General features: G+C 40.0%; 1 protein-coding gene across 1 annotated transcript; it reads right to left on the reverse strand.

The window, feature by feature from the left end:
* Window positions 1-2,531: 2,531 nt before the first annotated feature.
* On the reverse strand, window positions 2,532-26,462 carry ARSF (arylsulfatase F). Its single transcript, XM_008587386.1, has 7 exons — window positions 26,374-26,462; window positions 23,978-24,099; window positions 17,669-17,791; window positions 14,469-14,898; window positions 10,963-11,099; window positions 4,297-4,431; window positions 2,532-2,698 (listed from the first exon to the last, which is right to left on the reverse strand). Exons 1-7 carry the CDS (start codon window positions 26,460-26,462, stop codon window positions 2,532-2,534), a joined length of 1,203 nt encoding a protein of 400 aa, XP_008585608.1.
* Between the last annotated feature and the right edge of the window lie 26,411 nt (window positions 26,463-52,873).

The raw sequence follows: 52,873 nt of genomic DNA on the forward strand, positions 1-52,873 counted from the left end.
ACTCAGGATCGCGCTGTTTCCCGACACTGGTGCTCCAGACGCGCCGCCATTTTCCTCTTTTTCCACTGTTAAGAATTCGCAGGCCGCCACCGCCCCACGCTCCCTCGGCTCGGGCTCCCGGCGCCGCTCGGCCGCTCGCACAGCTCCCGCAGCTGTTGTCTCGGTGTCACCTCACCCTCCTTTTTAATGCAAGGGTGGTGGAAGGAACTTAGCAGAGTCTGTCTTCCTTCCAAATGGGATGTGACATCATTGCACCTGAACATTCTGTTCTCACCAGTCAGCTATTCAACAGATGTTTTAACAGAATTATTTCTAAATGTTGGAAAGGGGAAGCTGGGGCTTTCGAATACTTTCTAGATGATTTCTTTTTCAATAATTTCACAATGGTTTTTGAAAATTTTTTTTTTTTTGTAAGTGAAATAAGCCAGGCACAGAAAGAAAAGTACAGTATGTCAGAAAGAAAAGAAATGAAAGAAAGAAAGAAAGAAAGAAAGAAAGAAAGAAAGAAAGAAAGAAAGAAAGAAAGAAAGAAAGAAAGAAAGAAAGAAAGAAAGAAGGAAGGAAGGAAGGAAGGAAAGAAACAAAGAAGGAAAGGAAGGAAGAAAGGGAAAGAAAGAAAGACCACGATAACACATTGAACTTTCAAAAAGAGAGAACAGACCTATAGTTACTAGAAGCAGAAAAGGGAAAGTGGGGGGGGGGCTAGGGAGTAATTGGGTAAGTGACACAGAGTTATTACAATTTGTAATGATGAATATGCCCACAATATTTAATTGTCACATACTGTACACAAATACTGATAGTCAATTCTGCACCCCCAAAATATGTACAATCAAAAATATACATTAATTTTTTTTCTTTCCCGTATCAGCACCATCAATGCCTAATTTCTTCTCAGGCATAAAAAATCTTCATCTAATGCAAACTCTTGAAAATTATAAAATAAACTCTAATCTTATTTTGTTAATAGGAACTAGCATCAAAAATGTATTTTTAAACATCAGAAAGGGGAAGTGGGACTGTCTAATTAGCTCTTGATATTTGCTTTTGCAACAATTGCTTAGCTATTCTTTCTTTCATGTAATAGCATCATCAGTACCTAATTTGGGGAGGACAGAAAATATTAAAATATTTTTCGAAAAAAATCTTGAAACCTGTAAAATGCAGTCTAGTCTCATTGTCTTAATGTGAATAACTAAAGTAGGATAAAAATATACAGGTTTACCTATATACAAATTCACCATAGGTCTCTTTACTGGCTAAAATCAAGCCAAAGCTTTCTTTGACAGGTAGGAGCAGCTTTTGTTTCTTATTAGCATTGACACATCTGATATAATATACATGTCTAGAGACTTTCAGCAAAATGAATTAACTTGCAGTTTTACCAAAGCATGCACACTTTTTAGAACTGCATAGAGTGATTCTCCTGTTTCCCATTGAAAAGTGAAATAAAGAATAAAGATATAATATTTTTAGAGTTAATTCTGACAAAATAAAAATCAAATAATTTCTAAGAAAGCAATTCCTAGTCAGAGCCCACAAGCCAATATCACTTGAGAGTGAGATTCTCCTCAACCCTTCATGAGTCTACAATAGAGCCAATATCCTGAACCCAATGCAACCCACTCATATTCTAAAATTACTTCTATGATTGCAATGAGGTCGGTAACTTAAAAAAAAAATAACATTGTCACTAATAATATCACCTTTTTATTTTTTGGAATGAATCATTTAGCTCAAATTGACGAATGCCTTTTTTTTTTTTCAAGTAGAAGAAAGCTCTGTTTTGTTATTATTTTATACAGATTCTCAATAAATTCCATTATTGGCTAAAAACAAGGAAAACAAAACTTTGAGGGGAGGGGGGATCTTCTTTGTTTCCATAAGCTTTGGGATCCACCCTATCTTTCTTCAGAAATAATCAACTTCATTACGTGAAGAAGGAAACATTAGAATAAGCCAGTGAGCTCAGGGGAGAAAAATGGAGGTAGGTCTGACTTACCTGGATTCCCTTGCAGGGCTGTGAGTGAACTATCAATGAACTATCAGCAAGTCAGTGTCAAACCTACCTAGGTTGGTTGCTGCCAGGGAGTGAACCAATTCCGTATGAAAGATTTTCACTTGCTGGAATTCAAAGTATTCACCCTAGAGTTCAAAGTCCACCTCAAACACCCCACCTGCATCTCAGCCTCCTGGATCTTGCACATGATAGACTAGAGACTTTTTTTTCTTTTTTAATACAGGTGAGTGTGTTTTACCTGCCATATCCTCATCTCCAAACCTTCCTATGTTCATCTTTCTCCCACTGAAAACATTGAAGTATCTATGATGGGACACATTGCATTCATATCTAAGACTGGTCTCTGGCACATAAATAATGCTCAGCAGACGCAGCCATATATCAAGGTAAAATTACCTAGGTACTGGTAAGAAAGTGCATCTGTCAGGATAGAGGTGGACACCTTTGTCCTGAATTTTCCCAGAAAAAATAGAAAGTTGAGAAGGAACTCTTGTTAACAGATCATAGCGCATCACCTGTCTTGAGGAAGTCTTGCTCCTGACACTGCTGCCAGAGTTGGAAAAACATCCATTAAACTTGTAGGTTCTCCAATGAACTGTCCAGCTGGTAACTTGGCAGGCCACCGTACAATTCCGGGGACTCGGATTCCACCTTCCCAGCCTCCCATGCCTTTTCCACCTACAACACATTGCAATAAAGTTGGGCCATTGCACCCCGTTAAAACAGTCACTGTGGCAAGAGTGTTTAAAATGTAAATTATTATCAATGGAGACAACATTCACTCAGTGCCTAACATGTGCAGAGTCCTGATGGGGTTAGCAGTACACATCCGCAGAATTATTTATTTTTTTTGTTGTGCTGCTGGTAGGTTTTTTATTGCATAATTAATTACATTCTGTGAGATATTTACATTCTATTTGAATGGGTTATCTCTATGTAAACTCCTCTTATCTTAAATGTACACCTGTTTCATTTCCAGATACTTTCATATCTCTGCTGAAAGTAACCTCAGTGAAGCTTGTCTGAGCACTTTATTTAAAAGAGCATCCCCACCCCATAATTCTCCATCCCTGTTTCTGCTCTATTATTTTCTATGGTATTTACCACCTTCTAACATATCATAGAATTTTCTTATTCATTTTTTTTAATTGGTGTTCCTCCTCCCACAAGAATGTAAACTCTATGAAGACAACGATTTCTGCCTGTTTTGTTCAAGGCTATTTCCAGTATGCTGAAAACTAATTAAATGATATGATTATATGCTAATTTATGGGGCTAACAAAGGTATTATTGAAAATAAAAGCTGAAATTAGAAAATAAAAGCAGTAATATTAATTATGCCAGGATGGCAAGCATAAACCAGGATTTCTGTGGGAAAACTAGGAGCTATGGCCACCAGACTGACTTAATATATTTTTGTTATTTTATGAAATTATTCAAAGTAGAGTCTTACTTATAGCATGTTGAAAAATGGAGATTGTTTTTTAAAGTTGTCATAGGTGAAAATTTCTGTAACAGCAATTTCCACTATGGGTTTGTTTGTCTTCTGAGCACACACTTTGGTGGTGTATGCCCTAAAAAACAAATACACCTCTCATTTGCCCAGAAATGATAATATACTACTAAATCTAAGACTGTGGAATCTCTGGTTGCATGAATAATGAATATATCTAGAAAACACTTCAAAGCCTCTTTCAAGATATATGATTAAAATGTACTTAACATTGTACAGATAATTTTCTTTTAACATCAGGATACTTGTTACAGGCCACACATATGTAGTAGCTGATACACATGCAAAACGTTGTGTTCTATGTGGATTTAATTGTAATATCTCAGACAAGCTTGCCTGTTTTCTGTGCTATGTCCTAGGAAGAAAGCACCAAAGCCTTTTTAATGACAAAGGATTCCTGGTCTCAGTCCTCGATTTCATAGTTATATTCTTTCTTAATCTTTTCTCAGTAGTCTCTAAATGCAATTGATGAGTATTTGACTCTGGTAAAGACATCAGCTAGTGCTAATATTTTATAGTCTCCTAGGTTGTCAGGGATGCAAATTTCTAGATATTTCTTCAGCATATCCCCACCTTGTTGCTCGTGTTCACAGAAATGTTGACAGATTTAAGGTCAATGTCTTTGATACTGCATTTACACTTCATCTTGTTAAGAGTCAGACTAAATAAACAAGTTCAGTTTTTCTTCATCTCATAGACTTTAATTATCACGACCACAAAGGAGCTTATTCACAACCAGCCCTTGTGCGTGATTTCCTCTCACCTTTGAATATGCCATTCCATCCACCAAGTTGGGCATGACCTATCCTAGCCTCCAGATGCCCTCCGTGGTCCGATGTAAAGTAGACAAGCGTGTTGTTTCTTAGACCAAAATCATTAATTGCATCAAGAAGCTTGCCTGAAATAATAAAAAAAGGGGGAGCAGGGTCAAGTAAAAATAATGACACTATGAGCTATGAGACCCCTAAGTTAACTGGGTGGGTAGAAGATATTTCAAGGACATCAGGATTGGTGTGACGTTCACAATTTCAAAAGCCACAGAAGAAAAGAAATGCACATTAACGGTTTCATTTGCCAAACCATACAAAGAGAAATGCATTTGAGTACAAAATTTTTAAACAAAAACAGATGACCCGCTTTAACAAAAATTATCGTGACAATGTAAATGAACGCCCACTGCTATTAACATCATTTAGAAATGCAAATTCCCCTCTGTCCTTTCCTTCTTCCAGAGTAAAAGGACAAACCCAGTTTTTCCCCTTTGGATATGAGGGAGGGGGTGTGGTTGCATTTCTGCCTGTGATGACACATGGAGTTACAGAGGAGGACATTGTCACAGAGTTTGAGGAAACAAAGGCAGGACTGAGAACGTTTTGTCATTGGGCCCACACAATTTATTAATGTGCTGCTTCAGGTGATTTAGTAATTCTTTACCTAACCAATACTCCTTCCCTTCTTATTCAGCATTTGAAATAGAGAGCTGGACATTGAAAGGAGGATGAATTAGACTCAAAGGGGCAAGTTAAAAGAGGAAGAATACACTTAAAATAAACCACATTTCTAGTCATTTTTATAAGAAAATTGTTAAATTTTGCCCAGTTTCCAAAACCCTGTCAATATCATGAATAATGAACTCATTACTCTGCAAACATTTCTCTAATATTTAATATTAATATTTAGTATTTGTCTAATTCTGTGTGTTCTACCTTAGATAACACTAAAACCCCTAAAGGATTATAGAAATTTTCTTTTAGAGACAAAGCACATAGGGAGAGTCAAGTCTCAGGAAGCAGTTTAACTTTTTGAAGCCCTAAGAAAATTTTAACAGTGCAAGGCTTTTGGCAGCTGTCACAGTAAAAATTTATGCAAGAGAAAATCATCCAGGGATGTTAAAACTAGCACGTGAATGTTTGGTGAGAACCAAGGTATCGGATTAACTGCAAAGAATCCCCCATTAAATACTTATTAATGTCTAATTAATTAATAGTGACAAAATACTTAAGTAACGTTACAGTGGAGAAATCTAGAAAACAGCTCTTAACCAAGTGGTCAACATTTTTATCACCATTTTGGGGCCAGTCGACCTCTTCTTGGGTTACTGGATAGGATACAGTGAGAATATGGTATTGCTTCCACGTTTGTCAAAGGAAATTCCAAACTAAACCAAATCAAGGGACATTCTACGTAATATCTGGTCTATGTTCTTGAAGAACATCAAGATCATTGACCACAAGATAGAATGGAGATGTCTCAGTATTGGTTTCCATTGGAGGAGTCTGAACAGACACCACTGAAAAATGTATGAACCAGAACAGAAAGAGGGTAAAGGAAGCAGGTGTTTTATTTGAGGGGTTTTGCCTTTTTTTGTTTTTTGCGGGTTTGTGTGTGTGTGTGTGTGTGTCCCTTTTTCCACGTGTGGGTGGAATTTGTGCATTAAATGGTAAGATCCATTAGTATTAATTTCCGGATTTCGAAGGCGTGTGCTAACTACCTAGGAGAATGAATTTGTTTTTGTAAATACACATTAAAGTTTTTAAAGTTAATGAGCCTCATGTCCGAACCTTAGTCCCAAATATTCAGGAGGGGGAAAAAAAAAAAGAAGAAGGGGTTTGTTGAGGTGGAGGAGACAGAGAAGGCAGGGAAGAAACAGAAAGAATACATTGTAGAATGTATTCTACAAAGAATACATTTAGAATGATTCAAGGAAGATACATTGTAACAGTTGGGAAATCTGGGTGAAGGGCACATGGGAGTTATTTTTAACCTTCTTGCTGCCTTTTAGAAAAAAATGTAATATTTCTCCCAAGAAAAAACTTAGTAAGGCTAATTTTTTTTGAGTAGAAAAATAACATCACATAATTTAGGAAATATGGAAATAAAAAGAATTATAAAAATAATAAAATGAAGAGCACCCACTTCATGCCCACATTGTCATTTGACCATTTAAAGAAATTGTCACATATGCTTGTCGATATGTCTCTGTGCCTGGGATTGTACCGCGTGCAGCTTTCAACCTGCTTTTCTCATCCAACGTTATTTCTTTAAAAATCCTCATGTTTTAAAAAATTGTTTGAAAACTGGGCTGAAAGGCTGGAAAAGTGTCCTTCCTAAAAAATGACTACAAACCGTCCAACTGCTGCACTGCTGCTGCTTATTTGTGTTAATTTTCAGGTTTTGCAATTAATAAAAATTCTATGCTGCACATCTTTTGGTGTTAATTTTAGCCCGAATTGCTGCACATTTCCTTAAGAAACTTAACTGCAAAAATGATTCCTGTATAAGATATGCTGTCTTACACTCCCCAAAACGATATGTCACAATGCCATTTTCTCAGTTCCTCGTGTTTGATAGGTGATGACGTTCAATCATGAATGATCATGGTTTCCTTCCTGTACCTACTCTGATATTTGTGTATATATATATATATAATATATATATATATATACATATAAAAAAAATATATATATATATATATATATTTTAAAAGATGACCGTAAGGGGATCTCAACCTTTGGCTTGGTGTTGTCAGCACCACGCTCACCCAGTGAGCTAACCGGCCATCCCTATATGGGATCCGAACCCGTGACCCTGGTGTCGTCAGCACCACCCTCTCCCAAGTGAGCCACGGGCCAGCCCCAGATACTTGTATTTCTAATCTTTAGATTATGTTTAGCTCCTGCTGATTTTTCTTTTGGGATTTACCTGTTTCTATTATTGATTCATAGAACTCCTTATTTATTAAAGGACTAAAATGCTGCCATATTGTTGCTAATATTTCTTCAGTTTGCAGGGGACCATTGTGTATACTTTTTATCATGCATACTTTCAATATTACTAACTCTGAAACATCATGCAGAAGTAAATTTACTATTTAACTCTAGTTTCTTCCAGTTTTTCTTTTGTTTCATTCAGTTTCCTAATGTGCATGGAAAACATTGCTAATTGAATTGTTAATGATTTTTCCTAACGCTGACTAATGAAATTAACATGAAACTTAAATACATGTGTACTTAGGAGACAAACGTGACATTAGAGGTAGTGGACCAATATTGTTTATACTGAAAATTTCAGAAAGTCTAATAAAACAACTACTAATGTATATATGTATATAATATATAGTATTATATTTATATATTATATAATGTTATATTATACAACTGCATAATATATTAAAATATGCTAATAAATGTATTATAATACTATATTAATATATATGACTACATTAATGATATATAATTATATATGAGTGATATAACTATAATAAAAATTATAAATATAATTATAATGTTATAATATTTAATATACATGTTAATATTGTTTTATGATACTCCCTAATGTTTTCAACATAGGCAATTATGTCCTTTACAAATAACATCAAATTACATTGAGTTTTGTCTCTCCTTGATATTATTCTATTATTATATCTCTATTTTAATGTTTAGAGAGGTCAAAAAATAATTAGACAGTGGCTGTTGAAATGGTTAAAACTAGCATCAATTGAAATATATATTCATGTGTGTGCATGTGTGTATATACATGTGTGTGCATGTATGTGTGTATCTCATGTATATCATACATGGGAGATCTTCGAAAAGTTCATAAATAATTCATATTCTGTTTCAATTATATTTTTCCATAAACTTTTTGAAGTACCCTCGTATATCTGTATACACGCACACACACACACACACACACACACACGCACATGTGTATATTTCATTTTATGCTAGTGTTAACTACTATTCCATGAACTTTTGAAGACCTCTCATGTAGGTGACTTAGGAAGACACTTTTGCATGTCCTGTGGTTCTTTCTGCCCTGTCCAGGGGAGCTGCCTGCCCTTCTCCTGCTCCCCTTAAACACCCAGCCCCAGGGCTCCACCAACCTTAACTTCCTGCCCAACAGGTCCAGCAAAGACTGCCATTCCTATCTCATCTGCTGAGAGCATCATTTTCTCCTGTCCTTTCTGGACATTGCAACCTGTCACCTCCATTCTTGAGAAACCTGCTTTTTATTAGATCTGAGCTGATGAATTCCTTCCCGTTTAGGAATGTGTGACTAACTAAATATTAGAGGTTTCCTCCCTGGGTGGGGTAAAAATGTTATTTGCATTGGAAGCCTCTCACTGGATGTTCAGGAACCAGGAAACCAGGTTGGGGGAAGTTTCTGGAACTTTCCCGATCCTGGTGACATGACAGCATGTAGGAGTCTGAGAGGTTTCAGGAGGCTTCAGAGAATAACCCAGTTCTCTTTTGTCATTGCTCCCCGTAAGTTCTGCCTTGGATTGAGTGCCCCCCAAAAAACTTGACCTCCACTGTGACAGTGTTGAGAGGGTGGGGAACCTTATTATGGTAATTGAAAGGTGGGGCCTTGAAGAGGTGATTAGATTGCAGGACCGTGCAGTAGTGATTGGGTTAATAATGGTGGTCAGGGGCGTGGTTCTGAGGGTGTTAAAAGGGCTTGAAAAGGGTGTGCTTCTGAGGTCTTTCTCTGCGTCCACCATCTCACAATGGGATACCCTGTGTCACTGAAGCCACCATGAAGGAAGACACCCAGCAGATATGTTCCCTAGACTTTGGACTTCCCAGCTCCTAAAACTGTAAGCAATAAATTTTGTTTTCTTATAAATTACCCAGTTCTAGGTTTTTTGTTTCAAGCAACAGAAACGGGCTAATACAAGTTCTTTGCCCAGCAAAAGAGGAAGATGGGTTTTACAGTGCGAGCTGCTGGGGTCCAATCTTGGATTACTCTACCTGTCCGGCAAGCTTGAGAAAGTCTCCAAACACCCTGTGCTTTTCTTTCTTCATCTGATAATGGAGGGTAACCATGGTGCTGACGAAGACAGTAACCATCTCTTAGGACGTCTATGGGGATCCATCTAAACCACCCTTGGAACAGGGCGTAGCCCCTGTGAAGCACCATGTTGAAAGTGTTTGTTCCATCAACAGACCCCACTATTTCACGGCACTCAGTTTGAAACCCGTGATAATTACCAAATGCATGAGTCTCATATCCCTAACCAGGAACCTCTGCAAATAAGCAGTGTTCATAAGAAAAACAACAATTCCTGGGATTCAGGGTATTATTACAAGTTCTAGGATAGATACTTTGGAGGTACATAAACTTTTGAGTATTTCTGGAATTACCTATCGAAGCAGGAGATTATTGTTCCTAAAGGCTTAATTCTGGCTTTACAGGCAACTCTTGCAAGGGCTTTGGGCTCCAGAGACATGTAAATTGCGGCTGCACGTTTCAAAACATGTTTTTCATATATTACGGCTTGTCCACCTGTTGAATACATTTAGTAATTATCACAGGTTTCAAACTGACTGCCCTGAAACATGCCCATCCATTTGTGTAATATTACATGAGCACCTCTAAGAAAATCCCATGGAAATAACAGACACACCTGAAGTATCTTGCTTGGTTCCTTAGGTCACATCATTAATTTTATTAAATTAGATTTTGTTAAAACGTTTTATTAATTAAAACTTTTAAAGTAAATTTTTTTAAGGTGTTAAATCCTGAGTTTGTGCCGGTCACTTCATTCCCTTTCAAAGACAGAATGATAAATAGGACGGATGAAATTTTTGAGATTGGGTGCTATATTAGGAAGGTGAATTTTAAGAACATTCTGTGTTGCCTAGTTCTGGTGGAGGTAGAACGTGGGAGAGTTATGCATATCTACCACCCATACATCTATCTCCATCATCTACCTATATCTTATCTATCTATGCATTTATCTCTATAATCTGTCACTTATCTATCTACCTGTTTCTACATATATGTGTACTACACAAAACAGACACACATATGTACTTTGCCTACGTCTACACATGTGCATTTATTTGATTAAAATATCATTTATATTTTTTTAATATTAAAAAAATATGATTGTGAAAATTGAAACTGTTTGATTGAATTTGCTTTAGTCAGGCTTAATTTCCAAATGGTCTTTTTGTTTAGCAAATATGCTTCATAATGACCTCCTAGATTGGGGAAACATAACTCGAGTTTGTGTCCTGCGAATATGTACATTTCCTTCATGCTTTTCTTTCATTAATGTTGGAAAACCGAATCAGTTTGGCTAATCAATATATGTCATGTAAACACTGAGAATTGACATCTGCATGGTCAGTCTCTCTGCAGTTTTAGGTTTTTAGCGTTTTGCGCTCAGACCTCGGTGCACAGCAAATCATAAACAAAGGTTTGCTGTTTAACCAAAGAGCATAGAGATCTGTTTTGTGGTCTGGCGAGGACGACAGACACAACCAAGTAGAGAGAGACCCCAGTCAGGATGTGACTGGTGTGAAATAATTCTCTTCCGTCTGCAGATGACCGTCCCTAACTTTTCCTTCTCAGGTAGGCCAAGGCCAGTTTCTGGGTGCCATGCATCATTAAGACATACTAGTTTCCATCCACCACTTACCCACCATGTAGTCCATCTCCTGCACGTTGTCCCCATATAAGCCATGCTTGCTGGTGCCGATGAAGTCATCTGTGGTGGGAAGAGGCGTGTGCACATGAAGAAAAGAAAAGAACAGCAGAAAGGGTCCTCTGTTGTGCCTGAGAAGAAATCAAGGACATTGCTTTTGAGTTTTCAAAATCAGCAAAGGTGAATAGCATTGCTCTTAGGCCACTAGCTCCTGCAGAGACACTGTCCCCTTCCTTCTTTGTGCCCCCGTGGAAAGAAGAGACACAAGAGACCACCCTGGCTGGAGTGGATTTCATTCTCTCCCAGTATCCAAAATGCTGCCCTTCACACACACACTTTGGGGTGATGCTGCCATTAGTGCTTTGATTCTCAGAGGCCAGGACACACGTAAGATTATCTTGTAAGCCAAAGTAGCCCTCATTATCATGACAGCACTAAAAGTCAAGTCCAGCTCTGTTTGGCAGACATTCCCATGGCTCATGAAGTCTCGAAGCGAAGTCACACCCGAAGGGATATCAAGGGATGGAGTCACAGGAGTGGCTTCTTAGAAACTTCGACACATTCACAGCCCATGAGCAAACAATGCAGACAGAAACTCCTTCATGAGCCACCTCCACACCATCGGTTCTTTCATGAGGACACAGCGAATGAGGCCTTAAATTCTGACAATCCATCTGCGTGAAAGGTGAGTCCTCAGCTAACTGGGGGGCACACAGCACAAATGCCACTCTTTGGGAAACCTATGCTCTGATAAGACATTGAAGTGTAAAAAATGAAAAAAAACAAAGAAATTAAACAACAACAACAAGAGTTGTATCGTGGTGAACTGGGTTGAATAGTGTCACCCCAAAATTCATTCTCAGTTAGAGTCTCGGAATGTGAAATTATTTGGAAATAAAGTCATTGGAGATGTAATTAATTATGATGAGACTATCCTGGATTAGGGTGGTTCCTAAATCCAATGAGAAGTGTCCTTATAAGAGACAGAAGAGGAGACACAGACACAGAGGAGAAGCCACGTGAAGACAGAGGCAGAGACCGGAGTGATGTGACCACAAACCCAGGGACACCTGGAGCCACCAGGAGCTGGAAGAGGCAGGAAGGATCCTGCCCTGGAGCCTCTGGAGGGAGTGCAACCTGTAGGTTAAAGACTTAAAATCACTTAGCATTCCAAACCAAGTTGCCAAAATAGAGAGTGCTCAGTGTGGTCAGCGGAATAGTGCCTCATCTGAAAGATGCTTATATCCTAATCCCCAGAACCTCTGACTATGAGACCTTACATGGCAAAAGAGAATTTGCAGATGTGACTACTTGGAGAATCTTGAGATGGGTGGATTATCCTGGGTTATCTGAGTGGACCCAGTTTAACAAGTAGGGTCCTTATAAGAGGGAGACAGGAAAGTCTGAGTCATAAATGTTTAAAAAGCTACCAACCACAGAATGCAAGCAGCTCCTAGAAGATGAAAAAGAAACAAGGAACAGATTCCCCACTACAGCCTCCAGAAGGAACCAGCACTGCCAATATCTTAATTTTAGCATATTAGATTAATTTTGGGTTTCTGACCTCAAGAACCAAAAGATGATAAATTTGTGTTGTTTTAAGCCACTAAGTTTGTGATAATTTGTTACAGCAACAATCAGAAACTCATGCACTGGCAATCTAGAGGAAAACAGCATCTAGTGTCCATGAACTCTGTCCTTCTGTATAACTATGGATCATATGGAACTTCTGAAACCTGACAGAGGTTTTGATAAAAAACGTGAATTTCAACAACAGCATTTGTTCTTGAAGTGATAATGTCAGGTCAGAGTGACAATGCATAGAGGTGTTTGGAGACTTGAACTGGCTGGCAGAATACTACAGGATTGCTTCTCTTACACTTTCAGATGGGAATTGATGCTGTCTCGTAGCATGTTGGTCCATAAACCTTCATGGAACTCAGCACATTTGAAATGATTCCAGGAGAACAATGGGGTTTGCTCTCAATGAGACCAGGAATTCAGTTGCATCTACAGCGCATTATGGTTTTATCTCTTCCACACTCCACGTGGGCTACAGAGCATTGACAAAGCTATTGATGGGGTTGTACAAGATGACTTACATCATCAACTAAATCTATACTATAGTCTATTGCATCCACTTCTTCTCTGATTGTTTGTGCTTTGAGTCTTCCCATGGCAACAACACCAAATTGCTCACAGCTCCGTGCAAATCATATCTTCCTTACGCTTGCACCTCTGACAGTAATACCTGCAAACTCCTTTCCTTACCTTGTTCTGATTCATCTTTGAAGATTCGGGTCAGATATTATTTTCTCAGTAGTGGCTTCCGTGATATCTTGGAAGGACCCTACCCTATTGTATTAGTCCATTTTTGTTGCTTATAACAAAATACACAGAACTGGGTAATTTATAAAGAAAAACAAAATTTATCGCTTACAATTTCTGAGGCTGGGAAGTCCAAAGTCCATTTGGTGTTGGTGACAGTGATCCAGGGGTCCCATATTGAAAGATGGTGGAGGCAGAGCAGAGACAGACTCTCCTCTTCTTTTAAAGCCCCCAGAACCACACCCCTGGCCATTATTTTTAATCCATTCACTACTGCACAGTCCTACAATCCAATCACCTCTTCAAAACTCTACCTTTCAATTACCATAATAGGATTTCCCACTCTCTTAACAGTCACAGTGGGGGCTAAGTTTCTAATGCATAAAAACTTGGGGACACAATTCAAGCTTCAGTGAGTTTTTGGGGGGACATAACTCAATCCACTACATGTATGGACCTCTCACAACTCAGACTTGTGCCCATTAGTCAATTTCTTATTGAATTGTGTGCTTGTACATCTTCTGCTGCCACCAAAAGTTAACTTATCTTTGAAGTCCAGATCCCAGGGTGGCTATTGGCAGGGATCAACCATCAATCAATATTGAAAATGTGAATGAAAAGTTCGTTCACAGCCTTTTCCTAAAGAAGGTCCAACAGTTAAAGGAAAGTAAATGTGCTTCCTATGGAAAGTTTCCAGTTTTGTAACCTGGGTACATCAAGCTTTATAATGATCACCATTGGCGATGGATCTTATCCAATCAGTATCCCTTAAATATCACATGTTGAAACAGAAGTCTTCTGATTTTTAAATCACAAGTAGGTTTTTCCCTAATGGAGGGATAAAGAAATGGCCAACTTATTCTATTCTCTAGTTGCCTGACAAATATATCCACCATTGTAGATTAATACAGCAGATTTATGAGTCTGAGTATACCGTAAGTCTGCCGAATATAAATTTCAGGGCATCATTTCAATAACAGGGACTCAAACAAAATACCACCTCTTTAGGCACTATCTAAAGAGTCCAGCTGGTCTTCAGTACATTTCATATTTTCATCTAACCCTATTACAGTGTTTAATGATTTACCATTTCTTAGCTCAATATTCCTTTAAATATTATCCTTCCCTATTTTTTTTAAAGTATCATTATTACATGCATTTTAAAATATTACCTCTGCCTTTCCAGAAATGATATGGCCTCCTTCACCATGATGGTCCCGGCTCTTTCCGCCTTCATGGGTTGCTCTGTGATCTCCTGCTCTCGCATGAGGAGGCAATTCCAGTACAAAGAGGGCGTGTAGCTGGCGTACCAGAAGTAGGCCAGGAGCAAAACAAATAGAACCATGGAGAGGATGAGGGGCCAGGGGATGGAGATCCAGCCGCTCAGTTTTCCAACAGTGAGGGTGACCACAGCAATGGCCACCAGCTGCACACAGAGCCAGAGTCTGCTCTCAATGGCTAATTCCGTGTCACGCGAAGGATCTGGCCAGCAAGGATGGTAAAGCGTGAAGGGCATGCCGTAGAAGAAATCAAACCCATAGTTATACGGATGGTGGCAATGGTCATTTCGGGTTCGGCAGTTTAAGCCCTGGTGCCATTTGCCTGAAATTAAACACACAAACATGCATGCACCAGAAAAGCATCAGGCGCTTTCACAAAGAACATGGGATCATTCTTTAGGAGAAATAATCTGCTAACGTCCCAACATGAAGAAACCAGTATCTTTCCTTTGCTTAAAAAAATTAGAGTTTCACATAGCCCTCGTTTTATGTTTGTTCCTTTTCACTGAGAAAGTTCACGTTCAGATCTGGTTGTGAGAAACCGAGCAGGCTACGAAATAAAGAGAGGAAAGCACAATTGTGGGATTGTAGCAAGAAGGTGACGTTGAAAGTTTGTCATTCACAGAGAGGTCAATGTCATAGTCACCAAGATAGATACACCACAGAGACAAAGTAGATTATAGATGATGGATGAATAAACAGACAGATGATAGATAAATGACGGATAGATAATGGATGGATGGGAAGGAAGGTAGACGAACAGATAGTTACAGCAACAGAGATAGACACATGATAGAAACAGGCAGAGGATCCATAATTTATATAGATGGATACATACATACATACATACATAGTTATAATGGGTATAATACATACAAGTAAATAACCGAGGATACATAGGACATGTATGAATGTATGTGTGAGTAGAGGAATGAATCGATAAGCGAGTGGGTAGGTAGATGGGTGGATGGGTGGGTGACAGGATAGAAAGAAAAAGGAAGGAAGGAAGGAAGGAATGAAGGAAGGAAAGAAAGAAGGAAGGAAGGAAGGAAGGAAGGAAGGAAGGAAAGAAAGAAAGGAAGGAAGAAGGAAGAAGGAAGGAAGGAAAGAAAGAAAGGAACGAAGGAAGAAGGAAAGAAAGAAGGAAGGAAGGAAGAAGGAAGGAAAGAAAGGAAGAAAGGAAGAAGGAAAGAAAGATAAACGATGGATGGATGGATGGATATACATAGAAAGATGATAAATGTTCAATATAGATAAATGTTGGAGGATAAACCCAGCACAGATGAATGAATGAACAGCTAGTTGCATGGTAATCCTAGGGTCTCCCACTAAAGCTCACTGACGTAGAAACTTATTTAGTAAAACTTACCACAACTTGAAGGGTAACCAAAGTATCCAGGTGAGTCCTGCTATCATGTAGACCTTCACCATAGCCCCGGGAGAGTGTGATCATGTGTTTCTACCACAAAGATTCACAGATTCCTGCAGGCAGTTAGGGTCCCATCAGGGCTGCCTGCACTTACATCTATCTCTGAGTCCCTGCAGGGGTAGGCGGGTGAAAGGGAATGCTAGCGGTTTAGATTTCCTGCACTGCAGCTGACAGGGATTGTCTTCTCTTACTGATGTCAAATTTGTTACAAAAATGGAAGGAATTTTAAAATGGCATGTAATTCTAATGCCAAGTGAAACCCTAGCCTCTTAAATAGGGACAGTAAGTGTTTCTCCAAAGACTTCTGTCATCTTTCGCAGTGAGAAGAAAATTGATGTGGTTCACTTTTAAAGAAATAATAAGACAAGTTAAAGAACATAGGGTAAGAAACTGTGCCAGGCATGAGAAGCAAGACGAATTTGACATTCTTGTAAAATGTTCACTTTAGACATCTCACACGTGTCGCCCAGCCTTGCAAAGAATCGATTTCCTCATCTGTGAAATTAAATAGAAGGGTGATTCTCTGACACCCGTCTATCTGCAGTTATCAATGGTTCTGTCAAAGTACGCTGTCTGCTCACTGCAGTGCAATTAACCAGGGGCCACAATTATTTCCAAAAGGAGCTCTGTGGATTTCTGTGCTGAATTGACCCATGAGCATGTGGAGTGGAGAGAAGAGGACAGCCCCTGCTCCTCTGAACACTGCAGAGGGTGGAGGACTCAAGCTACAGGGAGCTTTCCCAGTTGGGTCACTCAGAATATTTGTCCCCGGAGGCCACTGGGACTCAACTCCTAAGGTTACACAGCAACGAAGACTGGAGAAATGTGCCCCCTTTTGGCAAGTATCAATCGAGTTCTTATGTACTGGGAGGTATTAGCAGCATAATCTTGGGATGTTTATATTTATATATATCATAGTACAGTGTGGTCTATTTGAAGATAAAGTACAAGGCGTGATATAAAAATACCTAGGAGGAACAACTGGGCATTTGGGGATCAGGTGAGAAGTGGTCTCAGATACCTGAACTGTCTCTGAGAAGGATGAATAGGTGTCATTCAAGAAGAAATGTGTGTGTAGGGTGGGGGGTTTTGGGGTAAGACATTACAAAGAGGGTCCCAGGTGAGCCAAACACAATGATTAAGAACAGTTCTAGAGGAAGCAGGTGCACCTGTGGGCATGTGAACGACCATGTAACATACAAGCTGATTAATCTTGGAGTGCAAAGGATAGGGACAGGAGATGACAATCGAAATGACATTTGTAGATTATACAGAGGATCTTGTCTGCCCTAGGGAAGATGATAAAATATTTTTACATAAAGGGTTTCCAGGAAAATAATCACTCAAGGGTAGAGCAAAGGTTATTATTGCCTTAGTACCAAGTGATCAGCACTAGTGGTTGTTTCTTTTTTCTTTTTTTTTTTTTTCCTTTTTGTCTTTTTTACTGACCGGTAACGGGATCGCAACCCTCGGTGTCGCGCCCGCACCGGGGACCGGCAACGGGATTGCAACCCTCGGTGTTGCACCCGTACCACGCTCAGCCAGTGAGCGGGAACCGGTCTCCACATGGGATCCGAACCCTCGGCGGGAGCGCCGCCGCACTCCCAAGCGGTGCACTCTCCAGTGCACCACCGGGCCGGCCCAACCAGTGGTTGTTTCTTACCTATGAGTCCTGTGCTGTAGCCTTGCTCCTTTAGTAAGGCTGCAAACGTTGTTTCATTAAGAGGAAGTCCAGCAGGAACTCCAAGTGTTCGGATGACACGGTGGTTGGTATCAGACACCATACCTAAACGTAGTGTCATAAACAAAAAGAAAACTAAAGAAATGCACAATGAGTACTGGCAATGACAGACTGAATGTTTGTGTCCCCTCTCCCACAAATTCCCCTGTTGCAATCCTAATCCCCAACGTGGTGGTACTAGGAGATGAAGTCTCTGGGAGGTGATGAGGTGATGAAGGTGGAGCCCTCATGGGTGGAATTAGTGTCTTTATAAAAGAGACCCAGAGAACCCCATGTCCCCTTCCAACCATGTGGGGACACGTCTATGAACCAGGAAGCAGGTCCTCACCAGACACTGCACCTGCCACACCTTGATCTTGGACTTCCAGCCTCCAGAACTGTGAGCAATAAATGTCTACTGTTTGCAAGCCACCCAGTGTATGGCATTTTATCACAGTGCCCCAATTAACAGACAAGTGCCCGTCAAGTGGACAGTCAGAGATTCATGGAGAGATTAGGGCCAGAAGTAGAGAGGCAACGTGTAAGGAAGAGAAAAAAATACTGTGGGGTGAGAAATCATGTTTTCCAAACAAATGTCCTCACATTTGTCCATAACACAAAGCCCATTCTAAGCCCTTTCCTGCATTCACACATGTACACACACACACAGACCTTATCAGACACACACAAATACACAGTCACAAGTAAGACTTTACACGTAGCCTCTTGAGTTTCTACAAACTACACAGGGTAATTCTTTCAAAAGATAATTCATTACTGAATGAACAGCTAACATAGTCCTGCCCTCTCCTGGGGAGTCTAAAATGTTGGGGGGAAAAAAGTTAAAAAATGAAATTTCACAGAAACATCAACCCTTCCTCTTTCCTCATAGGATTTTTGTTTTTTTCTGGCAATAAGGATTTAGTTCTACTCATAGTAAAGGTGTATAAGCTTATTTCCATCAAACACCTGAAGTGGGGTACGTAGTTTTACATCTCTCAATTCCTTCACAAAAATAGAGCAATAAGACAGAAAAATGCTAAAAATCCATAAAGAACATTTACAGAAAAATTAAGTGACTTGCATGTGGAGATATACCTACCACCCACATATCCAAGATTTTCAGTTTATACAAAAAGAACAGAAAAAAGCAAGTGATCCTGAAACTGAAGAACCCCAGAATAACAGCAGGTATTTTCTAGAAAGTGTAAACCACTGAGAGGAAAGCACATGAAACTGCACGGGTTTTGCTCATTGCAATAGTGAGTGATTGCAAGGACTCAGATAATTTAAAAATGCTGGATTAGTTTATCCCCAATGAACTCTTAAAACCAGCCCATCCTGTCTCCTTCCAAAATAGGGTTCTACCTACAGCAACATCTGGAAGTGGAAAGAAAATCAAGTAAGGCAGGAAAAAATGCATGAAAAAGAAAGACATGGTCCAGATAAATGTGGAAAAAGGGATCAGAGCAGGAACTCTCAGAGTTGAAGAAGCCATCGTTTTAAATACTGTATAAAAATAACACGAGAGAGAGAGTTCCTCAAAGTTAGAATATATTTTTTTAAATTTCTGAACGATGCTCTCCAAATAAAACACATCTAGTTCGATGTACTTCTAAGACTTAGGAAAACTAGGTTTGCATAAACTGAGAAGAAAGAAAAGACAATATGGATACAAATTTATTACACGAAAAAAAGAACAAAGAGCAAATTAATACCTGAACCTTCAGATAACCAAAATATGTCAAAAAGTCATGGCCACAAAACATATCAAAACTGCTCCCAATTGTTTTAAAACAACCTGAGGGGCTGGCTGTTTAGCTCAGCTGATTAGAGTATGGCTCTGAGAACAGTGAGGTCCAGGGTTCAATCCCTGTACCAGCCAGCTGCAAAAAAAAAAAAAAAAAAAAACCCTGAAAAAAATCTTAAAACAACCTAAGAGATATTGAAAAAAATTCAAGATATGAAATATATATATATATATATATGTGTGTGTGTGTGTGTGTGTGTGTGTGTATTAGGATTAGAAAAAAACAGAAATAAGGCTGGAAATTTCATTAAAAGAACTAGAAATAAAACTAAACATCATTTTAAAAGTGAATTTTAAGCTAGAAGGAACTGCATAGCAAATAAATATAGTAGACAATTCTTTATGATATACATATATATATATATAATGCAAAAAGGGGGAAACATTAAAATTTAAACAGAAATAAAGAAATAAAAAGGCTAAAAACAGGAAAAATAATTAAAGAAAAATCCAGCACAGAGATAATAAAAGTAGCAGAAGAAAAAATAAAACAAGGAAGCAGAACACTATACACTCTTAGAAGTATAACTCAAGATATAAAGGTTTGAAATTATATATTGAAATATTACATCATGTGCCTGAAAAATTCATCCAGGATTACCAACAAAACAATATATCCTAATAAAGTTATAGAACTTTAAAGAAAAAGAAATATATATTATGCATATATATACACACACACAACATAGAAATATACATTTAAGTTGATATATAATATATTAATAAAATAAATAAATATAGATTTAACATAACATATATTATATATATTTTTCTAGGTGAAGAAAACTAATGACCTAAGGAAAAGAAAATTGGGTTATCTTCAGACTTTCCAGCAAGAAGGCTTTATGCAGAAGAAAACTGAGAAACATTGATAAGATTCTCAAGGAAAAAAATGTAAGTCAGGTTTTTATGTTTAAATTTTTAAAAAAATTTTAAAAACTAACAATAATTGTAAAAATCTCCGGGAATGTTGTTCTCACAAGTTGAGGAGTCTTGTTAGTGAACCAGCATCTTACATTCAAAATGGACTGAAGTAACATGGATATAAGGGCTGGTGCTGGGTACAATATATACACTTAATTTCTAGAGTTAATATAGATATTGGATATCCATAAAAATGGAGAAGATGGGGATAGAAAATGAAAATAATCCTTAAGTGCTATCTATCTGTCTATCTGTCTATGTACCTAATATCTATCTATATCCATATAAATATCTTTCTCTCTGTATCTCTCTCTCTCTCTCTGTGATGACTATTCTGAGAATGCTGCATTCATAATTTGGGATAAACCAAGATTCCTGTTGTAGAAGAAAGGCAATAAAATTCATAAGAAAATGATTAAGAAAAAATCTTGTGCTGAATTCTTATTGCAAATAGCAGTATACATTCATAATATATATTATTTTTTAAAAAATATAGGAACACTTGCTAGCACTGCCCTATGAAAAGGTCTGGAAACTATAACCACCAAGTTGTAACAGGTATCACTTAATGCCCAGGCTGTGGTTTTGAAAAATATCATTTCATATGGAAAGAAACCAGGGCTTCTTGTAAAACTGGCTGATTCCAGATGTGGTCAGGAATGTACAAGCTCTGCCTGGAACATCTCAACATAACATACAGGAAGGGCATGATCAAAAACCCCTAGAGTTGTGGCAAAAAGACAGAGCATCCAACCAGAAGAGCCTCCTGAGGCCAATGTGACACAATTTGAGCATGCAATAAAGACAATAACTGCGATGGATTGAACACAACAGATATGTTTTAATCCACGAGCTCACACTAATACCACCACCATCGACAATGAATAAAAATAACGGGGCTCCTTTCAAAGATGATAGGGGGAAAAATGTTACTTAACACTGAAAAGTGAATAGTTGTCTTTCTTACTGGTTATCCAACTCGTACAATTATACGTTTGCTTTTTTTTTTTAATAGGAATGTGTCAAGAAAAAAAAATAGAATAAAGATGTCACCATTTTGCAACCGCCAATGAATGATTGCTTTCAGTATTGAGTGTCTGTGGTAGTTAACAACATCACACCAGCAGACACCATGTCCTTTCTGATGAAAGGACCCAACACCATTGGTGGTCTAACAAAGATACTGAGCCTGAGTCTTCTCCAAGCTGCTATATCCAATTGCTAGTTTACAGAAGACAGAGAGCAGGGTACAATGCACCAAAAAGATGCATGTAGCAAATTCAGACTGCAGCAACCTGTACGTGTCAAATGGTCAGAGCTCTTCAAGAGAAAAATGGTCAGTAACAGGAAACAAAGCAGGAAGGAGGAACATGAAAATTAAAAGAGACTTTAAAGAGATACCCAATTAAATGTTTATAAAATAATCAAGGCTGAGCTATTTTACCTAGGGATACATTTTTAGGTGGTGCAACTATGGAGAATAGCAGGAAAGTGGTGGCTATCGATGCCAGGAGAATGGTCACTCTGGGGGAGAAAAGGCATTTGTGATTGGGTGGGATTCATCACTGTTAAAGCTCCATTTCTCAACGTTGTTGGTATTGACAAGGGCATTTATTTACCTTAAGGTAATTTATCAAACTATGCCTTTGTTTTAATTTCCTGAATGTGTGCTTCCTAATTTAAAAGATTTTCAAGTCTGAGATGAGAAAAATTCAGATTCAAGAATTAAATATCAAAAAGTAGTGAGTATGAATTTCTGACAAGCACTGTATAGAAACTAATAGCTTCAGACCGGTTATGAACTAAATGTTTGTGCCATAGCCTCAGCTAAAATTCCTATGTTGAAACCCTCACCCCAAAAGTGATGGCATTAAAGAGGTGGGGAATTTGGGCAGGTGATGAGGTCATGAGGGTGGAGCTTCATGAATGGGATTAGTGTCCTTGTAAAAGACTCCCCAGAGAGCTCTGTCAGCCCTTTCACCATGTGAGGACATAGTGGGAAGTTGACATCTATGAACCAGGAGGAAATTCCTCACCAGACACTGCACCTGCCACACCTTGATCTTGAACTTCCAGCCTCCAGAACTGTTAGAAATAAATGTCTGTTGTTTATAAGCCACCCAGTCTGTGATATTTTGCTACAGCAATGATGGGCTAAGACGACATTTTCTTTCCTTTCCACCAAAGTCAAAATCAAGAGATTGGCACTGGGTTGGTACATATGACTTTGTCCTGCCTCCCAGAATCACTGGAATCTGTATAATTTGACGTTTGTTGATCCCAATTTTCCTCAGCACTAAATAAGCCAGACATTGTAAAGCTCATGAAACACGAAACGGTACATGACACACTTAAGATTCCCAAGCAATACTTGAGTACTGGCCTCTTTGAATCTCACTGTTTGATCTGAAACTGCAGCATCTGTACCCACAAACCAAGACTGCTCTGCTCACCTCCAAAAATAAAGCCATGTGACCCAGCAATTCCACTCCTAGGAATATACCCAAAAGAATAGAAAAGAGGTATTCAAAGAAACACCTGTACACACGTGTTCATAGCAGCACTATTCACAATAGCAAAAAGGTAGAAACAGCCCAAATGTCCATCAACAGATGAGTAGGTAAACACAATGTGGTCCATCACGTGGAATATTACTCAGCCATAAAAAGGAATGAAGCTCTGTCTGACACCTGCTGCAACGTGGAAGAACCTGTCAAACATCGTGCTTCCTGAAAGACGCCTGACACAAAAGGCCACATACTGTATGATCCCACTTACATCAAATGTCCAGAACAGACAAATCCATGGAGATAGAAAGCAGATTAGTGGTTACCAGGGGCTGGAGGTGGGGCAATGGGGGAGTGACTTTTTTAGTGGATACAGGGTGTCCATTTGGGGTGATGAAATGGAACAAGATAGAGGTGATGTTTGCACAACATTGCCAATGTGCAAAATGTCACTGAGTTGTACACCTCAAATTGGCTAATTTTAAGTTGTGTAAATTTCTCCTTAAATTTTAAAATAGTGTAACTGCAACACAACAGCTAGAGCCTGGGGTAACTCTCTTCTGTGTTCCGTTTCTGCCCTCACTTTCTCTGAGATTAAAATCAATGGAGCAGAGGGACCGTGCTCCTGTCTCCAAAGCTAACACAGCATAATAAACGTTTTCGAAATCCTGATATATCTTTCCTGGTCACAGCCTGGATGAGTACAGACACGATTTATGAATCATTTCCTCCCAAGAGATCTTTTCCTCTTCCTGAGAAGGAACACCAAACCTACGCCCAGTCACAAACAGCTCAGAATAATAAGCCATGACCATGTCAGAAGACACAACTTAGCTGCACAGGGTGAAGTCGTAACCACCAGGAACATAGTGATGTATATGTCGGCACCAGTATGTGCGTGTGTGCATGCACCTTTTTTACCCCCACTTTTTAGAATACTCAAACCACATTTTTATTTCCTCGTATCCTCACATGACAGCAGCGTGTAGCTCAGATGCCCCATTTACAGACCTGATCGGATGGGATATCTTCCCGTCAGGAAGGCAGATCGGCTTGGGGTGCATAAAGAGGCTGCAGAAATGTGCTGGGTCAGCTGGACCCCTTCCTTGGCTAAGCGATCGATGTTAGGAGTCCTGAAAAGAGAAACAGAGGTGAAATTGAAAAGGAGGGTAAAGAAGAGAGGTACAAAAGCTGGGAAGGGAGGGAGAGAGAGAGAGACAGAGCGAGAGGAGGAGAGAAAAAGGGAGAGGTCTGGAGGTAAACATCTCTGTTTATTATGAGATGCCCAGCAAGCAACTGCATGCAGAGACCATTCTTTTTTGCCCACAGCAGGGTGATATATAACTGAGATTTCAGGCAGCTGTTGTTTATTTCGGGATTGGTATAATTGGCATCTGCTGTATGGTATCCAGTAAGTATATGTCTGCCTCTAAAAAAAAGTAATAAATTAGAATGTTTAAGCATCTCTGGCGTGGTTAATTCAGGCTGATTACTTTCAGACCCAAGGATGCGTTCAACCCAACCGTTTGATAGATACATTTCCTGACAGTATACGTAGGTCTCAAAACTGCCGTACAATTATATGTTAGAAAACACGGAAATCCTATCATTTGTGACAACATGGATGAACCTGGAGGACATTATGTTAAGTGAAATAAACCAGGCACAGAAAGACAAATACTGCATGATCTCACTCACAGGTGGGATCTAAAAAATGTTGATCTCATAGAAGCAGAGAGTAGAACGGTGGTTACTAGGGGATTAGAGGTGCGAGTTATTGATCAAAGGATGTAAAGTTTTACTTAGACCGGAGGAGTAAGTTCAAGGAATCTATTGCAGAGCACAATGGCTATAGTTTAATGATAATGTATTGTGTTCTCGAAAATTGCTAGGAGTAGATTGTACGTGTTCTCACAACACACAGATGACAAGTGTGTCAGGTAATGCATGTGTTAATTAGCTCTATTCAGCCGTTCCACAATGTTTACGTCTATGAAAACACTTGGGGACTGGCTGATTAGAGCATGGTTCTGATAACAGTGAGGTCCAGAGTTCAATCCCTGTACCAGCCAGCTGCCAAAGGAAACAACAATACACTTCAAAACATGGTCTTGTACACCATAAATATATATAATTTTTTTGTCAACTAAAAAAGAATAATTAAAAATCCCTGAAGATTGAAGAGAATCAAATACAGATTTACAGGGAAGAGAATCAGTAGCCTCTTGGATGAAAATAAAATATAACGCATGCTGGATTTACACATAAGAGAAATGGTGAAGGATAACTTGGAGCAGAAAGAATTATCAGCTTTACCAAGGCATTTATCTACTGTTTCATTTACACATGGAATTCGCCTGCTGTCTTTTAAAATATGATTCATTTTGCAAAGTAAAGTATTATTTCTAAACTGCATCTCTGGTGCATATGTTTCTGCTTTTGCATTTTACAATATCTTCTCACTTCTCAAATATCTAGCATTTTCAGTAAAACATTTACCTCCCAACACAACATACTCTCTTGTAAATATCTGCTATTCATGGACATGTGTTTTTATATGCTCTCATATGAGTATTAATTTTGTCATACTCGATAATTAATTTTTAGCATTTACTTTCTTATGACTCATAGTTTCTTTTATCAAAAACAGTGGTTACTAGCTTTGGCATCTATTAGTAACACAACAAAATGATTTTGAAAGTATATAATTTGTATGCCTTACAATGATGTATTTCTAAGTTTTATATGGGCATGGCTTATATAAACCACTTTTATAATCTACCAGAAAGCCCTGAGTTTCTGTTTCATATTGGTTTTTCTTCTTTCAGAATGTTTGTTGTTAAAATAGATGGACATCACATTAAAGAATATGTTGGCTACCCAAATGTGAAAGCATACGACGATTAATTCTGCTGAATAAAATGTATATACATTATCATCCACATAATAGAAGATCATAGAGGGTTTGTTATGTGCTGGATACCATTTCAAGTACTTTGCATATATTAACTCAGAGATACATATAAAGGTACTTCAAAAAACTTGCAGAGAAATAGAATTAAGGGAAAATACAAATATTTCCATGAATGTTTTGAAGTAACCTCACAGTGTTCTCCTACATTCTACAAATAAGACAAGCAAGGCATAGAGAGGTTAAGTCACTTCTCCAGGACATCACAGCTGGTAAGTGTAGAATCAACATTCGAATCCAAGACAGTCCTGCTTTTAGTATTTCTTGCCTCTTTAACTAAAAAACAAACAAACAAAAACAAGAACAAAAGCCAACAACAACAAAACAACAACAACAAAAAACAATGAATCAGTTTGGTTTTGCATGTAGATGCAGTCTATTTGTCACCCATCCACGCCTGAATGACAGCTGGAAGTATGATTCAATGAAGCTATACCTTATTGTATCATTGCCGTAGCAACCCAAATCTCCAATCCCAAGATCATCAGCCATTATAAGGAGGATATTAGGCTTGTCTTCGTTCATCCCATGTGATTGACATGTATTCCAGAGTAAGCACACATAGGACAGGAAGATCAGGTGGCTCCTGAAAAGCAAGCATGGATTTTACGAGTGATATGCTTTTCTGGAACTACCTTCCTAAAGCATCTTTTAAACACAGCACAGGTCACTGGAGACCAGATGAGTCTCCCAAGGGAAAGCTTCAGCTCATGAATTTCTCTTTCCAAGTGTTGGCCATTGTTGTTGAATGGTTGTTGAAAGTTGAGTGCTCGAGAGATGCTCTCCTGGGTTTTCAACTCACATGAAATAAATGCTTTTCCAGGAGGTGAAGTCTGAAAATGTGTATTCAGAGGGAAAGCATTTCATGGGCAAGAAGTGATAAGATTCCTGAGGTCAAGCCCCTGGAAGAGGGAGAATACTGACTTTAATTCACATTTAAATGGGTGTGAATGTGTGTTTATTCCTGCACTATTCACAACAGCCAAGACATGGAGTCAATCTAAGTGTCCACCAATAGATGAAAGAATTAAGAAAATGTGGTATATACTCACAATGGAATAATATTTGGTCATGAAAAAGAAGGAAATCCTGTCATTTACAACAACATGTGTGAATCTGGAGGACATTGCATTAAGTGAAATAAGCCAGGCACAGAAAATTAAATACTGCATGATCTCACTCATATGTGGAATCTGAAAAAATTAAACTCATAGAAGCAGAGAGTAGAATGGTGGTTACCAGAGGCTACAGAGGGTGTGAAGATGATGTACAACGGATACAAAGTTTCAGTTAGACAGGAGGAGTAAGTTCAAGAGATCTATTATACAACAGGGTGACTACAAGTAATAACAAAGTATTGTATACTTGAAAATTGCTGAGAGTAAATGTTACACTTTCTCACCACAAAAATATTGTAGGTATATGAGGTAATGCATATGTTAATTAGTTAGATTTAGCCACTCCACGAGGCCCACATATTTTAAAACATCATCTTGTACATTATAAATATATATAATTTTTATATGTAGGTTTTGAAAAGAAATTTAAAAATTTTAAAAAAAAACTTAAAAAGCAGAAATAGATGTAATTTATCATTACTCAGGAAAAACAGTGTGTGGAGAGCAGCTTTGGTGAAGAAATATTTTTGGGGGGAAAAGAGAAACAAGAAGCAAACAAAAGGGAATCGTTGAGTTAAAGAAAAAGGAAATGTTGCAAAATAACTGAATTCAGGAGAAGGAGCCTGGAATCTGAAGACCAAGGTAGTTCACACTATAATTTTATTCAGCCACAACTAAGTTCCCATTTTCTCCAGAAAATACATAACCCTCTTCCCATTCAATTTCTATTCAATTGTCAGGTCATGTATATTGAACATTTAAATTGTGGATTCAGTCTCTGTCTCATCTCTATTCATACCTCAAAGTCCACCTCAAATATTTCCTCCAGGAAAGAGGATAGAAATGGTCATTGATCCCATCTGATGCCAGAGCCCTTTATAAATACTCTGAAACAATGCTAAACATATGCAATTGCAACTCGCTGCTTTCAGCAAATGTTCCCTCAAGACTCTGTATGTCTTGACGGTGGGGTCTATATGCCCAGAACTTTTCCTCCTGCCAAATCACCGTAGCTACAGAAACACTTCATCTCACTAGAGTTCATTGCTGTTACAATACTTTAAAATCATACATGTATGTTAGAAATTTAGTTTATACTTGCATCAGTAGCCTAAATCTCTCCTACTTTTCTTTTTATTTATCATAGACTTATTAAGTCCACAATATCAACTTAGACATATGATGGTTAATCACATAAAGGAATTTATATCTATCAGGCTGAATTCACAGTGACCCCAAATCATCCAATAGATTCAATGTAATTTATGACTTCCTTTACCTGGGCTTCATTATGTAGCTTTTTATTTTCTTTGGCAGAAGATACACAAGGTCCTGAAAAGAAAATAAAAGAGTGTTATTTTTGCGTTTATTAACTTAGCTCCTATTGTAAAATTCTCATTGAATTTGGGAGCCATATCCCTACTTCCGACATTTTAAAACTGATTTTCCAGAGCTGTTACTGCACAAATCCTGATCTCTTAAGGAATTCATTCTGCTGGCCATTTTTAAAAGAACTCCTGCTAAGCCAAGTCCTGGGGCTCTTGGATTAATTTTTAAGGAATTTCTTCTATGCCAAGTCCCAGTTCCAAACCTACCTTTAAACACGCCTGGACAAGAGAATAGTCCCAAGGTTCTGCCAAGCCTAGAAGATTAATCTCGGAAAGTCTATGCACAATGAATTTGAATCACCAGAAAAGAGGACATTACTTGAATTAGTCTACCTATTTTCATTGGTCCACGTTCAGAAAACACACTCTATGATTATTCTAGGATGACTAATGGTTGTATACAATGGGGCGTGGGGGTGGGGCATGTGGAGACTATGATGACCAAGGGATTTGACAGCGAAATTCATTGGAATGAAATTTAAATAATTCCCATATTCAGTTTGCAAGTTACTACCCACATGTGTACTTTAAAATAATACTAAGAACAAAAATATAAACCCGCTCTTCCTTAAATCCATCTCGCACAAAAGTATGCATCAAAGTATAGACCATATACACGTACACACCAAAGAGAGTTCTTGGCTAAGAGAGAGAAAGGAAGAGAGAGGGAGGGAAAGTAGAAAGAAGGGAGAGAGATAGAAAGAAAGGAGAGAAAACTTACCCAAACCAAATCGGTTTGGAGTCAATTTCTCAATACCTAAGCTGATTTATTGAGTTCTAGAAAATTGTCAGCCAAAGGATTTTCAACGTGCCATCACCCTGCCCATCAGTCCAGCCCATCAAAACTGGCAAAAAAAAAAAAAAAAAAAAAGAAAAAAAATAGCCAAAAAAGTCTGTACTAACTAGCAAGCCTTCCCCAACTCATCTGTCAGTTGCAGTGTCTTTCTAATGTCTAGGACGAAACAGAACGGCAGATCGAAAGAGCTTTCAGCTGTTCTTGATGGCACCTACAACCACTATGAAAATGTTAACCTCTCCATAGTATCTCCTTCCACAATGGGGAAAAAGGAAAAAAAAAAAAAAAAAAAAAAGAAAAAAAATAGCCAAAAAAGTCTGTACTAACTAGCAAGCCTTCCCCAACTCATCTGTCAGTTGCAGTGTCTTTCTAATGTCTAGGACGAAACAGAACGGCAGATCGAAAGAGCTTTCAGCTGTTCTTGATGGCACCTACAACCACTATGAAAATGTTAACCTCTCCATAGTATCTCCTTCCACAATGGGGTGGCTGGTCCATGCTTTGCTTCCTCACATGGTTCATGTGTGTTATACAAATGATTTGCATCTCCTACTTCAAGTCCAGGAAAAAAAAATTGCATTTAATGAAACACCCGCAGCCTGCCTTGCTGAGTCTGAATGTTCTTATCTCTGACTACCACTAGAATGATTCATCAAACCGAAACTAAGAGCAGCTTTTCTGAGGAAGAGCAATCCCCTTTGATGTCCATTGCTTTGGTGTAATCTCATGATCTCCAGCAATGTCTCAGAGATACTCGTGCACCTCATTAAAGAGATAAATTACAAGTTCTCCCCTCAACATTATTTCTTAATGATGTTCAACAAGACAAAGGATGGGGAATAATAACACTGAAGCAAAGTAAGACAGCAACTCTCTCAGCATTGTGAATAAAGATTTGGGCATATAAAAGGTCATATGTAGCCCATTCTCACCCAAACACCATTTTTCGAGGTGGGATGCTCTATTAAAGGTGTTACTATCTGCTATGGGTGAAATGTGTTCGGCAAAACTTTTTGTGTTGATCCCCACTGTAACAGTGTTAAGAGGGGAAATCTAATTATAATACTTAAAAGGTGGGGCGTTTGGGAGGTGATTGGATTGTGAAACCTGTGACCTCATGAATGGATTATTCCATTCATAGAGTAATGAGTTATCATGGATGTGGCCTGGTTGTTTCATAGTGAGTACATGAGTGAATCTTGCCATTCTCACCATGTGACAACTTGCATTGCTGTAGAGAGTTCCCACCTAGAAGAAGGACCTTCCCACATGGACTCCCTAGAGCATGGACCTCCTGGCCTCCAAACTGTAAGAAATAAATTTCATTTCTATATAAGTTACCCAGTTTCAGGTATTCTGTTACAAGTCACAGAAATAGACTAATACAGAAAATTGGAACCAGAAGTGGGGTGTTACTAGTGATAAATACCTGAAAATGTGGAAGTGGTCCTGGAACTGGGTGATGGACAGAGGGCAGAAGAGTTTGGAGGAGCAGGCTAGAAAAAGCCTACATTCTGGTGAGGGTTTAGAAGACAAGAAGACCAGGAAAAGCTTGGAATGTCTTAGAGACTGATTAAGTGATGATGACCAGAACACTAGTAGAAATATGGTCAGTAAAGGTCAATCTGAGAAGGTCTTAGATGAGGAGGAGCTTATTGGAAACTGGAGCAAAAGTCATCTTTGTTATCAGCTGGCCAAGAACTTGGCTAAAGTGTGGTGTGTCCATGATAGAGTGCTTCATTGAATGTGTAACTTAAAAGTGATGGATGAGGATATTTGCTGGGAAGAATTTTCAAGCAGCAAAGCATTCAGGTAGCTGCATGGCTACTTACAACAGCCCATGATGAGTTATGGCAACAAAGACATGATGCAAAGCCAGAATTTATAACTAAAAGGGAAGCAGGGGGTAAAAAATTGGAAAACCCTCAGAGTGGGCATGTTAAGTGTGAAATAGTATGTTCAGGAAAAGAAACCAAGGGTGATCATCTGCAAAGGAGATCAGAACAGAAGGAAAGGATCACCAAGAGAAGAGAAAAAAGACATTGAAGGCATTTCAGAGACTTTGAAGCTGCTCCTTCCATCACAGACCCAGAGGACTAGGGAGACAGAATGGTCATGGGGAACAGGCCTAGGGTGCCTTCCACAGCCTCACTGCCCAGGGCCACCTTGGGATGCTGCTCTCCACACCAGCACTCTGACTGCTTCAGCTGCTGCAGCAGTGGCTAAATTGGCCCCTGGTGCAGCTGGACCTGCAGCTTTGGAAAATATAAGCCAGAAGTCTTGATGGGGTCCCCGTGATATTAGGTCTGCAGGTTCAAAGAATGCTAGAGCTGTGGATGCTTGGGAGCCTCCACCCTGATTTCAAGGAATGTATAGAAAAGACTGGGAGCCCAGGAGAAGATCTAGAGTCACCACAAACAGCCTTCGCTAGAGCAATGCCAAGTTGAAACAAGGGATGGTAGTTGCAGCAGAGAATTCCCACCAAGCCCATGCCTCATTGAGTCATGAGAGCAGGACCACCATGGAGGCCTCAATTGTTGAGCTATCAATCTGCAATGCCAGCCTGTGACAGCTGAAGAATGGGTTCAGCCCCGGAAAGCCATGGGAGTGGGGCAGCTCCAAGACCTGAGGACCCAAGCCCCACACCCATGTGCAGAGCATGCTAGACATGGAGTCCAAGTAGCTTATAGGCTAGCTTTAGGATTTAATGCCTGCCCCACTGGGTTTTGGACATGCTCAACTTACCTGATTTTGAGGCCTTTGGACCTGGACTGAGCCATGCTTCTGGCATCCAGTTTGCAGACGGCCTATCATGAGACTTTTCTTCACAATCGTGTGAGCTAATTCCCCTAAAAAAATCCCCGTCATATTATTATAACATATCCTATTGATTCTTTCTCTCGAAAGAACCCTATAACATATTTTGGTAACCAGGAGTGGTTCTATAGAAACAGAATCTTAAAGATGAATTTCTTCAACTGGTTTCAGGGCTTTAGACTTAAAAATGCTAACAGCTCAACTTCTAATAATACAGAGAGCACTGACAGTACAGTGACATAAACTGTTTAAAGAGATATGCTAAATAAATCCATTTGACACATCTGACTCACCTCTTGTAAAATGCAAGGGGTTCAGTGACTTTATACATAACATCTCTGAGTATTTGTGAAAATCTAAGGAATGTAATGACATTGGCTGGTTGCTCCTCACCTCATTGGACACAGTGAGGAAAGAAAAGTAAGACCTCAGGGGTACGAATGCTCAGCTCAAGCAGCACATAGATGACCAAAAAGTTTCCAAGGGTGCTCTAGGCCAGAATCTTCTCTCCAGAGCTGAAATTGCCAAAAATCAAACACAAGCTTTGATCCTAAGATTAGCTAAACTTCAGTGGCAGTTGAGTTATCAGCCTTGCAGGGTATCTACTGTTAAAGTGAGGGCATCGGTTGGGAAAGTTGGGATGAGGATGTGTCAGAAGAGCCTGATGAGGCTGGGGACACGGAAGCCCTCAATTGCACTAAGTCTTGTTTGCCATCCCCAGAGAGAGTGGCTTTTCCATCTCTACCTGAGAGGATTAACTCTGCATTGCCTAAGGAAACAGTAGTGCCTTCCCCTAAGTCAGATACTGAGCAAGACAATGCTGATTCTCTTCAGGACACTCCCCCACCACCACCCACCTTTGATTCTAGACCTATAAGTAGACTCAAGGCTCAGCAGGCCCCTAAAGGTGGGGTACAAATTATGACCCATGAGGAGGTGTGTTACACCCCAAAAGAGCTAAATGGTTTTCTATTTCATACAAGCAGAAACCAAGAGAATGTGTATGGGAATGGATATTAAGGGTATGCAATAATGGTGGAAGGAACAAAGAATTGGACCAGGCTGAATTTATTAATATGAGCCTGCTAAGCAGAAATTCTGCATTTAATGTTTCTCAGGAAGTTAAGAAGGATGCTAACAGTTTGTTAGGTTGGTTGGTTGAAATATTGATCAAAAGAGGGCCCACTGTGAGTGAGTTAGAGAGGCCTGATCTCCCTTGGTTAACTGCAGAGGAAGAGATGCAAAGGCTTAGGGAGATGGGAATGCTGGAGTGGATTTGTCATGTAAAACCTACTCACCCACACGAGGAGGCTCCAGAAGTCATACCTCTTACCAGTACCTTGAGAAATAGATTTGTGAGGGGAGCCCCAGTATCCCTGAAGAGCCCTGTGATTGCTCTTCCTTGTAGACCAGACCTTACGATGGGAACCACAGTCAGGCAGTTGGAACACTTACATGCAGTGGGACTAAGTGGATCCCAGGGTAGCAGGGGCCGAGTGGCAGCACTCAGCCGACAAAGGCAAGGTGGGTGTAGTTACCATAAGGGACAGCAGAGGCAAAGCAATAATCAGAATAGCCTCACTTGTGTAGGTCTGTGGCATTGGTTAATCGTGGTGTTCCTGTAGGTCAAATAGACAGGAAGCCTACTCAATTCTTATTTGATCTGGATAAGCAGAAAACTTCTAGGTCAAGTGAACAAAAGTCTAACTCAGAAATCATAAAAACAGAGAGTCATGACCCCTCAATTAATTATCAGACTTGAGCCAGTTCACAGACCCAGTACCCCTTGAATGAATGGGTGGCTGGGACTCCTTGAGGAAGGACCCTGGTACTCTACCAAAAATTTATACTGTTAATCTCTGTCCCATCCTTTTCTAAGGGAACCTTTGGCCTTTTACTGGAGCAACTGCATTAGGGAAATGGAAATGATCAGACATGTCAGGGACTACTGGAAACTGGATCTGAATGGACATTGATTCCAGGAGACCTGAAATTTCACAGTTAGAAAAGTGGCTTATGGGGGCCAGGGGATTAATGGAGTTTTAGCCCAGGTCTGACTCACTGTGAGTCCAGTGGGTATCTGAACTGGTTTTGTGGTTATTTACCCAGTTCCTGAATGTATATTTGGAATAGACATAGTTAGCAGCTAGCAGAACCCCACATTGGCTCTCTGACCTGTGGAGTGAAAACTATTATGGTGGGAAAGGCCAAATGGAAGCCATTAGAGCCTGGAGGGATTGCAGAGATTAGTGCTACTTGGGACGTGAAAGAGGTAAGAGTGGTGATTCCCACCACATCCTCATTCAACTCTCCTATTTGGCCCGTGAAGAAGACAGATGGATCCTGGAGAATGGCAGTGGATTATCATAAGCTTAACCAAGTGGTAGCTCCAATTGCAGTTGCTGTACCAGATGTGGTTTCATTGTTTGAACAAATTAACACACCTCTGGGTATCCAGTATGCAACTATGGCTTTTTCCCCACTCATGTCCATAAGACCCACCAGGAGCTGTTTGCTTTCAGCTGGCGAGACCAGCAATGCACCTTCACTGTACTACCTCAGGGGCATATTAACTCTCCAGCCCTATGTCACAATTTAATTTGCAGGAAACCCGAGCATCCTTCCCTTTCACAAGACATTATGCTGGCCCATTACATTGATGACATCATTGCTGATTGGACCTAGTGAGCATGAAGTAGCAACTTCTGTGGACTTATTGGTAAGACATTTGTATGTCAGAGGATGAGAAATAAATATGACTAAAATTCAGGGGCCTTCTATGTCAGTTCAACTTCTAGGGGTCCAATGATGTGGGGCATGTCGAGATATCCCTTCTAAGGTGAAGGATAAGTTGTTGCATCTGGCCCCTCTTATCACCAAGCAAGAAGCACAGCACCTAGTCAGCCTATCTGAATTTTGGAGGCACCACATTGCCATTTGGGTGTGTTACTCCAGCCCATCTACCAGTGATCCAAAAGACTGCTAGGTTTGAGCCAGCCCCGTGGCTCACTCAGGAGAGTGCAGCGCTGGTAGTGCCAAGGCTGCAAGTTTGTATCCTATATAGGGATGGCCGGTGCACCCCTGGCTGAGCATGGTGCAGACTGCACCGTGCTGAGGGTTGCGATCCCCTTGCTGGTCAAAAAAAAAAAAAGACTGCTTGGTTTGAGTGGGACCCAGAACAGAGGAAAGCTCTGTAACAGGTCCAGGCTGCTGGTCAAGCTGCTCTGCCCCTTGGGCCACGTGATCCAGCAGATCCAATTGTCCTTGAGGTGTCAGTGTCATCTGGGTATGCTATTTGGAGCCTTTGGCAGGTCCCTATAGGTGAATTGCCTAGAGGACCCTTAAGATTTTGGAGCAAGGCCCTGCCATCATCTGCAGATAAGTACTCTCCTTTTAAGAAACAGCTCTTGGCCTGCTACTGGGCCTTAGTAGCAACTGAACACTTGACTATGGGCCACCAAGTCACCATGTGACCTGAGGTGCCATCATGAACTGGCTGTTATCTGACCAACAGGATCATAAGGTTGGGTGTGTGTACAGCAGCACTCAACCATCAAATGGAAACGGTACATACATGATCGAGCCCGAGCAGGTCCTGAAGGCACAAGTAAGTTACATGGAGAAGTGGCCCAAATGCCCCTGGTTCCTACTCCTGCTATGCTGCCTTCTCTTCCCAGCCTGCACCGATGGCCTCATGGGGAGCTCCCTGTGAGCAACTGACAGAGGAAGACAAGGCTAGAGCCTGGTTTACAGAAGATTGTGCATGATATGCAGGCACCACCCCGAAGTGGACAGCCGTGGCACTGCACCCCTTTTCTGGGACATCCCTGAAGGACAGTGGTGAAGGGAAATCTTCTCAATGGGCAGAACTTCGGGCAGTGCACTTAGTTGTACACTTTGCCTAGAAGGAGAAGGGGCCAGAGGTGCGATTATACACTGATTCATGGGCTGTAGTCAATGGTTTGGCTGGATGGTCAGGGACATGGAAGGAACATGATTAAAAAATTGGCAAGAAGGAAACTCAGGGAAGAGGTATGTGGATGGACCTCTCTGAGCGGGCAGAGGATATGAAGATATTTGTTTCTCATGTGAATGCCCATCAAAGGGTGACCTCAGCAGAGGAGGACTTTAATAATCAGGTGGACAGGATGACCCTCTCTGTGGATACTAGTCAGCCTCTTTCTTCAGCCACTCTGGTCATCACCCAGTGGTCTCATGAGCAAAGTGGCCTTGATGGCAGGGATGGAGGTTATGCATGGGCTCAGCAACATGGACTTCTGCTCACCAAGGCCAACCTGGCTATGGGCACAGCTGAGTGCCCAATCAGCCAGAAGCAGAGACCAACACGGAGCCCCTGGGATGGCACCATTCCCCCAGATGATCAGCCGATTACCTGGTGGCAGGATCATTACACTGGACCACGTCCATCATGGAAGGGGCAGTGTTTTATCCTTACTGGAATGGAGACTTACTCTGGATATGGATTTGCCTTCCAAGCACAAAGTGCTTCTGCTAAAACTACTATCCGTGGACTCTTCACTGTCATGGCATTCCACACAGCATTGCTTCTGACCAACGAACTCACTTCACAGCTAAAGAAGTGTGGCAATGTGCTTCTGCTCATGGAATTCACTGGGCTTACCATGTTCTCCATCATCCTGAAGAGGCTGGACTGATAGAACAGTGCAATGGCCTTTTGAAGCCACAGTTGCAGTGCCAGCTAGGTACAATACCCTTCAAGACTGGGGCAAGGTTCTCCAGCATGCTGCATCTGCTCTAAATCAGCACCCAATGTATGGTGCTGTTTCTCCCATAGCCAGGATTCACAGGTCCAGGAGTCAAGGGGTGGAAACAGAAGCGGCACCACTCACCATTCCTCTTGGGACCCACTGGCAAAATTTTTGTTTCTTGTTCCTGTGACTTTATGCTCTGCTGGTTTAGAAGTCTTGGTTCCAGAGAGAGGAATGCATCCATCAGGAAACACAAAAAAAGATCCTGCTGAACTGGAAGTTAAGGTTGCCACCTGGCCACGTTGGACTCTTCAAGCCTCTGAGTCAACAGGCTAAGAAAGGAGTTCTGGTGTTGGCTGGGGTGACTGACCCAAACTGCGAAGGGGAAGTTGGACGACTATTTCACAATGGAGATAAGGAAGATTATATCTGGAATACAGGTCACCCCCTAGGGTGTCTCTTAGTACTACCATGCCGTATGATTAAGGTCAATGGAAAATTACAACAACCCAACCCAGGCAACACTACAAATGGCCCAGATTCTTCAGATGAAGGTTTGGGTCACTAAAGGCTGGGTAAAGAAACATGACCAGCTGAGGTGCTTGCTGAAGGTAAAGGGAATACAGAATAGGTAGCAGAAGAAGGAAGTTATAAATACCAGCTTCGACCACACGACCAGTTACAGAAATGAGGATCTTAATTGATCTCCCTGCTGTGTTAAGAAAATATCTGTGTTTATCTACTATACAAGCATTAAACAATTATCTTTGGTTTTGTTCCTGTTATTCCTTATCATGTACCATGAGAATTACTGTCTTTATATCAGCATTTAATTATTGTTAACGTTACATCGTAGTATTTTCATTTAAGTCGTGGGATATCAGGAGAAGTGTAAATACCATCTAAAGACTTTACCTCCCCTTCTGGGAAAGGGATTAATGCATTTTCATTTATACACAAGGTAGTTGCATCATGTTAGGTGAAACTATTATGCTATTGTCCCATTTGAAGATTAAGTATGATTTAAGGGGACAAACACAGACACCAACTTGAGAAGAGGTGGACATGCGAAGGTTAATTCTAGGTATCAACTTGATTAGATTAAGCAATGCCGAGAAACCTGGTAAAGCTATCTCTTTAGGTGTGTCCATGAGGGTGTTTCTAGCAGAGATTAGCATGAGAACCTGAGTGGACTGGGTGGAAAAGATCTGCCTTTGATCAGAGTGAGAACCATGCAATCTTCTGGGGGCCTGGAGAGAACATATAAACGAGAAAAAAGGCAAATCACTCTCTCTGCTAGAGCTGGGATACACTCTTCTTTCCTGTCCATGTATATCAGAGCTTGAGACTCTTCAGCTTTTGGGTTCCAGGACTTATACCAAGGACCACCAGCTTTCCTGGTTTTGAGGTTTTCGGACTTGGACTGAGCATGCTCCGAGCATCTAACTTGCAGACAGCCTACCATGGGATTTTTCTTCACAACAGCTGAGCCGATTCCCCTATTAAATCCCCTCTCCTATATTTATATCATATCCTACTGATTCTGTCTCTCTGGAGGACCCTGATTAATAAGCCTTGCTAGCCAGAGATTCTTAAAAATCCAGAATGAGAAACAGCCATGTAAATAAGAAAGTGTAAGATAGTGTTATAGATAAAAAGATATATCCAGTGTTGAAATGAGGACATAAATTAGGAAGTGAAAAAAGTATACCCAGGATGGTCAGGTGGATGCATAGAAAGGATGACCTTGAGCCAAAATCCTGATAAGGGACATTTAAGGCAGGTAAGAGGATTAGGGGAGAAATCCAGGTAACAGAAGGAGATGTCCCTGATCTTATCCATAGTATAGAACTTGTATTTTAGCTCACAGCAAGCGATAGGTCTTCCATCACCTATGCCTGGGATTAAAGCACTCTTGCTGTGCTTTGATGCAAATATGCTACAAGCAAGTGGAGCCCAAATGGTACAGGATACAAGAATTGGGAAAGGGGGTAAGTAAAGGGCCAGTAAAGGGCCACAAAAAAAGATTACATTGTATAATGTTGCATATATTAATTATCCCGATTTAAGCATCACATATTGCACACGGGTATTGATATGCAACTCTGTGGCCCACAGATAGGTACAATCAATTAGGTTTCAATTCAGAAAAATGAAAGATGTAAAAAAAAAAAAATTGTACAGAGAGGGTGCATATGGGACCTAGAACAGGTGTTCTTTCTTGAGAAAACACAACATGCACCTGAAAAAAAGTCTGAAAAGATGTTGGGCAATTCCAAGGAGGACCGTGCTCCAAGTTGGGGTTCCTGAGATGAGCACAGATAGAAGGCACCACAGCCAAATACTTAAGACTGTAATGCTTCCATAGAAGGCTGTTTGATTCCTTCCAGAAACACAGGAAACCCCACAGACAGGAGAGACCAAGTCAGGCAAAGAGTGTGGATATTTCTGAAGTGGAGTCATGAGTTTCATAGCAAACAGCCAGGACAAATGATGTCTATTTCCACAAAAGCTAAGTTCTCCACCCAGCTCTACCCTCCTGATCCTGCTGCAATCTTGTCCCCAACTTCTAGACCTTAGTCGGGTGGAAAACCACACATCTGTCTCCTCTGTACTCAGAACACTTTCCATGTGTTTCCAGAATGTAGACAACCATACGAAGCCATGATTAATGAGTCTATCACCTTTAAAGTTTATATATATTTTCCACTTTCACTAAAGAGTGAAACAACCAACAATTCTACCACATGCAACCAACAATTCCACTAAATAGGGCTGCAAGTTTAGCAGATAAAAAGTACAGGATGAGTTCCCTTTAAACAGGGAATAATTTTTTAGAACAAGTAGAATTGGTTCCATATCTGTGGATTCAATCAACCACAAATCAAAAATATCCAAAAATAAATAAATACATAAAAATAACAATATGAAAATAAAAACAATACAAACAAAAAACAATACTGTATAACAACTATATTTAAAAGTATTTACATTGTATTAGGTAGTATATGCAATCTAGAGATGATTTTAAGTATACGGGAGGATATGTGTAGATTATATGCAAATACAGCACCATTCTAGATCCTTGAGCACATGTGGATTTTAGTACCTGTGGGGGTCTTGGAACCTATCCCCATGGATAGCAACGGGCAACTGTATATTCCAAATATTGCATGGAATACTTACACTTTAAAAAAGTATTTGTTGCTTATTTGAAATTTAAATCTAACTGGGCGTGCAGTATTCTGTCTGGCAACACTGCACACAGATGAAATATAGGTTAGGAAAGTGAAATCAGTTCTAAGAATTCACTGGCAGTTAAACACTATGGAATGGAATGGAATAGTTCATGTAACACTTGAACTTATTGGGTAGAAAAGTCAAAGTTATACTACAAATGATGACCCCCCAAAAATGTGATAAAACTGAATAACTGTTCATCATTTTAAAAGTCCTGTATCTTGCATGTATGTGCCTGTGAGCCTCTATGTGTTTCTGTGTGTAAGAGGTGAGAGCACCTGTGTGTGTGAATTTGTGTGCTTATCTGGGCCCACGTGGGAAGGTTTGTTTCTGTGTGTGTCTGTAGCTGTGTATGCCATTGTGTCTGTGTGTCTCTCTGCGTGTACATGTGTGTATGCATGTGTCTCTGTCTGTGTTTGTATGTTACTCTATGTGTGTCTGCGTGTAAATGTGTGTAGGCTTGTATGTGTGTGTGTTTGTGTGTATCCATCTGTTGGGTTTTTTGTGTGTGTATCTGAGGGTGTATGTCTGTGTGTGTATGTGTCTACTTCTGTGTCTGTGTCTGTGTGTGTCTGTCTCTGTGTGCAAGTGTGAGGGTTTGTGTCTGTGTTTGTGTGTCTGAGTCTCTGTGTTTGTATGCATCTCTATGCGTGTGTGTGTGTCTATGTGTACTTGTGCATGTGTGTCTCAATGTGTACACATGTATGTTTGTGTGTGTGTCTGTGCATATGTGTGTATTAGTGCTCAGGCCTGCACACCAGTGAGTGTCCAGCGTCTTACTCCAGAGCAAAACACTAAAGGTTATTCCACTAAAAAAACATGGCTGGATTGTGTCACTGCCCTGTACCTCCGCTAGTACGAAGCACAATGCTGGAAGACTCACCCAGTGAGTGACACACAGTGAACAAGTCAAGGAGGACCACGTCGTTACTTATAAAACAGATGTTGGCAGCCTGTGAAGCCAGCCAGACAAGGAAGTCAACGGAGAGTCCGATAAAACGAATTCACCAGAATACTCAGGAATCTGTACCAGGGTTTCAGACCACGACAGTGTGTTGAGGTGTCAGGGCAGACCACAGGGTAAAGCAGAGTCAGGGGTGAGTCTTAAATCCTGGGGTACAAAGACTGATGGAGTAAGGCTGAAGCATTCTGGAGACTTTGGAACATCACAACAGAATGTAAAGAAAAACCAACACTGCAGTAGCACCACGTGGGTACGGTGGTCCGTTCTTGGGATGTCCTGATCCCCTATAACTAACACACTACTTATCAATGGGGCACCTCTACATTCCCAGTGAGAAGGAGGTGAGGCGGGGCAGGATGCCTTGGAGAAACCAGACTCAGCCAGCACTGGGAGCACATGGAATCGACAGTTCAGCAGAGCCACTGAAAGCCTTCCAAGAAAACAACCCTTTCTCAATACCCTAAGAGAAGGACCTTGATCCAGTCAAACAAATCCCATAGGAATAGAAACCTCTCCTCTTGCCCTGTGACAGGGAACCACACAATCCCATAGAAAAAAAGAAACATCCAGAATCCGAATGCCTGGAAAGTCATGGCTTAACATTTGAAAAGACTCTATGGTCCGCAACACAGAGATGCTTCCAAAAATTCAGAATATGCCATGAGACGATTTCTCCATGACACAAATTCTCCAACTGTATCAAAACCACTGACATATGTTATCAGTAGAACTTGAGATCATATTTTCTATAGCAAAAGGGGACCATCTGAAAAGAGGAATGATTCTTATTAAAGGAAAGTGATGACTGAATTAAAAACTGTAATGGAGATAATAAACATGATTATAAGGATATAATATAGAAATTTATCAAAACCAAGAGGGAAAGGCAAAGCATATGTTGGATAAAATGTTTAATGATGCATTTTACAAAAGGAATTTCAGAAAAAGGGGAAGAAACAGATAAAAAAAAAAAAAAAAAAAAAAAAAACCATGATAATCAAAGAAATACCAGACGGCTGTTTTCATGAGCCAAAATGACAGATTAAAACTACTCTTGCATAATAATCCACTAAAAGGATGAAAATGAACATATCTTGATAATGCACTGGCTTGCTTGTTTGCAATTTCAAGTGTAAAAAATAAACCCAGTGATTGCAGGGAGTGGAAAACAAACTCAGGTTAACTGCAGTGTTAATGAAAATATATTTGGTCTTTAGACTTTGTATCCATTTCCTGCTGCTGCTGGAACAAATGACCCCAGACCTATTGACTGTACACAGCAGTGTATTATCTCACAGTTTTTATGGGTCAGGAGTCCAGGTGTGGGGTAGTTTAGCTGGGTCCTCTATTCAGGGTCTCACAAGGCTGACATCAAGGTGTTGGTAGGGCTATGCTTCTTTTCGAAAACTCTGGAAATGGATCTATTTCTCACTTTATTCAGGTTGCAACAGAATTCAGTTCCTTGTGGTTGAAGGACTGTGCTCCCTGTTTCTTTACTGGCTGTGAGATAGGGGTGCTCTCTGCTTCCAGAATCTGCCCCCATTTCTTCGGATGCCTTCTACGTGGTCAACCTCTTCTCATACTCGAATCTGTCTGACTTCCCGTCATACCTCAAGTCTCTCAACACCAGCCCCAAAAGATCCCTACATGTGGTCTCATGCGTAGATGGGACCCACCTGGATAATCCAGTATAATCTTTCTATTTTAAGGTGTGTGACCTTAATGACATATGAAAAGTCCCTTTTGCCTTATAATATACCATATTCACAAGTTCTAGGGATTACGATGTTGGCATCTCTAAGGGGACCTCCTTGCCAACCACACTAGTCTATAATGCTGAGTTGCAAGAGATGTAGGCTCAGAGGCTGGCTCCCACCCCCCCCCCCACTTCCTACTCAGTCCTCTGTGGTTTCTGTGAACCATAATGTGTTCAATGGTGGGGGAGAATTGGAACAGAGTTGGCCCCAACTCTTCACCCCTCTTCAACATATGCCCTGGCCATGGGGCACTATGGGGTCCTCTCACTCTGGGCTTGTGCACAAATCTTGGTCAGTCAGTGGGTTGTTACAAAATGTAATAAGCAGATCCTCAAAAAACATGTACTGAGGGACTTGAAACGAATATTGCTAAGTGAAAGAAGCCTATCTGAAAAGGGTGTGGACCGCATGATTGCAACTCTAGGACGTTCTGGAAAAGGAAAAACTGTGGGGACAGTCAAAAGATCAGGGGTTGCTTGGGTCAGCAGGGAGACAGGGATGATTAGCCAGAGCACAGGGGATTTTTTGGGATAGTGACACTATCCTATATCATACTATAATGATGGATACAAGTCATTGTTTATTTGTTAAAACCTGCAGATCATAGAACACCAAGAGTGAATCCTACTGTCAGCTATGGAGTTCGGGTTATAGTGTCATGTAAATGTAGGGTCATCGATAGGAACAAATGTACCATTCTGGAGAGGGGGATGTTGATAGCAGGTGAGGTTGTTGAAGGGAGTGTCAGGGGCATATGGAAAATCTCTACATCCTTCTCTCAATTTTGCTGTGAACATACAACTCCTATTAAAAAAGTCTATCAAAAATCACATATTAATAATACAAATAATAACACTCATAGTTGAAGTTACTGAGTGCTCACATGGCAGTGTACACTGTCCCAGGCACCTTAAAAGTCTGCACTGTCCTCGGCCCTCCCAATGCTAGGAGAAAACAATTATCATTATCTCCTTTAGACGGATGAGGAAACTGAGGCATGGAAGTTGCCAATGTCCACATAGCCATAGGACACAGGAATGAAGAATAGTTACTAACATGGAAAATAATCTTATGGTATCATTTAAATGAGAAAAGTAGCATTTTTAATCCAGTGATGAAAATGTTGCTAAATAAACAACATGCACAGGACAGACAGAAAGAAAGAGCTAGTGGGAAGGAGGGAGGGAGGGAGAGAGAGAGAGAGAGAGAGAGAGAGAGAGAGAGAGAGAGAGAGAGAGAGAGAGAGAGAGAGAGATATGGAGGTGAAGTCTTGAGGGTGGAGCCTCATGAATGGGATTAGTGTCCTTATAAAAGAGACCCCAGAGAGCTCCCTCATTCCTTCCACCCTGTGAGGGACGCAGTCAGAAGCCACCGTCTATGAACCAGGAGGCGGGTCCTCACCAGACACTGGCTCTGCCATGCCTTGACCTTGAACTTCCAGCATCCAGAACTGTGAGCAATAAACATCTATTGTTTGTTAGCAACTTAGTCGGTGGTATTCTGTGATAGTAGCCCAAATGGACTAAGATGACCATGTTTAAAATTATTCAAGAGATGAACAAGACAAAATATTTGTGAAACAATCACATGAAAATGAATGTCCTCATCCAATGGATGGGAAAGAAAAAATGTATAATCAATAAAAAATAATAGATGGATTAACCGTCAGGGAAGAAAATTACGCTGATGCATTTGATGGCACAGTTAGAGTTGTTGGGGTGAGCAGGACTGAAGCCATGTTGGGACTTGTGAAGGTTAATTCTAGGTGTCAAGTTGGTTAGATCAAGGAATGCTGAGAAACCTGGTAAAGGTATCTTTTCAGGTGTGTCCATGAGGGTGTTTCCAGCAGAGATTAGTATGAGAGTCGGGGTGGACTGGGTGGGAAAGACCCACCCTCAGTGTGGGTGGGAACCATCCAATCCACTGGGGGTCTGGAGAGAACAAAAGACAGGAAAGAGGTGAGGCTCTCTCTCTATCTGCTGGAGCTGGATACACTCTTCTCTCCTGTCCGTGCACATCACAGCTCAAGACTCCTTAGCTTTTGGGTTCCAGAACTTACACCAAGGACACCATCAGCTTCCCTGGTTTTCAGGCCTTTGGACTTGGACTGAGCCAGGCTACCGGCATCCAGTTTATAGACAGCCTATTGTGGGACATTTCTTCATAGTCATGTGAGCTAATTCCCCTAATAAATCCCTCTCATATAATTACAACATATCGTATTGATTCTGACTCTCTGGAGAACCCTGACTAATACAGGACCTAAAACCATCTGGGCTCTAAAAGATTTGAAAAGGATATAGTTTTTTTTTCTTGGCATGCATTTCTCTGAGTTCCCTCTTTTTCCATGGTTATTTGATATTTTGATCCTTGATTATGGGGCAAGATGACTTTATTTATACAAACATGAAGTTGTTTTGCAGTCAGTCTGGAGCTGCTAACTTGCCATGAGATATGAACTATCCAGACCCCTAGAAACCAAGAAAGACATCAGTAAAAACTATGCTGATTCCAACCCAAAGCAGGACCCTGAGATAACAGCAAGGACAGGAGCAGGAACCAGATGGAGCCTTGTCAAGATCTTGCACCTGGCTCCCTACATGGAGCCCCCATGGTTCCTGCCCCCCTCCCTCCTGCTTTTCATTTCCCAGGTTCCATTCCCTCAAGCCCCTCTTTAAAAACCCCTCAATAAATCTGAGGCTTTGCAATAGCTTTTGTCTGGCCACTCTCCTTAAGGTTACCAGAGAGATGGGTTAGTCTAACATCTCTCCTAAGGACTCCGGCATTCCTGAATAAAAGCTGGCTTCCATTTTCACCAACTTTTGACTTTTGAGTGTTTTTTTTTTTTTTTTGCAAGTTGTGAGACTGCTGGGTTTGGTCCCGGTGCCAGGGCTGGATTTCAAGAAGCCGCTTTTTTAGATGACCCGTGGTCAACTAGCAAAGCCGAAATACGAAGGACATGGCAGAAAAAATAAAAAGTAATTCAAATGTTTGAATTTGACAAAATGTGGTTGAAAATATTAAATCACTGAGGACAAAAATGAATGCTTAAAGACAGCTAGACCTAGAACGTACTGGAGAATGTAGGTCATATAAAGAGTGACATTTTTGTTTTCTGTCAGCAGAACCTTGTTATAGTAACAAGAACAGTTTATGAACATATGTAATTATAATCAGAACACTGGAGCAGAAAATCTCAGAGGTGACTCAGAACAGCACGTAATTAGAATGGAACTAGTTCAAAAATAATGTCAGAGGCAGTGACACCGTACAGGTAATTTTGAAATCTTGACTCAAGCAATAAAGGAACGTGTATACCACCGCCCCACCTCAACATCCTTTTTCTGTCTAACAGAGGTAAAAACAGAATCATCAAAAAATATGAGATGTAAATATCCCTTTCTCGTTACCACTACATAGAGTGAAACTGTGATGGTTAATTTTAGGCGTCAACGTGACTAGACTAAAGAATACCTGGAAACCTGGTGAAGCATTATTTTTGGGTGTGCCCATGAGGGTGTTTCCAGAAGAGATTAGCCTGAGAGCCTGAGTGGACCAGGTGGGAAAGATCAGCCCTCAATATGGGCAGGGACCATCCAATCCACGGCGGCCCCAGAAAGAAGAAAAAATGAGGAAAACGTGAATCTCTTTCTCTATTTCTGCTGGAGCTGGGATGCTCTCTGTTCCTCTGTCTATGGACATCTGAACGCGAGAATCTTCAGCCTTTGGGTTCCAGGATTGACACCCACAGCACTCCCGGCTCTCAGGCCTTTGTTTTCCGACTGAGAATCATTCCATTGGTTTCCCTGGTTCTGAGACTTCCAGACTTGGACTGAGCCATGCTGCAGGCATTCAGTTTGCAGACACCTGTCACTGGACACCTCTGCCTTCACAATCACGTGAGCTGATTACCCTAACAAATCCCCTCTCCTATGTTTATATACATGTCCTATTGGCTCTGTCTCTCTGAAGAACCCTGACAAGTACAGAAACATTTCTGACAGTTTCGTGTGCAGTCCTGACTTCCTGCTCAGTAAAAGTCACAGGAAGAGGCGACATCTGGAAATGGTTCTCAGGACCACATCTGTGCCATTGGCCTTGAAGTGAGATTGTCTATTTTGCCTCTGCCAAGAAGTCACTGCATCCTTGGACAAGCTTCCTGTCTCTTAGTCTCTGTTTCCACGTATGCACACAGGGAGTATTTTATGCAATGCACCATTGCGTATGTGTGTATGAAAAGTAATAAGACATTGAGCATAGTAGGTGCTAAAGTTTAGAGACTGGCTTCTCTCTCCATCTCCTTAGGAACTCCATGTTTCTAACAGAAAATCCCTCTGGATACTATTTTTTTTTCTGTGTAGAATTGAGGAAAACAGTTAGAGGACCCAGTTGACATACACACACACATAATGTATATAACATATATACCATATACATATATTCCATATATATACATACACACACACCACATATATACACTGCATTTATAACATATGTATTATAATTTACTCAATATGATTAAGTAATATCAAATTTATTTTAGGTCTTGCATTGTCATTCTTTGAAAAAAATCTCTGTATTAACTCTCAAATCCACTATTCCATAGCACTCTTTTAAACATTGTTATTCATACGTTTTTAAGCAGTTATCTGCTTTGAGCCATAGCTAGATAACATGGTTGTTTCTTTAGGAGATAAATCAACTTTTTAAAAAATTTTTTATTGAATCAAAATTGATTATACGTACTTTGGAGGTTCAACATTGAGATAAGTTGATTAAATCAATATTACTAGTACCTATATTGTACAGATCATAATTATTCTTTATGCCCCTTGTCCAATCTCTCCCCACCCCCTCCCCCCTCTAATTACCCTAGATTTCTTCTCTCCCTCTGAAAGAATCATGGTTACTCTGTTGATTTGCTGCCTAGATGATCTGTCCAATGCTGAGAGGTGTGTTCATGTCCCCCAATATTATCACAGAGCAGCTGCTTCTTCTGTCACTCTGAAATGGGCTTTGTGGAGAGAGACGTCCTCTTCTTTTCTTTGGTCTCTGCTGGTGACTCTCCTTGTGTCAAAGCACTCCAGTGGCTGGCAGGCCATCTGTGTGTTGGTTGTGATGTCTAGCCACTTTTGTAGCAGCCGTGGTTATTGTGGTGGCTGTGGTGGTTCACCCACATGGATGTGATGTTTTTGGCATGCTCCTTGGCACTGGCAGTGTGCCTGGTTGTGGGGAGTGTCTGGTCTCCAGCTCCATTCCTCAGGTCTCTGGGTGGGCCCTGAGGCACTGGCGCGGTGTGCCTGGTTGGGGGAGGGCTTTCTTTAAATGCTCTGAATATAGGTAATGGATCTTTTATCTCCTGATCTTTGAAGTTAGCTCATCTGCTACTTAACAATGGGACAAGGGAAACAGGCAAACTTGTGTATCTCCAGATTCAACAACTCCCTGACAAGCGGAGGAGAAAATCAAATAATAGCCACCAGATGGAGCCCAAAGTATCATGAATGTGTAGACTGAAGTTACTATTGGCATAAAAGTCAATGCTGCTTCCTGTCATCAAGTATATCACTAGCATAATCAATCTTTCCACTAAATAAATGACTGGCTCTCAGCTTTTACTTTAATCCGGTGGCTACTGAAACATCAAAGTGCCTCGTATTAATCAGACTCTGTTTTCTGAGACAATCCCGATATACTATTGTTTATTAGTGTGTCACAGCCTGAGAGCAATCAAGGCATATTTTATGCAGGCTTCTGATTGTTTTTGAATATATCAATACTAACATAGCCCTCTTTGTGCAAATGGTTGAATTAGTAGCCTTAACAAGAGCCTATCACCTCGCCAAAGATTTAAGACTGATACTCTGACAATAGAAATAACTTGAGGTGTATGATTTTCAAACGTTATTGAGATCAAGGGATTTTCTAATGTATTTGGGCACTTCAGTAAAAAGAAAAATAAGTTAGTAATGAATTAGAGGCAACCTAGAATCTGAAGAAAATATCAGTCATTAAAGTTGAAAGCCAGACTACAGATAATGGTTTTGTAACTAAACAGAATCCCCTTGCTGATGATTACATAGCAAAGGCAGCCATCTGGTTTGCAACCTATATTACAAAGCTTCTAGTATTCAAAAGAGAGCTGTTCCCCTGGGTTTGATGACCTAAAAGCACTCAAATATTATTCCCTGATCCTGCAATGAAAGAGAAAATATATGGACAATCTCAAAACCTTCTCATACTTTTTGAAACCACTTAAAACCATCTCCAGACTTTATTTATATGCATGCTCCAGTCCATCAAGCTTTTAGTGCTTATGCATAAGACTATTGGGTCTGATTTGGTCTGAGGATATAGAAAGCAGATGGTAGAACTCCCTTGAGATAGTCAGCTACCGCTGAGGAACAAGCAGCACCAAAACTTGGTTTCTTGAAACAATGACCATTTTTATAGCTCACAACTCTGCAGGTCAGCAATTTAAATTGAACTCAGATGAATCATTCTCTTAGTCTATTTTTTGCCAGTTGGTTGCATCTTAGTGGGGTTTGGTTTGTTGCTCAGTAGTTGGTAACTATTACAAGGGAATTCCATCACCTATGCTTTTTTATCACTAGAAATAAGAACAAAATCAAAGGCATCTTTTTTCTTAAATGCTCTGTCATTTGTATGAGTGCATGTGTGTGCATGTGTCTGTGTAAACACATCCACACAGATATGTTATTTGTGGTATTTATTACATATGTGTTACAGAGACATTGTTTTATTTCCTTTGCCTCATATTTTTTGGCACTTTTCTTATTAATTATTTTCCATTCTTTTACAATGGATGAATTTTTTTTCCTACACCCCTCACTCCTCTTGAACAGGAAAATTCAGTACTACAAAGATGTAACTTCTTCTAATACTAATCCATGTTTTAAATAGAATCATAGTTAAGAGTATTTTTTATATAAATGGATCATTTGACCTTGAATTTCATCTAGAAAAATTAACATAAGAGAACAGAAAGAAAAGCTTCTTCCAAAGGTTTATAGTGAAAGATGAGTTGGCCTGACAACCATTAAACATGTTATAAAATTAGAGCTGTGTAATCAGTTCCTTATAAAAAAGAAAGAAGAAATGATACTTTAGGGGTACATTTAACTTCATGCCAATTGTGATAATTATACATACACACCCAGGAGAGTAAATGGGGGAGAAAATTGCCAAAATGGTAAAGTGCATTTCTGGATGAAGGTGTTCAGATAATATTTTCTTTTTAAATGTTAATTTTTATTTTCCATGTGTTCTAAAATATGCATTGTAGTTGTATTTGGGGAGAATAACACTGAATTAAAAACACAAGAGTTTTTTGGTAGGGGAGGTAACGGGATCAAATTCACCCATTCCTTTGGTCACCTGAATGGAGTGACTAAAGCAAGAGAGAAATGGTAAATTTGGCATATTTCACAACATGCAGCCTACAGCCTATTCATGTACCCTGAACACTAACGGGGGACTAATTAAATGCAGAAAGAGAAGCCCACAGAGTGTCTGTTGATGCTAGACTAAGGCCAAAACTCCCCTGTGGGCAGCTGACTTACACAGGTTCTCAGGTGAGTTTCAGGTGTTGAGAGATGAAACCAGCATGGCTTTGCATTATCCACACAGTAATTGAATTAAATTCTTGGCAATGAATATCTCTATGTTGCTAACATAAATGGGATTAAAATCAGACATCTGAAATGGTTTATATGGCATAAAGTTTTCATGCCCAGTCAGAGAAAGTATCATATCTTTGCAAACATGACATTCCAAAGGCACATAATAAAAAGGTCTTAGAGAAAAAAAGTCGATACATTTTTCTGTCTTTTTTTTCCCCATCATTTGGAAAATACAGATATCCACAAAGAAGAAGACAACATTACCTATGATTCCATCACACAAAGGACACAAAAATGTACATATTTCACATTTAGTTTTTAAAAAATGGACATTCACTTTGAATTTACATACTTAAACATAAGTGGGACCACATCTTCATACCGTTCTGAATCTTTCTTTGTTTTTCTTTTTAACTGAACAGAGTTTGAGATGATCTCAACTCATGAAAATAGAGAGTTTATAAAGTCAGTGTCAACTATTCAAAGCCCCTCCACTTTCTTTATAGTGTAAGACATGCCCAGCCCCATTTCTCTATGACTCACTTTTCCTCAAATTTCTCTATTTATGTATTATTTATTATTATTTTATTGTTATTATTTATGTATTATTTATTATTCATGTATTATTTATTATTTATCTATTATGTATGTGTATCAGTGGTTCTCCAGCAGGGATGATATTGGCCCCCAGAGGACATCTGCAATATCCGGAGATATTTTTGGTTGTTACAATTTAGGAAGTAAGGCATTCTTGATATGTAGTGGGTGGAGCCCAGAGATACTGCTCAAATTCCTGCAATGCACACGACAGCCCCTATCACAGAGAATCAGCCATCCACCAACGTCCACAGTGCTGAGGTTGAGAAATCCTAATGTAACTTCGAAAACAGGTGAACACAAGAAAGAAATTGGAAATGCTCTAGTGCTTTAGAAGATAAAGGTCTGCATGGTTATGAATCTTGGAAAAAAGTTTAACTGGTGAGTGCACAATCCTGGGAACTCTCAGCAATACTTCCAAATCTGGAAGCCAGCCAGCGTTCCTCTCATCTCACTGAGTAAAAGTCAGAAGTTCCTTCTAAAACAGGAGAAGCTAGTCACGTACGTGAAGCTTCCGTGATGGAATATTAAGGTAGGGAAAGTCTGAGGCCAGAGATTTTCCTCACTTAAGAATGGTATTTGAGAAGCCAGGCAAAACAGAGTACATACTGTAAAATTCCGTTCATATAAAACTCTAGAAAGTGCAGACTAATGTGAAGGAACAGAAAGCAGAACAGAGGTTATCTGGGGGAAAAGGCGTAGGAGGAAGGATTACAAATGGATAGGAGAAGTCTTTTGGGGTGATGGGTATTTTCCTATCTTAATTGTGGGTTTACAGTGTATACATATATAAAGACTCACCAAATGATGCAATTAAAACATGCGTGGTTTATTGAACATCAATTATATCTCAATAAAACTATTAAAAGTCATATTTGAGAGCATGAGCACGGTGGAGAGTGATTCACAGAATCTCAAATCATGTGTGAAAGAAAATTTTAAAGTTTTAGAGATATTTTCAGATTCTCTTGCTTCTTTCAAATAGAAGGAAAGGAAGTTAACTTCTTAAAATTTACATCAATAAAACATTCTTTATACATAAACATGCTTATAGCTGACTTCAACCTTATCAACTGTCTATTCTAGAAGAGATGATTGACTTGAACCATGGTTGCCCAGTATGAAAAAAGGTATTTTGTGGTGTAAGATTTGAAGCTAGTTTGAGTTATTTATTTATTTATTTTTACCCAACTTATAACTCAAACCGGATCGAAGACCTAAAAGGAAAAGCAAAACCTATAAAATTCTTAGAAGAAAACATAAAGGAATATCTTCATGACATTGGGGATTTGGCAATGATTTTTTGGATATGACCCCAAAAGTACAAGCAACAAAAGATAAAATAGATAAATTGGACTTCATCAAAATTAAAAACTTCTTAATTGAAAGTACACCATTAAGAAAGTAAAAGCAGGGGCCGGCCCGGTGGCGCACTGGACAGTGCGCCGCTTGGGAAGCGCGGCGGCGCTCCCGTCGGAGGGTTCGGATCCCACATACAGACCGGCTCCCGCTCACTGGCTGAGCGAGGCGCGGGAGCAACGCCCAGGCTTGCGATCCCGTTGCCGGTCCCCGGTCCGGTACGGGGGCAACACTGAGGGTTGCAATCCGTTGCCGGACACGGAAAAAAGACAAAAAGACAAAAAAAAAAAAAAAAAAAAGAAAGTAAAAGCATAATCCACAAAATGGGAAAAACGATTTGCAAACCGTGTATCTGATAATGAAGTTGTATCTGGAATATATAAAGTACTCAAAAGAATAACTTAATGATAAAAGTTATCAAATAGTAATAATAACAAAAGATTTGAAGCTATTTTTTCAGTGGTCACGTTTGTACTTTTCTACAGTGTTTGAATTCTTTCTGACAAGAACCATGGTTTTAAAGATAT

This window comes from Galeopterus variegatus, unplaced genomic scaffold (assembly GCF_000696425.1).
Source record: "Galeopterus variegatus unplaced genomic scaffold, G_variegatus-3.0.2 Scaffold4361, whole genome shotgun sequence".
Lineage (NCBI taxonomy): Eukaryota > Metazoa > Chordata > Mammalia > Dermoptera > Cynocephalidae > Galeopterus > Galeopterus variegatus.

Coding starts and splice junctions, on each gene's coding strand:
- ARSF (XM_008587386.1), bottom strand. CDS start 26,462: ATGAACGAAGACAAGCCTAATATCCTCCTTATAATGGCTGATGATCTT. Junction 24,100..26,373: donor TACGGCAATGATACAATAAG/GTATAGCTTCAT, acceptor TTCTCTTTTCAG/GACTCCTAACATCGATCGCT. Junction 14,899..17,668: donor CTACAGCACAGGACTCATAG/GTAAGAAACAAC, acceptor GTTTAATTTCAG/GCAAATGGCACCAGGGCTTA.